This window comes from Gallinula chloropus, assembly GCF_964237585.1.
Source record: "Gallinula chloropus genome assembly, chromosome: 2".
Taxonomy (NCBI): domain Eukaryota; kingdom Metazoa; phylum Chordata; class Aves; order Gruiformes; family Rallidae; genus Gallinula; species Gallinula chloropus.
In genome coordinates, this window is record NC_140086.1 from 157,821,258 (window position 1) to 157,881,075 (window position 59,818).

At 40.7% G+C, this 59,818-nt stretch overlaps 2 protein-coding genes across 4 annotated transcripts; one reads left to right on the top strand and one right to left on the bottom strand.

Annotated features, from left to right (window-relative positions):
• Positions 1 to 7,931: 7,931 nt before the first annotated feature.
• On the top strand, positions 7,932 to 37,141 carry WDR48 (WD repeat domain 48; the record flags this gene model as incomplete). 3 transcript variants are annotated; one of them, XM_084280396.1, is made up of 19 exons in its annotated part: positions 7,932 to 7,991; positions 16,769 to 16,909; positions 18,661 to 18,739; positions 19,014 to 19,096; positions 19,210 to 19,339; positions 22,623 to 22,711; positions 23,491 to 23,592; positions 23,961 to 24,185; positions 25,561 to 25,635; positions 26,000 to 26,102; positions 26,382 to 26,479; positions 28,695 to 28,802; positions 29,180 to 29,276; positions 29,811 to 29,906; positions 32,711 to 32,816; positions 33,760 to 33,847; positions 34,419 to 34,495; positions 35,387 to 35,579; positions 36,367 to 37,141. In XM_084280396.1, the coding sequence occupies 19 exons, from the start codon at positions 7,944 to 7,946 to the stop codon at positions 36,460 to 36,462; spliced, it is 2,034 nt and encodes a 677-aa protein (XP_084136522.1). In that variant the 3' UTR covers positions 36,463 to 37,141. The 3 variants fall into 3 exon arrangements, with proteins under 3 accessions (XP_084136522.1, XP_084136520.1, XP_084136521.1); XM_084280394.1 differs by having other exon boundaries at positions 7,944 to 7,991; positions 18,661 to 18,730; positions 19,032 to 19,096; XM_084280395.1 differs by lacking the exons at positions 7,932 to 7,991; positions 18,661 to 18,739 and having other exon boundaries at positions 16,888 to 16,909.
• A 1,773-nt stretch (positions 37,142 to 38,914) lies between these two features.
• On the bottom strand, positions 38,915 to 45,869 carry GORASP1 (golgi reassembly stacking protein 1). The gene is made up of 8 exons (XM_084280176.1): positions 45,794 to 45,869; positions 44,596 to 44,799; positions 43,913 to 43,999; positions 43,437 to 43,567; positions 42,766 to 42,907; positions 42,011 to 42,155; positions 41,526 to 41,681; positions 38,915 to 40,830 (listed from the first exon to the last, which is right to left on the bottom strand). The coding sequence occupies exons 2-8, from the start codon at positions 44,782 to 44,784 to the stop codon at positions 40,553 to 40,555; spliced, it is 1,128 nt and encodes a 375-aa protein (XP_084136302.1). The 5' UTR covers positions 44,785 to 44,799; positions 45,794 to 45,869; the 3' UTR covers positions 38,915 to 40,552.
• Between the last annotated feature and the right edge of the window lie 13,949 nt (positions 45,870 to 59,818).

Consider the following 59,818-nt stretch of genomic DNA (forward strand, 5'->3'; position numbering starts at 1 on the left):
GAAATGGATGCTGCAAAACAAAGTCATACAACACCTAACTAGATGGAGGCATCCACTGAGGAACAGCACTATTGAATTTGATACAAACTATCTTTCAATGGATTTAATTTAGGCTCTGATTCTCACAGAGACAGATCTCAACTGCTAATTTCACACTTGTTGCACCTTCTGGTTATAGTTCACTGCCCATCAGTTCACATTGATGACAAGTGAGTGTGAGATACATACGTTGATGATGCTCCATTAGAATCACCAAACACAAACCACTGTTTCACACAGAAAAACCCACATAACAAAAAAAATTAGCTGCGCATATAACGGCTACTAAGTATGAACACAGACATCAAAATGCTCTCCTGATGGCAAAATCTCAATCTTTGGAGAGCAGGGAATGAAATCATGTCAGATGGAGCAGGTATGGTATATTTCTAGTTTCTTCAATAATAGCAAAGCCACAAGAATAGAGTCTGTCTCTTTGGGGCATACTAAAAATCAGAATCATAGCAAAAATGCTGCTACTAACAGAAATCAGCTGTTACTGTTATTAAGCAAGGCTTTTGGCACCATCTCCCTTAACATTGTCAAGAGCAAGCTCAGGAAGTGTGGGTCGCTGACTGAGCAGTGAGGTGGGTTGGTAAGTGGCTGAGGGGCAGAGCCCCGAGTGTTGCGATAAGCAGCACTGAGTCTCCTTGGAGGCCTGTCTCCAGCAGTGTGTCCCAAGGGTCAGTGTTGGGTCTGGTCTTGCCCAGTCACTGATGAATATGCTGAATGAGGGGACAGAGGGCACCATCAACAAGTTTGCTGACACTAAACTGGGAGAAGTAGCTGATGCACCAGAAGGCTGCACTGCCATTCGGTGAGACCTGGAGAGTTGGGCAGAGAGCAACCACGTGAAATTCAACAAGGACAAGTGTAGGGTCCTGCATTTAGGGAGGAGTAACCTCAGGTATCTGTGCAGATTAGGGGTTGGCCTGCTGGGAACAGCTCTGCGGAGAAGGACCTGGGAGTTCTGATGGGCAACAAGCTCTCCAAGAGCCAGAAATGTGCCCTCATGGAAAGGAGGCCAAGGGTGTCTTGGGGGTGCATTACACTCAGGGAGGTTCTCCCAACCCTCTACTTTGACCTGGTGAGGCCAGATCTGGAACTCTGTGTCCAGTTCTGGGCTGCTCCATTAAAGACAGAGAAGGAACTACTGGACAGAGTCCAGTGAAGGACTCCGAAGACGATGAGGGGACTGGAACATCTCCTGTATGAAGAAAGCCTGAGAGAGCTGGGGCTGTTTAGCTTGGAGAAGACTGAGGAGCAATCTGATCAATGCTTATCAGTATCTAAAGGGTGGGTGTCTATAGGATGAGGTCGCACTCTTCTCAGTGGTTCCCAGTGACAGGAGAAGAGGCAATGGGCACAAACTGGAACACAGGAAGGTCCATCTTAATATGAGGAAAAACTTCAAGACTTTGTAGGTGCCCAAGCACTGGGACAGGCTGCCCAGAGAGACTGTAGAGTCTTCTTCTCTGGGGAGATTAAAAACCCACCTGGATGTGTTCCTGTGTGAGCTGCTCTAGGTGATCCTGCTTTAGCAGGGAGGGTAGACTATGATCTTTAGAATCTTTTGGGGGAAACAGGATTTTGTGTTCAAAAAGGAAACAAGCCAATGCAAACCATCTTGGTTATGTCCTTCAGTAAATAACTTTGAAAAATGTGGCATGGGATAATAAAGCAGATTGAGTGACAGTTTCCATTGTACTCAATTATTCAAATTAGAAGCAGAGACCTTCCTTTATCACATCATAAGGACTTACAGATGAGCAAAAGCCTTAATAGTGGGTGGCTCTTCAATCCAATAAACAAAAACTGAAGTTGAAACTAGTCAAATGGGGACCAAAAAAGGGCAGGCATAATTAACAGCATGGACAACTGAATACTGAAACAACTTGTGAATACTTGTGCCTTCTCAAACACTCAAAATCATTAGCATTTAATTACATTAGACCGTTGTTTGCAAATCCCCACCTAGCTCTATATACATACACATACAGTTTGAGAATTGATAGCAGATTTTCATAGGACAGTATTTCTTTATAACACCTGTTAGGAGCAGCATAACAAGTATTAACCCTGATGCCTACAGCTCATAAAGGATATTTCTTACAAGTTTAGGGAATGGCGGCAGTTCACTGCTCAGCAATAAAATTTCATACTCCTTGGTAATTCGAGCATTTCATCGGATACATTTGCAATGAAAAGTATTTGTAGAGGTTTCTGTTTACTACAGCTGTGGCTTCAGAGAATTTGTGACCTTCCCTTCTGTCTGTAACCAATATTGGCAGCAGAGGAGACATGCATGCATCATTATAGTGAAATACTTAAGGCATATCAAATGAAGAGCTATCTTTAAATAATGTACAGACATTTATTTCAATACAAACTTAAATGCATCCATCATGAGCTTCTTGGTCAGAAGTTCTCCTTAATTTCAGGACTTAGATGATATTCCAGTAATGTCTCTTACAAAATATTGTATCTCCAGAACAAGAGTAATTTGGGACAGCAGGCAAAAAGAAAAGCACTGGGGAAATAAAGGTCCTTTGGAAAGAAATCTTGGAATGCAGAATAAGTAAACATTATGTATACAACAAAAGCAAATTCAATACAGACAAACTATTATACAGAATATCTAAAGGCGTAAGCCTGTAACTCAGAAAAATTTGGGGGCTCTGGCTAATAACTATGTCTTTACCTTTGAGGTAAATCAAAGGTGTGTCCCAATCCCTCACAGAAAATATATTTATCGATATAATTATATATATATTTGCCATCCATTTCCCTTTATTCATGCTGCACAATGAAATAAGAAATCCCACGGACCTGAAAGTTGGTATTTGGTAAATAGCTAATTGGCTTTACAGAATAACAGGAAATAGCTTTTATGGTAAGTACACATTAAAGGCATTGTTACACAAAGAAGCTTTCTGCCTAATGCCCTGGTGTATGCTGAAGAAGCCTGAAAATTAGCTCACTGCCTGAAGTTCAAGTTATTCCATCTGTTTCTTACTATTCTGAAAAACAGTATTAATGCTTTTGAAGCATTTTCTGTTTCTCAAAAGTAAGATGCTAAGAGCGTGCAAAATATTGCTACAATAATCTCTGAAAGGCTTGCAGCATTCCTGATTTCCTGATGCAATCTTGCTACCACAGTTCATTCTTGAAGGCTCACCTTCTATTGCATGGCCCCAAACACAACCATGAAATGACAACAGCAAGAGCACCAGCAAAGACTGAGCCATTTGGTTTCAGATGGGTTTTCATATTGTAGCAGCCTGTAAATTTGGTCTAAAATTCAACATGTCAAGAATGCAACTGGTAAAAATTATGTAATACCAAATAGCTTTACAAATTAAAACCAAATAAAACACATATGCTACTGAATTAGCATATAGTATTTACTACCTATATTAATGGAAGGGAGCAAATTCAGAACAAAGTTAATGCTGAAATACTAATTTATCTCCTTTCTCCAAAGCCTCCTGGATTTCAGCTCTCTGTCCCTCCTCTCTAGCTGGCTGGGGTATCTGCTTTATCAACACAGCTTGAAAATGCAGTTTCTTCCTTTGCTTCCAGCTGCCACCACACTGGTTCCAGATCTCCTACTTCCATTGAAGTCACAACTTTATTCCAGATGATAATCTGCAACTTTTCAGCACTTAATCCAGCAGCAGGAAGTGCAGTTACGGACCCACTTCTTCCCAAGAACCATGACAAGAACTGTGCCCATTGCACACTATTCTGTGAATGTGTTTGGGGGGGGCTTTACAGCAGATTTTGGACACAAAGGAGTTTAAAACAGTGGGCTGCATTGCTTGAATGTCTTGCTATGCAGACATGGAGAATACGATATCCTAGGACAATTTAGTCACACAATAAAATGAAATAGGATTTAAGATCACCAAGTTTCACATCCCACACAATACTGACTAAATACAGTCATTTCAAACAGTTACATCTGAGCCATGCCCATAAATGTAGGCTACAATACTTTTGGCTTCAAGCTATGTAGAATCTACCATGGCCTTTTTTTTTTTCAGTGATTAACTGGTTTTAACATGCTTTTCATCTTCATATCTTGAATTTATGCCACTGTTATCCCAACTACAGAACCTATTCCAGCTTTTCCGGGAGGATTAGAGGGGCCTCTGTTTATGAAAAAAAAAAATTTATTGTGGAAATATTTCTATTTTGTAATGGGGTTGGAATGGGTGTCCTAAAGACAACTAGTTCATGCTTTAGCCCAAAACATCATTAACTCTGCTGATATAATTCCTGGAGATATTTGGTACAACAGATGGTGATTCCAAAACTTTCATATGCTAAAAAAGGTTTTTCTTGTGCTTCATCTTAATTTCCTGAACTGCAGTCTCAGTCTGTTGTTGCTTATTTCACTTATCATGGACATAACAATGAGTTTATTTCACATTTCTTCTTAGTTATTTGAAAACTATCACGTTTACTTTCATCTTCTCTTCTGTAGACAAAAAGCATCTGAACTTTACATCATAATTCATACTTTTCAGGTTCCAAATAATTCTTACAGCGTATTTCTAAATCCTTTCAGCATTTTTCTTGAATGCTGTTACTGCTACACCCCATGAAGAGGAAATGGAGCAGCAAGCAGAGGTCAGGAAATTCTATAGCATTCTTGAACCTAGTATTATTACGGAAATATCATCTTCATATTCTTACTTATTACAATGATTATTCACCCAACAAACACACTCTGAGCATTTCCATCCTTACTTCTCTCCTTATCTCAACATCCTGGCTTCACTCTTGAGACCTGTTCAGTTCTCTACCACTTCCTTTTTGGCACAACATTTGTTTGGTCATCCTTGTGTTCTCAGAAATTCAAAATTTGTCAAAGATTATCAGATTTTTGTGGCAAATTATTGATAAATAGTCCCTGGACTCACATATACATCATGTTGTTTCTCTTCCAAAACCAAACAGCTACATTTATATAGAAAATTGTCCCATCACTTTTCTATAACAACAGAAGCATGACGAAAGGCTGAAAGGTTTACTGCATAACCTACAACTTTTTTTTTCTGTAGTATTATCTTTAGTTCAGACTTGATAAACAGAACAGCCAGAAAACAGAAAATTACCACTATTACAATACTCATAGGTTTAGCAGTCCTCAGTAAATATGATCTTTTTTGGACTAGGCGATCTCCAGAGATCCCTTCCAACTGCAATAATTCTGTAATACAAAGGGAACACTGTGCTTTTTTTTTCTCATTTAAGTAATGAATTGTTCATCTGAAAGGTTGAAAACCCACTTTATTATGTATATTAATAGCAGTGACTGCCCAGAAAAAGTTATTCAATGCACCAAAAAAAGAGGAAAAACAATTCTTAAATCAGATAATAATGTACAAAACAGGGGTTCCCTGTCCTTAATCAAATCCAATTTAAAATCCAAGATACAATGATGACTGCCCTTGAATACACAGTATCAACTTTGCTAAATGAATAATTCATTGGTGATTAGGGGTAATGAAATTATTATTAGGGTTTAAAAATGAAATTATTTTCTCATTTTATCAAAGAATATGAAAACTTCAATATCTTTAAGAAAAACGAAGAAATTACTTTGAAGCATGCATGAAAATTACTGTGTTATGAAGAGAAGTCGTCAGCCACTTAATGGACTAATGCATACTGAAATGTAGCAAGGCACTTTGCTCAGTATTTACTTACAGAGAAAACTTCACGCTGCCTAATCCTTTGCCAGTCCGGAATCAAATAAAATTGCACCCTTTCTGCATGACAGCCCCTGAAGCACTTTGACAATTACCATTAGCCTGAAGTCAGTACACAACTAAATGCTGAACAAAATAAAGCCCTTAATTTTACATTTGAAAAAAAAAAGAATTTATTAAACAATAAAAGTATTTCACATTTGTCTGAAGTGATATTGTAAACCATATGCTTCCCACTGCAGTAACAAGGTAAAACAGTTGAAATACTGCAGTTGAGGAAGGACTCTGGTCATTTTAGAATCATACCCTCTACTTGCAATCATGATGAGGACACTGTGCATTCAGCAATGCTAGAAAATATCAAAATAAGCAAATTTAAAATTGGAAATAAAAGGCCACAATGTCTTCTGCCAATGGCTGCAACCAGCAGGACTGAACAAGAATGCAAATACTTGCAAGTATCTTTCTGCCCTATCCCTTTACACACATTTTCTCTCACAGTAATTTCTTCCACTGGTTATAAACATGTTTATTGTTCTACCATAATGAAGTAACTCATATAACAAAAAGACAAACTAAGATGACAGTCCTGTCACAAACTGCATATAGATTCTCTCCCAGAACAGGCTCGCTGCTGCAGCTGAATGCAATCTACACTAATTGTTAAAGTGCTGGACAGATACTTAGGAGTGGGGGGGAGGGAGCATCTCTGGAAAACTATTAAATTTCATACCACAATACACTAATTTTCAGCAATACTGTATGGCTATATGCCATTACCCTTTGGGTATGCATGGAGGGACAGCACAGGATTGACATCATTGCTTCCAGCCAGTGGTATGATTCCACTGGACCCAGTACGCATGGTAGGTTTATCTCTGGGAGAAAAATTTAACCCTTTTTTCCTTCTAGATATCTAGTGTGTGATTGAGGAAGAAGTTCCCTCACCCTCAAAGCAACTTTAAGTTTGCTTAGCTTGTTCACTGCTTCCATATTAAATTTAACTATTGCCCAGTGAAAGACCAAGAAGCAGAGGTCATGGTCACAACCTGTAATGGAGGAAATTCTGAATCAGTATTAAGGGGAAAAAAAATCCTTCCCCTTCAGTTCAAGAAGGACACAGAACTCCTTGGAAGAGTCCAGCACAGGGCAACCAAGATGAGTAAGGGAGTAGAACACCTTCCTTATGAGGAGAGGTTGAGGGAGCTGGGCCTCTTTAGCTCAGAGGAGACTGAGGGGTGACCTTATTAATGTTTATAAATATGCAAAGGGCGAGAGTCAGGAGGATGGAGCCAGGCTCTTCTCAGTGATGTCCAATGATAGGACAAGGGGCAACAGGTGCAAGCTGGAGCAGAGGAAGTTCCGTGTGAATGTAAGGAGAAGCTGTGAGGGTGACAGAGCCCTGGGAGCCCAGAGAGGCTGTGGAGTCTCCTTCTCAGGAGAGATTCAAACCTGCCTTGGATGTGTTCCTGTGCGATTTAGTCTGGGTGATCCTGCTCTGGCAGGGAGGTTGAACCAGATGATCTTTCCAGGTCCCTTCCAACTCCTAACGCTGTGACTCTGTCTGTGATCTTTCCTGACCCTCTGGGGAAGGCAGCTGAGCCTCTGCCCCCTGGATCACCCTCGAACAATAGGCAAGTCAGATCTCCGTTTAGCGTCCCTTACCACGGACGCTAAAAACGAAGGTGGTGGCCGTAAGCCCTCCGAAGGGTGCGTGCAAAGCCCCCAGCACCTCAGGAGCACCGCCGACAACACCCTGCCTCAGGCTTCGGGGTGAGGATCTTCCTGGCCGGCAGCAGCCCCAGCTGAACGCCTCAGCCCCGCGCGAAACCCTCTGAGGGGCAAGAGACAGACCGCACTCTGCATGCCTGGCCCCTGGGACATTGCAAAGAGGGCGATGCTACCGCCCGAAGAGCAAGAGAGGCAGAAACAACCCAACGCCTGGCCGCGGAACGACTTGGGAGACGCCGCTGTGAAGAGAACAGGGCGGGGGCGGGGCGCGGGGCGGGGACGCGACCCCTCCGCCCCGCCCCGCCCCGCCCCGCCCCTCCCGCAGTTGCCATAGCAGCGCCCCGGGTCGTTACCGCCCCCTTTCCCCGCTCGCTCCGCAGGTTCGGGCCGGGGGTGGGACTTCCGGGCCGGTTCGTCCTCCTCGGAAATGACTTAAGAGTGTCAACATGCAAGATGGCGGCGCATCATCGGCAGAACACGGCGGGGCGGCGGAAAGTGCAGGTGAGGGCGCGGCAGGGGCCGGTGGGGGCTGCGGGAGGGTGCGCGGCAGGGCTCTGGCCCGCCTCGGCATCCGGGGAGGAAAAGGGCGGCTTGCGGCGGGGAGGCGGGGCGCGGCCTGGGAGAGGGGCGGGGGCGGCGGGCAGGTTGCGGGGAGCGGCGGGAGCGCCCCGGCCCGGGGAGCGCTCCGAGTCAGGGAGGGTTCCCCGTGGAGGCAGCTCCCCTCGGGGCCGCTGCCGCTCGGCTCTGAGGGGTTGCGGCAGCGACTGCTCTCAGCCGGGGAGGGGCAGGGATTGGGGGTTTCTATGGCAACGCGGTCGCCGCCTTCCCTTTCCCACCCACGCTGAGGTGAAGGGGAGACACCCCCAGGGGCACGACCCCACCTCCGCGAACAGATGGGGAGGGGGCAGGTGGCTGCCCCCGGCACCGCGGTCTGGGCGTCTGAGGGGGACGAGGTGCAGCTCGCTGCCGAAGGGCTTCCCCAGTCCCGACCTCCCCCCCATCCCCGCGTCTTCCCTTCCTATCTCCTGTCAGCTGTTCTTAAAGGAAGGTCGTGACCTAGCCAGTCTGGTGGGTGCAGGCTTCCTCAGCCCACCTCAGAGGGGCTCAGACCTCACGGTGTGGGTTCCCATGTAGGTACAGGTACACAGGCGTTGCCTTGTTGGAGGCTGGAGTTACTGAACTGTGTGTGGAAGGTAATGACTAACAGTAAACTTCACCAAAAAAGGTTTCATTGCAGTCCTCAGCTTTTTCATTCTTGTTTGTGATGCTGCCAGCGCTTCAAACACTTTGATAGCTCACTCTAAGGGCAAGATTTAGTGCTTAAACGGTGTGTGAGCTGCCTACTCCTCGTGGCAAGTGCAAGTTTCAGCTCTGTCTATTCACTTTTGTCAGAATAAATGATCAGCTGGGGCACCTCTGCTGTGAAGAGAGTTAAGCTTGTTCAGCCTGGAGAAGAGAAGGCTCGTGGAACTCCTTACTGCGTCCTTTCAGTACTGAAGGGAGCTTATAAGAAAGATTAGGGCAAACTTTTTAGCAGGGGCTGTTGCAGAAGGACAAGGGGTCATGGCTTTCAGCAAAAGGAGGGGACATTTATACTGGATATGGAGAAGGAATGATTTGCAGTTGATGGTGGTGAAATGCTGGCACAGGTTGCCAGGGAGGTGGTAGATGCCCCATCTCTGAGATCACTGAAGGTCAGGCTGAATGGGACTTTGAGCAGCCTGGTCTAGGTAAAGATGTCCCAGCTGCTTGCAGGGGGATAGGACTAGATGACCTTTAAAGGTTCCTTCCAACACAAAGTATCCTGTGAGTCTATGAAGTATTGATTAAGCCTGAAATAGCATTAGGATCCTTCCAAACAGAGACGGGGTTGGCTTTTGAACGTTTCCTTTGCATTTTATCACACAGAGGAAATGTGCAATTCTTTATGGTCTCCAGTATTTTTGATAGCTAATGTAAGCACTCAATTAATGCTGTATAAAGAATTTCCTTGCCCTTCCAAAAAAACCCCTTACAGTCTTTAAAATACAAAGAATCCAAAATATAATCCCCCTTTATTGATGTTGTTGCCAGTGCCATAAACAAGTTTCTGCAGGTTGCTTTCCTAAGGAAGGGGATTTTATGATAACTAGATTCTTCTTTGATGTAGTCCTCGTTCTTTCCCTGACAGCATCATTATTTCCCTGACAGCATCATGCATCAAAGAGTACATTGTTTCCTTTTTTACTACTACATTCCTTTCCCAAACATTATGTAGCTCAAAAGTTTGTATGTACAAGTGGGTTTGTGGTGGCTTATAATTTTGTCTTTTCTGCTTTTATTGTGTTACTTGTTGTTTTTTTCACTTTATATGCTGCTGCACTGCTCTGTGTCTCAGCCAGCACATCATTGTAAGTCTAGATCTGCAGGAAATAACTTGGGTTATATTACAAGCATATATAAAACCTTGAGTAGGAGGTGTTTTCTTGTGTTCTTATTGTTTCATCTCCTTGGTTAGAGACAGGATTTTGTTCATGTAATGGAATTCAAAGTGGCTGTCCTATCCATCAGCCACTGAGCATTTAGGATGCTGCTACATCAAGCTGTTGAGAGCGAGAGAAGAATTTCTTCCCCAAACCTATGAGGCGTGGGGAATGCCCTGGTTCTGGCCAGGCCAGTGTTAACCTCCCCAAGCAGCCAGCACAGGTTTGGAAAACAGCTCAATCTAACTCAGCTCACCTGTGCTGGCTGCTTGGGAAGGTTAACTCTGGCCTGGCCAGAACCAGGACAGGGGAAGGAGCTCTTTTAAAAAATGCCTCTTGGGTACAGTGCAACTTGATTCTTTACATGGCAGAAGAGCTGGCTGAAGTTTATGCAAATCAGAAGTGTTAATATCTGGGATGCACCTGTTTTACTGGTAAGCAGAACCATCCAAAAGTAGTCAGTTTAGGGTGCTTCTGCATATAATTGTATGTTTATAAAGGTTTCATCAGAATAGATATTTTAACCTCAAATTAAATTCAATGCATAAAAAAAGGTAAAGAAATGTCATTATTTAAATATCAGGTGTTTGAAATGCCCAACAGCCCACTGTTGGTGTTTCTTAAGCTTAACTGTGCATGCCTGAAAGCTGCAGGAGTACAGATGTCTGATTTGGGATGGGAACAGGGTAGTAGAGGTGTGTCAGACACCGCTGTGTGATCAGAAACACCTCACCATATGCTGTAGCGTTCGGATGTGTGACTGTGAATTAAGTCGAGATGAAACAAGACACTTTTCAGCTTAAAGTAGCTGCCCTTGAGGGACAGAATTGAAACTTCTCACCCAGACTTGCTGCCTAGTCAGAAAAAATTTGCCCCCACTCTTAAAAGCTACTGACAGAACATGGGAATTTTGCCATCAGGGATCAGCATCTTGATAGTAGTTGAATGAATTTTAAGTTCCTTTTTGTCCTCAAACCTCGTACAAAATAAGGGGTCTTTTTGTACTGGCTGTCATATTAATGCACTAATGTGGCATTATTCCCATAAGTGGAGAGTAGTGAAACAGAAAAGCTTACATTTAGAAAGTATTTCAGCTAGTGATTTTGTTAATAGTACTGTTTATTGCAAGCACATTACTTTTTGTAGGCTTTAACTTATGACATTAATATCTATATTATGTATTTTATATGTAATAAAATATATTTTAAAATGATATTTCTAATACTTAAGCAATCAACTAGGCAGTAAGTTGATTCTATTATAAAAAGATAAAATTAACTTTAATGCTTTCTATTAGATTTATTGCAGATAAAAATTCACATATCAATATGTTCTTAGTTTAAAAACTATTTTAAGGGAAACATCTGCTCTACAAAGGTTCTAAGGCAGTAATTTCTTTTTTCTTGGTGCTTGACTGGTTCTTCTCTCATTCTCAGATGCAATTTATGTCCAATCTCATGGAATCCTTCCAGGGATTTTTGAGAAATATCAGGTTTTAAATTGCTCGAAATAGCATTTGTGTCTTTGAATTTTTTCTGTGCTTACAAAGAAGGAATGAGTGCCATCAGAGCTTGGCTTCACTGTTTCTTCCACCATGATGAGGTGCTTTTAAAAGCAAATTCTTCCCATCTATCAAGATGTAACAAGGGAAGGGAGGGTTCAGATCAGCCAGTACAGTCATCCGTGAAAGTAAGACATCGTAGAACCTGCAAGAAATTCACTTGGCTCTGCATGCTGAAACGTATCTGTTGACAGTAGCTTTGTCTCTGGAGCTCTTAGTCATTCAAATGGTTAGTCCTGATCCACTTAGAATACTGAATCCCATAAATTCTTTATAATGAGGGTCCATCACCTTGTAATGTTTCTGCACTGCTGCGGTGATGAGAGTTTATAAAAGCTACAAAAGGCCTTGGTCATTATTAAAATATTTCAGATCCCACAAATGCCCCTCCCAGAGCATCATGGCAGCAAAAGGACTATGATCTATATCACAGTCATTATTATCTTTGTGGTTTGCAACTGACTTTGTGAATCAATGAACGAAGTAGAAATGTGCTCTCAGTCTGCTCTAGCTGAAGTGAAAGTTGTTTGGTGCTTTAGTTGTTTGCTTCACAGACCTCTCCAGACTGAATACAGGTCCTTATCTAGAGTGATTAAAATGTCTGTATTGCTCATCAGAGTTGAATTTTATGACAGCAGTCTCTGTTGCTTTCACATCGTTTAGCTAAGTTTGAGTACACACATACTTTGAGATATACTTCATATTTCTGTATTTCTCTGGAATACTGCATCCAGAAGGAAATTGAGCTGTTGGAGCAGTTCTAGAGGAGGTCATGAACGTGATCCAAAGGCTGGAGCACCTCTGCAATACAGACAGACTGAGGGATTTGGGGTTGTTCAGCCTGGAGAAGAGCAAGCTCCAGGGAGAACTTACTGCTGCTTTCCAGTACCTGATGGGGCCAAAGGAAAGCTTGAGAAGGACTGGCTGCAGGGGGGACAGGACAAGGGGGAATGGCTTTGAAGTAAAAGAATGGAGATTTAGATTAGGTATAAGGAAGAAATTCTTCCCTGTGAGGGTGATGAGGCCCTGGCACAGGGTGCCCAGAGAAGCTGAGGCTGCCCCTGGATCCCTGGCAAGGTTCAAGGCCAGGTTGGATGGGGCTTTGGGCAACCTGGGCTTGTGGAGGGTGTCCCTACCTGTGGCAGAGGTGTGGGACCAGCTGGACTTTGAGGTCCCTTCCAACCCAAACCCTTCTGTGATTTGTTTGTATAGTTACTGTGTTTACTTGTGGTTCTTATGTTTCTGTACTCATCAATGCTCAAATGTAAACAAACAAAACCCATTTGCTGAGGTGTTTTTTTTTTATAATAAGAATATAGGGAGAACCACATCTGGATTTTCAGCTGTCTTCCTCTGTTCATTTTAGTGAACTTGCCTGCTGTCCACCAACCACTCTTAGACAAGTGTCAAGTCTTTACACTTATCTTTTAAATCAAATTGCTGTTCCTTTTATTGATCCATTTTAAGCTCTCTGTGTTGAGAGGCATTTCAGCACCCTTTCAACAGGTTTTGTGGAACCCTTAATATATCCTTGTGTTTTAATATATAATTAACGTATTTGAATACAAGCCTGGGAGCTACTGGGGTTTTACTTCTCTTTGTAAAGGTTCCCTGTAGTATGCAGCTAATGTGTTGTGAGTTTATTTTTCATTCAGCCACAGATTCTGTGTGTCTTCTTGTCGTTTTTTTAAATATATGTTTATTTTGGTCTCAATTACTTGTTTGTAAGAGTGCATCATTTAACATTTTTTTTTGTTTGGATGAGAAAATTAATTTATTAAGTATTTCCAACATAAGCAGCTGACAGTAGGATGTCAGTGAGAGCTGCAGAATCCATTTTTAATGTGTAGTCATCATTTTCCTTTCACATTCTGTTCAAGAAAAGTGGTTTGTTGCATCCTTTGCTAACTGCTCAAATAGCAAGTCATTTGAATTTTTGGTGTGGTATCCAGCAAAGTTGCTGATCACAAAATCATTTCCTTTCATCTTAAATTTCCCCTCTTATGCTTTCAGTGTTAGAAATAAAAATAATTAAGGAGTATGTGCTTCATTTGGGTTGGAAACACCTTTATCACTGAAAAATATTTGTCACCCTTTCTTCACATGACATCCAGAAAATGATCATTCCCTGTTCTTTATATCATAGGGATTTCTGTTCCTTCTTATATCTTCAATTTTTAAGACAGTTTGTCATAAAAGGTGTACTCTTCCTTTTGTGGATGGAACATAAAACTTTGTAGAGTTATAAGTCTGAGGAGAGACAAGAGTAACTTTGAATTCTATGAACAGTAATGGTCACAGCTAAGTAATTTTGTAAGTGTTAAGCTTTTTTATGTTGTTTTGGCATCTTTTTTCTCCATCAAAACTTATGAATTTACAAAAGAAATATAGGAAAAGCAATAAATAATATTTACTTCTTTTTTTTTGATTCAGTTGTTAGAGCAGAGTTCCTCTGTCAAGTTTTTCACAGGAAAAAAGGGTGATGTTATATTTAGTGCTGAACTGTTGGTGAGATCCAGCATTCACTCTTAGATCTGCCACAGACTCGTTAACCCTGAAACTATATAATTCCTCATTTTATTCTCTTAAAATATAAACAATGCTTGCCAAGAGCTATTTGGCTAAATTACTGTGCAGAAGTTATTAAAAGGAATAAAGGGCAAGTGAAATGTGTCCTTTGTTTGATTATTCCAATAGTGGTGGTAGTGAGAAGTGGTTATTGATCTTCCCTGGTCATGTCTTTAAATGATGGGTAAACAGCACTCAGTTGAGCCAACAGCCAGTGTCAAGGTCTTCTTGATGGAAATGCAGTAGTTCTGCAAATTCCTTTCTAGAAAGAAGTGAAAATTATTTTACTACTACTTCTCTCCATGAGCTTTCTTCTCTGCTAGTTTCTGTGTTAAAGACAAGATTTAGTTCTTTATTTTACCAAGAAAATATTCTTAAAATGCAATGGCTAGACATTATGAAGCAAATGTAATTCTGTCAAAATCAGCATATGACTTAATTACTGCAGGCCTGTGAAAGTACCAATCATATATGGAAATTACCTTATTTGCTCTTTTTTTTCATTTTTTTAAATAGCTGTTTATGGTTGTTCTTTACTTGAAAATCCTGTAAATTAAAAAAGTAAAATTATGATGAGCAAAAAGCTCCTTAAAATGCTTGGGTGACTAATAGAGCTTGACAGTTTTATTTATGAATGAGATAGAGACAGCTCTGCTATACCTGAAAATATAACAAATATGGGGGGTGACTAACAGAAGAAGAAGAAAAAAATAGGAAAATTGAGGATTTGTCAAAAAATATCTTGCTCACAGTTTGGAGAAGCAGCAACTGAAGGGCCCCTGCTGATCTTGAGTCTGACACTATATTTCAAGAAGAAATTGGTCTCCCTGGTAACTACATCAAATTTGATCTATTGACTTTTAGGGTTTGAATTACTTTAATTTGAGCCTTATCTGCTCATGCTTTGTATCTTTAGCTGAATGTTTTTGTTGGATTTAATGGAACAGTTTGAAAACAGTGTGAAATTGATGGCTGTGTGTTTTGTGGCACATTAGACCTTGTCTTTGTAACATTCTTTTACTCAAGTAACTGTGAAGGTCTTCTAACAGTGTAGATGTGGTATGGTCAAACCCAGGGGAAGAGTTGCACGTGTGTCTTGCTCTCTCCATCACAAAAAGGATAAATACTCAGGTATTTAATGTGTTTTAACATAATGGTATTATGTGTGGTTGATGGTGTCTTCTCTCAGTCATGTTTCTGAAGCTGTGTGTAGGTGGAGACTTGAGTATGGGTAGGAAGAAAATTATGGATGGGTGTGGAATGGGTGAGAGAAGCAAAAAGCATTGGAAATTAGGACACAGTCTGAAATTGAGAGAGAGGAGCAGATGTGACTCCACAAGGGCTGTGAGCAGCTAACAAAGACTTGGAGCAAGAAGAGCTTTATGAGCACTGAGACGTAACGTAATAAATGTAGTAAATGCTCTTGTGGAGAGGTAATGGAGAGTATTAAGGCAGGAAGGATTGAAGAGGCTCTTAATTTTGATCCTGCAGTGTTGGTCTAGTGAGCTGTTGCAGAATGCACCCTTCCAAGAAGCATCAGTTGTCTTGCTGTGCTTCACTGGGGCGGAATCGTTCAGTTGAGGTGTTGCCTGCATTCACCAAATGGACCTGTCAGTTCTTGTGGTACAGAAACTGAGGTGCTCTAAGTTCTTTCTTCAGTGAGAAAGACCACTGAACATTCTAATTTGATGATTTTATTTTGTGTAACAGATCTGGAAAACATTTTCTTGATACTGTTATAATACAGTTACTGGAGTGAAAAATTACTTTCAGGTCTGTAGCCCCAGACTACTCCTTGCAAGCACTTTCAAACCAGAGGTGCTTATGTATCCAAATGATTCCTGCTGTGGGCAGATAGGATTATACCAAGCTGAACATTTTCCCTTGTTCTGATTATATTTTACAGAATGCAGGAAGCAGCATGGCTGTCAGCTTTCCACCTTTGTGTGAAGGCTTTCCTTGTAGCAATGTGGACACTCTGTGAGCGGGAGAGATGCAGCACAGTGTCAGTGGGGAAGCTCCAGTGCCCTGGAATCATGGTCACTGACCAGTAATAATGGAGAATACTGGAACTTTTGCAGTATGTCTCCTTAAATGGCCTTCAGAACAGTGAAATAACCTATATACACAGTACTATCAATTAGAGAAGGAAAGAAACTAGAGACGTAATTTATCTGAAAGAGTAGTGAATATTTGTACTCTTTATTTTATTAAAATTAGGCAGTAGTTTAAAAAGCTGGTTTCAAAATAGCAATACCTGAAATAGCTAGAATTTCTCTCTGGTATTTCAGTGTTTGTAATCTATAGTGACTATATCCTCACCCTCATGAGTTTGGGAAATGCTGTCATCTCATCTACAGAAACTATGAAACTTCCTTAGGAAATGAGACACAAACTCAGTGTTTTGTCTGAGATCACCCAGAATGCCTGTGCGCAGCAGGGAATTGAACCAAGGATGCTCTGGGTCTAAGCTTGAGTTGTAATGATTAAATAATCCTTTGGGCTCCAGTTCTAGCACTGCTGACATCTCATCTGTGATTCTTCCCTGCTGAGGGGAGGGGTGGGGGAGTGGAAGAGCCGAGGTTGTGTTGGTAGCTCTCAAACTGACAGACTGACAGTGCTTGTAAAGCACTCAATATTTTCTACCCAAGAACCTCACAAGGATAATTTGCTTAAATGTTTTTTAGGTCTCCTATGTGATTAGAGATGAAGTGGAGAAGTATAACCGAAATGGGGTAAATGCACTTCAGCTGGATCCAGCATTAAATCGACTCTTCACAGCGGGCCGAGACTCCATCATAAGGATATGGAGTGTCAATCAGCACAAGGTAAGTCAGGAGAAGATTCCTACATCTAAACTGACTTTTTTCCAAGTTCTCATGCTGATAAAACATCTACAGGTATATATATCTGGTACTTGTTTTCCAACAGCTGTAAATTGTAGGAAAATCATTTTGATATTGTTCATATTGTAACAAAATATGTGGGATTTAACAAATCTACATTTGGGCTTATTCTCCAAAGAAAGTGTCACGGATGACAGGAAAAAAGTTAAATGTAAAATGATGTCATTTCCAGTGATAAAGGACATTTAAATCCAGTCTGTAGGACTGTGTATTCTGTTGGTTCTGAACATACATTTTGATGGGTTGTTAACTTTGGTCAATAAGAGTTCTGTATATTCTGATATTTTGGGACAATTATCAGCCATCCTCCCCTTTTTTTGTTATCCTTACTTTGAAGGAAAAAAGGAAACCTCCATCAGACTCTGTGGGTCTGCTTACTTTCACCTTTGTGTTTAATAATTAAAGAAAATGCATTAAAAGAATATGTTGTGTTGAGGAGAGAGGTCTAAGTAGTCACAGAATCACAGAATGATTGAGGTTGTCTGGGACCTCTGGACCTGATCTTTCCAGCAACCCCACTCAAGCAGGGACACCTACAGCTGGTTACCCAGGACACTGGTCTGGATGGGTTTTGGATATCTTCAAGGAGGGAGACTCCACAGCCTCCCTGGGCAACCTGTGCCAGTGCTTGGTCACCCTCACAATACAAAAGAGTTTCCTGATGATCAGAGGGAACCTCCTGTGATTGAATTTGTGCTCATGGCCTCTGGTCCTGCCACTGGCCATCACTGACAAGAGCCTGGCTCTCCCTTGTTCAGTGTCCCTTCAGGTTTTTATATACATTGAAGAGATTCCCCTGAGCCTTCTGTTCTTCAACAGTCTCTGCCCTCTCAGCCTTTCCTTACAGGAGAGATGCTCTAGGCCCTTCATCTTTGTGGCCCATTTCTAGACTCTCCAGTATGTCCTTGTCTTCCTTGTACTGTGGAGCCCAGAACTGTATCCAGTGTTCCAGGCATGGCCCCTCTGGTGCTGAGCAGAGGGAAAGGATCACCTCACTGGACCTGTTGGCCATGCTGAGCCTAATGCAGCCCAGGATGCCGTTTTCTGCCTTTGTCTTAAGGCTACAGTGCTGTCTTGTGATCAACTTGGTGTCCCCCAGGGCCCCCAGGTCCTTGTCTGCCAAGCTGCTTTCCAGGTTGGGTCGTCCCCATTGTATACTGGTGTATGAGTCAGTCCCACTGAACAAAAGGCCAGTGTTAGGAACTTGAGCAGATTACTGGAAACTGGAGCTTCCATGTGAAAAGTGCAGATCATGATCTGTACTTGGATCTGTACAGATCATGATCTGTACAGGATCATGACTTGGAGAGATCCTTGTGTTGTTTTGATTGTTCAGTCAAAAAGTCCAATCCCATAAATGCAGAAATAACAGCTTGGCAGCCCATCTTGCTTTAGTTATATTTTCCTGTGATACAAAACCAAAGACTTTAACGTGAATTTATATATGGAATGAAACTGTGAGTTTAATATGTATAGGAATTCTACTGCAAACTAATTTGTGATCTCTTAGCTATATAGCTCATTCATAAAACATTGTGGAATAGTGACTTGAAGCAACTGTACATTAGGTAGTTTCTAAGCTATTTGAAGGTTGAAGAAAATGTTACAACAGGATCTGATAGTCACAATCTTTTCCATTTGACAAGATATTTTTTCTTTTTCTTAATTTGCAGCAAGACCCTTATATAGCATCTATGGAACATCACACAGATTGGGTAAATGATATTGTGCTCTGCTGCAATGGTAAAACATGTAAGTTACTGAAATGTTTGAAAACTACAATGTTTAGAAATTGTGTATAAAAATGTTACCTACTGCTTTGATTATTTTCCATCTCTTCTTGGCATGTAAAATGAATTTATCTGATTGTATAGTAGATCTGGTAAAAAAATGTAAGGTGTTTTCTTTTAAATTTGTTTAGATATGATTCTTTTAATCTTTTTGAAAAGAAAATTAGGGTAGTATGAATATGCTTTATAGTGTTATCAAATTCATTAAAGCTTACTATTTATTCTTCCCAATTTAGTGATATCTGCTTCTTCAGATACTACTGTTAAAGTGTGGAATGCACATAAGGGATTTTGCATGTCAACACTAAGGACACATAAGGTGAAAAACATTATCTGTAAATCCTGTATGTTATCACTGACAGTCTTTTATATATTAAGATGTAGACTTCAAATGGATAATGTTGTTGATTCCTGTTGTTACATTTATTGTAGGATTATGTGAAAGCCTTAGCATATGCAAAAGATAAAGAACTCGTAGCGTCGGCTGGGCTGGACAGACAGATATTCCTCTGGGATGTAAATACTCTAACAGCACTGACTGCCTCAAATAACACCGTAACAAGTAGGTACCTAGGGAGGGGAGGCAAATGTAATGCATTTTATTGAGTAACATGATCTGTGAGATCAATAGAAGACTATGTACCAGTTTCTGTGTGTATATAAAAAATGTTCAAGGAATGTTAAGGTGGTTTTAGCATGTACTTGGTCCCATTGTTGTGTTACATAACAGCTGCAAATCTAGAGCACCCAACATAACATTTAGAGTAGAGAACAGGTCTCCCTGAATGGTTTCACTTGAAATGTAGTGTGCTGGTATACTCTGAGACTTGATACAGCTTTAGCTTGAGAAGCTCTTTGCTCCTTAGCTAGCCCGTTGTGGACATTTTCTCTTCAATTATTTGTCACTGTATTTTCTGTGTATTATAATTTGTGGACTTTGGAGGGGTTTTTTCTGGGTTTTGTTCTTGCATATAGATTATGCAGAATATGCAGTACAGCTCCTAAAGCAGAACTTGATACAAATCTGTCAGAGTAAAATTCCTAGGTAAATTTAAATCTAAAATGTGTGAAGTAGTACTTAAGCTACAGTTACACCTAAGGTTAACATACTAGTGAGATTAAACTCCCTAGTTAAATATTGAAACTGTCCCTGGAGTCTACTTATCAGGGTTAATCCTTAATGTCATCATCAAGAGGTGCTCTGTCCTGCTGCTCTATAACAATGCATTAAATAGTAAGATCTTTCCTCATAGAGCAGTTTCAGCACTGGTATAACACCATTGAGTTAGATTTCATTGCTTGACTGGAGAATGTAAATTTGGGTCATCAGCATCCTGGTTTGTATTGGCTGCTTTACAATACATTTTTTAAGAGGGAGGTCTGGTTTGACCACAGTGTGTTTTGCTGCTTGTAGGTAGGTTGGAGTAATAACTGTTCAAAGTTATTGATCTCTTTCTTTTTATACTTGTTTGATACATGTTTTAAACATACAATAGCAGAGTCTCAGGTGTATGCACTGGGAAGGAACATACCATCTTGTGACACTGCCACACCTGAATTTTCTAAATAAAACTGCCTGCTTCCTTGTTCATATCTTAGGATTGACTCAACAAAAATCTGCAAAATGAAAACTTGGAATTGGCACAACAGACACTTCAGAAATTTCAGGAATATGTAATTCTGTAAATGAGAGGCAGGTATATGCTTGTTTTGGTGTGGTGTTTTTTTTAAGTACTGTTCTAGTTGACTCTGAAAGGTGTGTTAACTCTATGGATTTAGCAGCTTCTAAAGCCAGAGGTGCGTCTGGTGGGCAGAACTGTCAGGTTTGCATTTGTTCTGTCTGCAGGACTTTTTAGTTTATGTATAGCCTCAGGCTGGCATGTCTGTGTAGCCTTCAGGAGAGACAGCTTCTAGTGAGCTGTGTTGGACAGCACAGTAGTATTGGGATGGCACATGATGGCCCATAACTAAGTAGAATTTTCTTTTATTTCCCAGAAGTTTCTTTCACTGAAAGTAGAATTATTTTAGCACCGAACTTTGCTGATAACTGTAAGTGATTCTGTCTACTGGTTGATCAGGGAGTTTTTGAAGGAAGAATGTGTTTGCTGGCTCACAGAAAAATTCTGATGTGGGGGCAAAGGAAAAAAGGATTTCTTGAACACAGCAACAGTGATGCAGAACCTAAGTGATTCAAGTGAATCATAATAGGAAGATGGGGAGTACTGAGAAGCTGATGTTTGTTTTGAGCTCAAGATCAAATGAAAGTGGAGGCATTACCTCTAAGATGCAAATTTATTTCTAGCTAGGACACTAATGCTTTGTAAGGGAAAGGAAGGGGAAGTGGGGGAGTTGTCTGTCTTTATAGTGCTCCAAACTAACATGTTCTTATTGGGAAGAGCACAGTATGTGTCCTTAAAGAAGCTGGGGTTCCTCTGTCCTTTCAAACAATATTGATTTATTTTTTTTTTCAGAGTGCAAATGAAGATTGTTCTTGTGCATTACTTTCTTATTTGATTACAGGGAAGCAATGTACACATGCCAGCACTAACAGGAAGCCTGTTTTTGGAGAGTATCTCAGTCAGCATAGCCATAAATTAAATTAGGTGGAGAGGTCTTGCTTTTAAGAGGTAGTCCCTTCCAGAAGAGGATTAGCTTTTGTTTTGCCATAATTTTTGCTTCTGTACACTTAAGATTCTCTCTTCCATTCTTGATGTCCACTTGTGATAACTCTCTACATTATCCTTTCATAAATTATTACGGTTGTTGAACAGTGTGCTAACCTTCAAGAGGTTTTAGTTCTGCTTTTTGCTTTCAAGTATTCTGTGAGGACAGTTGAAGACTATTGCTTTATTTTGCCTACAAATAATAGATTTAATTTGAAAGTTGACATTTGGATATCCATAGCTAGTGGTTAAGAGGACCCTGACGTAAAGTGGCATGATTCTTCCACCATGACAAAATGTTTAGGATATTGGCTTAGGAATGGTGTGTTAGAAACTTATTTCCATAATAAACAAAAATAATTATATAAAGTTTTTGCTGGCAATGCAGTTTGTTGCTATTCTCAGCCTTTCTTGGCACAGTAGTTTTGAGGCTTGATGGAATGCCTAATGGTGCTCTCTGTATAAATGACTTTCACTCACTGTGTGAATCTCTCACTGTGTGAGTCTCTGCTTTTCCCAGTTGAGGGACTGGTACTTTAATCTGTCCAAAAGTAAATTAGGCTAAAAGATACAGAATTCCTTGATTCTGATGGTAGCTGTGATGCTAAGGAGTTGCCACATGGTTTTCACAAACATAGAGGTAGTATCCATGCTGAAGTAACATGTTTCAGTACCCCAGTGTAACCCAAGTAATGCATCTCTGCTGAACTTTTAAGTTCCATTAATATATCATGAAGAGCTTTTAATATATAATGTAAAATTTTACTGCTACTTGACTTGGAAAAAAAAAATCTCTGTACTCAGATCCAAATGATGTGTATTGTAGGATCACATATGAGTATCATTCCCTAATAAAGTAGTTGAGCAAGAGTATGGTCCTGGAACTGAATTATGGTACCAAAAAGGCACCAGGATGGTAGTGGCCACAGGTCAGAAGGGTTACTTTGTTGTTATACCACAGTAGATTAAGAATTGGGATGGGGTTTTCCTAGTGTATGCTCTGTGGGCTTTTTGGTTTTTAAAGGAACTGTATATAAAGGGTGGCGTGGCACTACTTTCATGAATCAAAGGGTATTAAAATACCTTCAAATGCTGGTTTTGAGCTAATAGGTATGTTTGGGGTTGGTTTTTTTTTCAAATTGCAGCATTAAAATTGAAAATATAAATTTTATTTTGAAATAGCTTCTTCCCTGAGTGGGAACAAAGACTCCATCTACAGCCTTGCAATGAATCAAATGGGAACAGTTATTGTATCAGGGTCCACTGAAAAGGTGAGTGAAGTAAGCCTTATTGCCCTTCAGTTTGAAGTTTGGTAGGAAGAAACAATTTTATTCATTTTCAATGTCATGTCTGTAACAGCTTTTATGGTTTTAACCCTGAAGGTAGATGCTTCTTTAAGTGGGAGTGTAAGTGTGGATTAGAAATAACCTGCCTCAGTCTGAAGATGTATATATATCCCTATAGCTATAATACATAGAAGAAACAATCAGATCATCTTGTGTAACCCTCTGTCTATCAGCAGTTGTTACATTTCACCACAAGAGCTCTGATTTAGAAGGCAGGTGAAGTTCAGATAATGAAATTCAACTGTACTGTGCTCTTTGTTGTAAAAGAAGGTGAAACACTTGAACTCTCTTGCAGATTTTGGGGGTTCTGATTGTGTTTACCTAATCTAACATGAAGAGAATTTAATTTCCAGGTCAATATAAAAATAACAATAAGATAAACCAGTCAATCTGAGAACATTCTCCAAATCATCTTTTTTCTCCATTATCCACTTTCCTGTCATTTCCATTCTTCAATTTAAGATGACAACAAAATAAGCCATAACAAATGAAATTACAATCAGGGGAAGAAAATCCATCTGACTGAGAAATGCCTAGGATTTAGTTATGTCTATCTTGTTCTGATGAAGTATGTTTTTGGTGATGGATGTCTGTGTCTTGAGAGTAAGAGTCAATTTATTCAGAAAGGCTTACTTTTCTGTAGAGGAAGAGCATTGGTGGAAAGAATGATGTTAATGCCAGTTCTCCCATGTCTGTTTACATAGGTTCTCAGGGTGTGGGATCCAAGAACTTGTGCAAAACTAATGAAACTCAAAGGGCACACGGACAACGTTAAAGCTTTGCTGTTGAACAGAGATGGCACCCAGGTATGTGCTTTGGCCTGAGACACAGACATTTTACAGAACACCAAAATGTCAGTCTTTTTTAATCTAATGACTGGTTTACATCATAGATTGCAGAAGGTAGCTTAACAAGTATTTTACAGATATTTAGTGATTAAGGAGGTGGTGGGTGAAAGTTGTGTTTTATTACAGGTCTGATAGGCATGGAGCAGGTCCTTTGTGTTAAATGCCTTGTATTTGTGACTATAGTCATTAACTGCCAGTCTTTGTTTAGCACCATCTTAATGGAAAAGAAATGTAACCATAAGAATTATTAAAGCTATTTATGGGGAAAAAATTATTTGGAAAGACTTACATTCTTGCTTGATTTAAGTGTGATGGTTGTTGCTCAGTGTCTTTCAGGCAGCTCTGATGGGACTATCCGCCTGTGGTCCCTTGGGCAGCAGAGATGTATAGCCACATATCGAGTCCATGATGAAGGTGTTTGGGCTCTGCAGGTCAATGAAGCCTTCACTCATGTTTATTCAGGAGGAAGAGATAGGAAGATATACTGTACAGACTTACGAAATCCTGATATCCGTGTGCTTATCTGTGAAGAGAAGGCACCAGTTCTTAAGGTAAATGATTTTAATTCAGAGAATCACAGAATGGCTGAGGTTGAGGGTGATCTCTGGGACTCATCTGGTCCAATACCCCTGCTCAAACAGGGACACTGGTTGCCCAGGACTGGGTCCAGACGGCTTTTGAATATCTCTAACAATGGAGACTTCACAACCTCTCTGGGCAACCTGTGCCAGTGCTTGGTCACCCTCAGAGTATAAAAGTGCAATTGTATTGCATGTTGCCTGATGAAATAGTGGCTTGAGTTCTGAGTTCATAGGATGTGTATTGGGTAAAAAGTATTTACTCTCCATGTCATCAGTATATTGCTTTGTCTCCTAAATTACATCTGAAAGCTTAATTGTCTGAAGAAGTTAGATGCCTGGCAGCTACTGAAAATATGCAAATTGAGATATTGCTGAAATTTAATGCTCTTCAAACACAAAACACTATTTTTAGCAGAGCAGTGCAGTTTTAAGACACTTAAACTGGCATTGCCAAGGCTTTAGACAAAAATGGATGTTCCGTAGCAGTGATGTGTATGCGCGGGACTGAGTTAGAATGTGTTGCCTATGTGTAGGAGCCAGGAGTAAAATGTATTGTGGGTTTTTAGAACACCTGAAGATGTTGTTTTCTTAACTGGAAGGAGTCTGAATCTTCTGAAGAGAATACTTTTTGGAATTTATTTGCTCTCTGTAACTCCAGGTGACATATCGTTGGGACATGTAGCTGTATAAGGAGTGTGTGACCAAAACAGATACCAGTGTATAAGCAATAGATGTTTCTTTGTGAGTTAACTCTGTAGGCTTTGTATGTTCAGATAAAGTCCTGGGTATGTTACTGTAGCTTAGAAAAAGTCAGAATCTCAGAAATTTCGGTTCAAAAAGGAAAAAGCAAACTACGGTCAGATGTCCAAAGATCAGCAGGGATCTTGTAGCTACAGTGATTTGTTATTGTCCAAGAAACATAACAGCAGAGCCAAATGTTCTGCTTTTTAATTAGTACAGAACTTCTTACATTCCCTTCTTAATCATATGAAGTATTCGAATGCAAAGTAATTTGGAAAATACTGTACTTATCAAACTATCCATTAAACAAGATTACATCGTGCCAGAAGACACTTTAAATACTGGCTGTTTAGATACATGGCATCTACTGTGCTCCATGCCCAGAATTTATTTGTTAGACATTTGAAACAATTTCCCTGGACTTTCAAAAATTGCAGCTTAGTTATTTTTTCCTTTAAATATCTTATTCCTTTAGTAAACTGAAAGTAAGTGCTGTTGAGGTACATTTGAGTATGAGAGGAGGTCCACACAGAGAAAATACTGATTTAATAAAGGAAAATGAAGTTAAGCATGCCTGACAGTATCTGTGGTTTCATTTATTTAGATGGAACTTGATAGATCAGCTGATCCTCCTCCAGCTCTTTGGGTTGCAACAACTAAATCCTCTGTGAATAAATGGGTAAGAGATACATTTTATGCTCTGTGAATTCATTTAAGTAGTCATGAGATTTGCAGTCTTGGTTTGGGAACTGCTGGACCATTGCTTGCAGTTTGACTGTTGCTTGCTGTGATCTGTAAGCTTTCTTTAAAAAACCAAAAAACTAAAAGTGCCCATATTGCAATTGATCAAAAGGCATTAAGCTTTGAATTACTTCCTTTGATATCTATTTATACTGCTTTTGGAAATAAATTATCTTACTGAGCTCTGCAGGGTTAGCATCTAAATAGCAGCATGAACTGGCAGTTGTTACTCACAGATAAAAGCAAAGTTCACAGATTGTTGTGAATGTGTCACTATTTTCTTTCTCCTTTTTTTTTTCTAGACTTTGAAGGGAATTCATAATTTTAGAGCATCTGGAGATTATGATAATGATTGTACCAATCCTATACCACCTCTTTGTACGCAGCCTGACCAAGTTATAAAAGGTAAATGGTTGTTTTTTTCAGAGTAGCTTATAGAGTGTGTTATTAGCAGAAATGGTAGATCTTTAAGACTGGGTCAGATTTTTAGGTACTTGATACTATTTCAGCTGCAACAATGGCAATTTGATATCTTAGATCTAATGTTAGCTACAGTTAAAATAGTCTCCTATAAATAGTGAAACTAAATAACAATCATACATGTTGTGTTGTGCAGTTTAATGTATGTAATATTGGGGGGGAAAAAATCACTGTAGTGACCTTAATTCTTTCTTTGTTTGCTAGGGGGTGCTAGTATTATTCAGTGCCACATTCTTAATGACAAGAGACACATATTAACCAAAGACACAAATAATAACGTGGCATACTGGGATGTCTTGAAGGTAAGTATGTAATTTCAATCTAAGTATCTATTGTTGGATGTTTGACTATTTTGTGCCTCTTTTGTATATTATTTTTAGTGTGTGAGATGCCTGTGGTAGGAAGGAAGTCATCTTTCTGTCCCAAAAAAATGCAAAATGGCTTTTTGAAAGAGGAGGGAACACTTCTGAACCTTTCTGCATCTCTGACGTGAGGCTGGGTATTGACAACTTCACCTGAATTTCAGACCCTAGAATTGTCTCTTAAAAATAACAATGTTGGTTTTGATTGGGTTTTGTTTTGAAGCTGGCTGTTAGAAGCCCAAGGCATGTCTGCACAATGTGGAATGGAATAGCACAAAACCATCAAATGTTTTGTGTTGGAAAGGACCTCAGAGCCCATCTAGTCCCACACCACTGCCATGGGCAGAGACACCCTTCGACAGCCCAGGTTGCCCAAAGCCCCATCCAGCCTGGTCTTGAACCCTGCCAGGGATCCAGAGGCAGCCACAGCTTCTCTGGGCACCCTGTGCCAGGGCCTCATCACCCTCACGATGAGTAATTTTTTCCTAATATCTAATCTAAATCTCTCCTCCTTCAGCATAAAGCCATAACCCTTTGTCCTGTCACTCCCTGTTCCTGTAACCAGTCCCTCCACAGCTTTCCTGTAGCCCCTTCAGGTACTGGCAGGCTGCTCGAAGGTTTCATTGCAGCCTTCTCTTCTTCAGGCTGAACAATGCCAACTCTCCCAGTCTGTCTTTATTGCAGAGATGCTCCAGCCTTTGGATCATCTCTGTGGCCTCCTCTGGACTTAGTCCAACAGCTCCATGTACTACTTGTACTGAGGACTCCAGAGCTTAGCCTGCAAAAGGGAAGCCTGTGCTCCAGATCCAGCTACAGACCCACAGATCCAAAGCAAGTCTGCTGATTAGTAGTTGGTGGATTATTCTGGGAGCCTGACCTCACCTCTTCCCTTGTTAGTTGGCAAGACAGTAGGCAAGATTGGAAGGAATGTTAGCAGGAGCAGGCATGGCTCCCACCTAGTGTTACTTGCTCCTGTGAGACGAGAGACTTGGCATGGTATTTCTTTGTCTTGCTTTACCCAGTGATTGCACAGAGGAGGGGGAAGAGTGCAAAGAAGATCAGTGAGATGATCTTTTCCTGTTTGAAATTCTTAATCTTTCTTTTTTTTCCATCTTGAACTGTTCAGTGCTCCAGCCAAGGTTCAGTAACAGTAAAGCATGCTCAGCATGCTGACTGAAGTGAGAAAGAAGGGAATTACGTGGGAGAGTGTGGGTTTGTACTGGAAGTTACCAAGATTATTTTTCTGCAGAAGTGATGAGCTTTTCCTTCTTGCAGTCTATAGAATCATAGAACATACTGAGTTGGAAGAGGCCCATAAGGATCATTGAGTCCACTGTTTAAGCATGGTATTAGATCTCAGGATCCAAGTCAGATGCTGATGTTCATTTGTACTTGTATTCAATTCCCTTTCTCTTTTGTTAGTAAAGGTTTCAGAAACATCTCTTAGGTATGCTTAAATTCATACCCACTTCTAAAGATGGAGTTACTGAGGATGCTGGAATAAAAGGGGGAGATTTTCTTACCTGCAGCTACCCTCTTCAGTCCTTCCCTTCCTGTAACTTTTCTTGGAATTTGAGGAAATAAGTCTTGCAAGGTTACAATCCTTAGAGTGCCTACAGCACATACTTGGGTTTCAGGATGACTGCAAGTGGATTACAAGAATTTGGATGTTAATGGACCTACTTGAGAAACTTTAATAGTATAAAATAAAGCAGATAGGTAAACAGGAAGAAAGAATCTGCACACAAATTGACTGGCTGCTGTTCCCATTGCTGTAATTCAGCTGAATTTATTGCTAGGTTTCCAATAAATATTGGTGTTTAGTGAAAGGTACTGATATACTGGTGGGTAGAATGACAGAGGGTGCTAGAAGACAGCTGTCAGTGATAGGAAAATGGTTTTTATTAATGGGAAAGCAATACTTCCATACTGTTCCTCTGGCTTGATGCCAGTACCTAAAAAAATAAAATTACTTTCCACATAAATTATTTTTCAGTTTTTTGAGGGAAAGAAAATGAACCTTTAACGGCACTCGTGGAGAAATCATGGGCTGTAATCATTCCAAGCTTTTATGAAAGTCACATTAGAGATTTGAGGTGTTGATATGATCCAGGACTCAGTATTTAAAACCGTGTGTATTTCTTTTTGTGTACAGGCATGTAAAGTTGAAGACCTTGGGAAAGTAGATTTTGAAGAAGAAATTAAGAAGAGATTTAAAATGGTGTATGTGCCAAACTGGTTCTCAGTCGACTTGAAAACTGGGGTGAGCTACAACTCCTAAATCTTTTGTTCTAATGCAATAAATGTTTTCATACAGTGTTTCTTCACAAAGGTTTTAGTGTAATCATTCTTCAAAACTCATAATTTATCTGATGGATTATAGACATATTTTGAAGCAAACCAGCAAATTTTATCTCAGTTCTTAATGACCTGAATAACAGATATTTTTAATATATATATTTTCCCCCCTCATGGCACAGTTGCTTTAAAGCCACCAATACCAATTACGAATTAATACTGTTTGGTAAACAGAGCGTGCTGCCACACTTTTAGAAATTCTTTGGTGTGTGTTCTAGCTAAGCATGAACAAAACAAATGTATAGGCTTGCATTCCTCATTCTGGTGGTCTTTTTCTGACAGATGTTGACAATTACTTTGGATGAAAGCGACTGCTTTGCAGCCTGGGTTTCAGCAAAGGATGCTGGGTTTAGTAGTCCAGATGGTTCTGATCCAAAATGTAAGTTTTAACTAATATTAGTGCTTTATTGAAACAAAAAAGCAGCATAAATTCCAGTCTTGATGTTTCAGAGTATTCCAGTACCACTTGTGTCAGTATCTGGTTGGACTGTAGAGCTTATTTTTTGAGAGTAAATTCAGTGGAGAATTCTCCAGTAAGGATGTTTGCTTTTTTCCTGAAACATCTGTCATGTTCACGTTGTCTATTTAACTTGCTTTGAATCCTCAAGAAGCAAGAGGAATAAAGAGGGAGAAGAGTCATATTCCCAAACCTGGAGCTATTACCTAATCTAGAGAATGTTACAGCATGTGAGTGATCCAACAGTAGTGATTCTAAAGTCAGCTTTTTCTGAGTGACTGTAACATACAGCTCCAAGATTGGGATAAGAAGATTTCTCTGCCCATGAATAGTTTGCTTAGGGAACAGAACTACTCAAACATCCAGGAGAGCTTTCAGCTGTGGGTCAGATGTTAGTGTATTGTGATGCTGGTGGTTTTTATGTAACTGATGTTCTACCTTGCTGTGTCTTGGCAGTAAACCTTGGAGGGCTTCTGCTACAAGCACTTCTGGAGTATTGGCCTAGAACACATATCAATCCAATGGATGAAGAAGAAAATGAAATAAATCATGGTTGGTGTTTTAGTATTTCCCTTTTTTCAGGTTTTATTCATGCATTCTATTTGTTTATATTTGTTTCTTTAAACAGCTTGATTTGCTGTCTTGTAACTGCCTCTGTGTGCATTATTTTTAATGCTTTTTAAATTTGCTGTACACCAAAATTTGCTGAGTAGCTGCTTTCTTCTGAGTGTCAGCAAGTCTTAAGAACTCTAATATGTAAAAAAGTAGGTGCATAGATGATTCTGAAGATACAGAAACATGATTCCTTGATGAAACCCAATTACTGGCAGAACCAAGGTTTCACTTGGAAAAGAAATAGCCTAGATAATGACAGCAAAGAGCAGTAGTTCAGTTATTCGACATTAGCCAGTTTTCTCTTGATATAATTCCAGTTTGCCTCTAGATATTATGAACAATAAAAAAGAGAAGAAAGATTTATTGGAAAACATAATTTCAGTGGATATTAGAATAATACACAGGGTGGGTATGTACAAAACCAACTTAGTGTGGTGTTTTAAGGTAATAATGTGGTGTTTTAAGGTAATAACGTGAAGTCTAATCAGGCATGAGATACACTTCACATAGTTGTGCTTTTTAAGAAGCTGCCTGATTTTGGCAAAATAAGAGACTGTAAACTCCTGTTAGTGGATTATTTTGAGACTAATTCAACCCAGATCAGAGTTGACTGCAAAGGCTTGTCTTTGGTGATTAAGAAGTTACTTTCTACAGATAATGCAATTAAGAAAACCATAAGTCCAGCGTTATCTTGCTGTTTTGTGACAGAGATTGTGCCAAAAGGTAGCTGCTTTCTTCCTTCAAACACGAGCCTGTGGAGGGTTACAGGGCTTGGCAGGCTTTGCTGGACAGAGTTGCTGATTGCTGTACTTTTATGTATTGGCAAACTACAGCTTGAGAGCCAGGCAGTGTATGAGAAATGTAACTCAGGCTTTTGTGTTGTCAAAACAATGAGGCTGCACTACTAATTTCTGGAAGAAGCTGTATGTGAATGGAATGTTTGGCTTATTTGCTGCAGAATCAGTCTTTGTTTTCCCTTTCAAAATAACAATTAAGAAACTGATGGGGAACTGTGACTTAAGAAGAGAATGTGTACCTGTTGGACACTGAAATTTGTGTAGAGAGACAAGAACTTATATACACGCACATACATATATGTATATTTATGCACAGTATTGGTCCTCCCAATTGTTAACAGGGCTGTTAGAAAGAAGTCTTTCAAACTGTGGGGTTTTTGCTCTAACTTCAGTATCATACTGATCCACTCTAGCAGAGAATAGATTTTCTTTTTTGGTTGCTTTGCTCAACACCATTTTTTGACCTTTCTTTCACTATGTGTGTTGCTGGTCAGAAAGCAAAGGCATTATTCACAGAATCACAAGGTTGGGAAAGACCTTTAAAATCAAGTCCAACCATTTCCATCCTATGCTAAACCATATCCCTAAGTACCTCATCTACCCTTGTTTTAAACACATCCAAGGATGGTGACTCAAAAAAATTCACCTCATTAAGTTATGCCATTGTAATTTCTTATATTGCTTGAATTCAACACCTTGTTTAAATAAAGTAATTAGATGCTGCAGTGTAATCAAGATATTTTGAAGTGACAGGAAGGCATTTAATACTTCTACGTTGTATTCCAAGATATTTGAATGATGACTGGAAGTTCTGCTCTCGATGTGCATAAATACTGATGATTTTTCTTTCATAGTATCCTAACCATCTGATGTGGAATCAGGTTCTTCAGTGTTTGATGACCATACTTCTATAACTAGCCAAACTTAAATAGACATTAGAATGCAGTGACTTCAAGAAAATCTGAATCTGAGCTTTACTAGTAAACTGTTTTGACGTCTGGCAAATCCAGGTAGAAGAGCAAAGTTAACATCCTGTGGAGTTCTGTACTGCCAGTGTTCTTCAGGGGGAAAATAGTCTCATCTCAGTGGAATCTCTTGAGTTGGTTTCTCATATTAAAATTATTAAGTTAATATATAATTATTAATATTAAGGTAGGGGAACATCTTCCTTATGAGGAAAGGCTGAGGGAGATGGGTCTCTTTAGCCTGGAGACTGAGGGGTGACCTCATTAATATCTACAAATATGTAAAGGGAGAGTATCAGGAGGATGGAGCCAGGCTCTTCTCAGTGATGGCAGCGATAGGACAAGGGGAAATGGGTGCAAGCTGGAGCAGAGGAAGTTCCATGTGAACATAAGGAAAAACTTTTTCACTGTGAGGGTGGCAGAGCACTGGGACAGGCTGTCCAGACAGGTTGTAGAGTCTCTGCCTCTGTGGACATTCAAACCCACCTGGATGTGTTCCTGTTTTAGGTGATCCTGCTCTGTTGGCAGGGAGGTGGAGGGCAGGCATGCACTTAGATGATCTTTCAAGGTCCCTTCTAACTCCTATCCTGTGATTCTGTGATATTGTGCAGTTTGACACACTCAAAATCATAGAACCACAGAATGGTTTGAGTTGGAAGAGACCTGAGATCATCTGATTCTAACCCCCTGCTATGGGGGAACTGTTCCTGATAAGGAACTAGAGGTAACTAGTTATCAGCCTTTGCTTCAAGCTCTATTGCCCTTTTGTTCAAGGCTTTTGAAACAGACCTTCCACAAACTGGTGCTGATCTCACTACTCATTAGTGTTCCTTCCAACACACTTCTTATTTTATATAAAGCTTATGATTGCATGCATTTCAAACACATTAGCTGTAGGTGGAGAAGACAGTTTTTGGTCTTCATACCTGATTTTTAAGGCCTAGTGCAGTCTTACTGTTGTGTATTTTTTTTTCAACAGTGAATGGTGAGCAGGAGAACAGAGTCCAGAAAGGAAATGGATACTTTCAAGTGCCACCACATACACCAGTTATTTTTGGTGAGGCTGGAGGACGCACTTTGTTCAGGTATAAAAAACACACTTGCTTCCTTCATGCAAGCAGAAATATTATCAAATATAATACTTGCAGCCCTTTTGTACTGTAAACTCAACACACTCCCTTGACAGGCAAAATAAGCAGCTGTTAATGCTAATTTTGCATTGTCCAACTGAGTGTGAGAGTTTGAACATCAAAAAGGTGTGGAGTGTTATGATGGTGTTTCATGTTCTTAATTGTATGTCATAGCTTTGAGATCCCTTTGGGTGCCCTTTTTCTGCAAACCACTTAACTGACCTTAGTTTTAGAATGAAATTGTGCTACTTCAGATTCTTGTAGAGCTTCTCTCAGGGGTGTGTTGTGATGCTCTTTGAGCATTAATGACTCAAGAGACCTTACTCACTAGAATGTTGGCTTCTGCTCCCAAAATTATAGTTGGTGACCCATTAGAAAGTCCTGAGCTCTGGCAGGTAGGAGCACAGGTTCTGTAATGTAAAGTGTATATGTTGATGACCCTTCTATTTCCATTCTGCATTGAAAAGCCTGTGATACAGGCTGTGTGAGAGACAGTTTAACGGTGCTGCAAAACAAATGCCAAGCTTTTGGATACCATGAAGCATTTAATACTTACTGACTTAGTGGATGTTAAATTTGAGGGCTGGGGGATGTCTGACGTGTTGTTTTTGTTTCCCAGGCTGGGAATGCCTGGCTTCAAATTTCTCTGTATCATAGCCTGGGGTCTCCTGAGACACCTCCATGTTTTTGCTTTAGGGTTGTGTCTTCTTCCTGCAGCTACTTTTTCTGGACTTCATAGAAAATATGCAATCACTTCCCCACTAAGCATGATGATGTGAAGAGCCAGCCAACCAAACTCAAGCTCCCTGCCCATTAAAGGACAGGTTGTTTCCTGAAAGCCTTTTAATGCACATTACAAGAATTGTTTTCATTCACAAAGGTTATTTCTCTGTCTCAGGTTATTATGTCGGGATTCAGGTGGTGAAACTGAATCTATGCTTCTTAATGAAACTGTGCCACAATGGGTAATTGACATCACTGTGGATGTAAGTATTGCATGTAGAGATTTTGTATCTCTGTTGATTTTCTTTTTTTTGAGTGAACTACATTTTTTTAAACTGTACAGAATCTGAAATGACACTTCAAATTCTTACTCTGTTGGCATTTAAAGTAAGTGGTCTCAAGGTTTATATTCAAGACCCTTTGGGATTCATGATTCTTTGATATGTCCAGTATGTAGGTATTTTTCCTCACTTTCTTTTGCCAGAAAGTCTTAAAAAGAATTCAAAGCACTGCACATAATTGGTATCCTTATCAAGTGTGAAGCTCAGGAACAGATAATACTCTTCATACTGCTGCAGTCTTTTGATACTATCTAATTTCCTTTGAAATAAGTGATAATTTCTATTTGAACATTAGCTACAGTATGTCCATCATCTAGATTGAAGCATCTCAGGAGTATGAGTAATTGGGAAGCTGGCTGTGGTGTTTATTTTGATTAAGATTCTTGGGTTTTGATAATTAGGAGCAGAATATACTTCACATACCAGCTGGTAGAATTAGGAGTAGATAACAGTTCATCTTAAGTTAATGCTTTTCCAATTTGTTTCCTTCTAGAAAAATATGCCCAAATTCAATAAGATTCCCTTCTACCTCCAACCTCATTCATCATCAGGGGCAAAAACTCTAAAAAAGTAAGTAATGCATGTTTGTGGTTTTATTTACTATTATTATTCTCTTTAATAAAATAGATATATTTATACAGCTATAAAGAGAGAATGTTTCCCATTTTTGACCATGATGAACAGTAGCTTTTTTTAAAGGAAAAGGTACAAAACCTGAGTGTAGGGAATGTCTTGTGGCCTTTTCTTTGTTCTTAAATTGGTTGGGAGAAGCAGTGCTGAGGTAGTGACAGGCTGACTCCTCTGCCATCAGAGTGGTTCCAAAGCATGTTTATCAGTAGGGTGATAGGCACTTTATATATATATATATATATATATATACACCTGCCCATTGCATTTAGCTGTAACTGGGAGCTGTATAGGTTAGAAATCAATGCAGGGCCTCAGGTAGGAACTCAGTGCTGGAGACAGCTTGCTTACCCAGAAATGTTGCATGAGAAGGGTGTTTTCCACAAATGCCTAGTTCCTCTTGAAGTCTAGTTGAATTCTTTACAGTTTCTGAAGAGATTCTTTTGTGTACTTTATGGAAAAATTGCAGCTGCTTGTTACTCCAGAAAGCCCTTCTGTTAATGTCACAGGGTGAAGAGCATCTTCTGACTTAGTGCTTTTATTACTCCCATCTCATCTGTCCTCTTACTAATCCCCTTTCTACTGAAACAATGAGGGTTGTGTACAATACTCTGCATCTAAGCCTTGATTATAATTTGGTCTTTTGTATATCTTAACATTTTTCTGTGTCCCTTCTGCTCTCTGAATCTTTGAACAATTTCTGGATGGTCCTGATCAGTTACTACTCAACTTCTTATATTAAGAGCTTGCATAGTTTCCTGCAAATTAAGGTATTTTGAAGATAAGAAATGCACCTTCTCAGGCTTTTTCCTAAACTTTGCTTACCTTATATAGAGACCGACTGTCAGCAAGTGATATGCTTCAGGTGAGGAAAGTGATGGAGCACGTGTATGAGAAAATCATAAACTTGGATAATGAGTCTCAGACAACTAGTTCTTCCAATAATGAAAAAGCAGGAGAACAAGAAAAGGAGGAGGACATTGCTGTGCTAGCAGAGGAGAAGATTGAACTTCTGTGCCAGGACCAGGTAAGTCAGTTGGGCATTTTAGCCTGTGAACAAGAACAATGTCCAGCATTGAATTGGCTATAAATTTCTGAATATTGAGTAAGTTCAGATGGCTGTGGATAGCTGAATAAAAAATGTTTATAGCATGCCTGTTTAATTTGGTGTGATTAGGAGCCTGTATTCAACAAATGGATTTGATACAATCCCAGATCTTCGTTTGTAGCATTTTTTGAATGTTTTTAATTCTACAGTTCTAGTGGGGTTTACAGTTGGCCCAAAATCATGTATTGTCTAGTAAGTTTAGTAAGTCCTTCAAGATTAAATATTGAGATGGTGGTTGTAAGATGAAGTTACATATTACAGTGGTAAAATATTTTAGTAATCATAGAATCCTTTAGGTTGGAAAGGACCTTTAAGGTCATGGAGTCCAACTGTAAAGTCAGCACTGCCTGTCCCTGAGCACTGCATCTCCTTTAAGTGCCTCCAGAGATGGTGACTCAATCACTTCCTTGGGCAGGCTGTTCTAGTGACTGACAACCCTTTTGGGGAAGAAATTTTTCCTAATACCAATGAAAATTTTCCTGGCAGAACATGAGGCCATTTCATCTTGTCCTATCACATGTTACTTTGGAGAAGAAACAGGTAATAAGTCAGGCTTACTTCCTGGTTGAAAATTGAGCTTTTGTGTGGTTCATCTTTGATGCCACTTCACCCAGAGGATTGTTTTGCCCAACCAGAGTGTTTCAGCTTTGAATTTTTGACCAACTTGTAGATTTATGGACTAAAAGGTGAATTCTTACTGGTTTAGGTTTTGGATCCGAACATGGACCTTCGAACTGTAAAGCACTTCATCTGGAAGAGTGGTGGGGATCTGACGCTTCATTATCGCCAGAAATCAACGTGAAGGGAGTGGTGGACCCAAGTGGTTACTTATTTACTTGACCATACTGTACTGGTTCCAAGAATAGTACTATAGAAGCCCACTGAACCCCTAAGGTAGATGAGACTTCTAATGACTCAGTATGGAGGGGAAGTATACATTTAACTGAAGTGACTAATAGATCTGTAATATAGAGGAAAAAAAATCTTTATGACTTAAACTAAAGTCTGTCCTTGTCTCAGCCAATGAGATGGGAAGCCCCTGAGTGACTCGTGTTGTGTGAGGTGTACAGAGAATGGATGATAATCCAGTGCAGACTTTTGCTTCCTCCTTTTTGCTTTTTTTGTTGTTTTTTTTTTTTTCCAGAACATAATATCCTCATCTGCTTGTGCTTGATATGAAACTGTTTTGGCCACGGTAGCCGCTGCGTTCACAGTGTAATTCAGAACTGCACACCAAGGTAGTTTAGTACATTCCATTCATAAAGTTCCCACAATGATTTCTCACAGATTACTCAAACATGTCTACCACTTAAATTAGAAAAACAGCAGAAAATAGGAATCACCTACTTGAAAGAATCGGCCCATTAATTGCAAATGAGGGGTTAACATTTGGCTTGTTTTATTATTGCAACTCAGTTGTTGCTGTAGAGAGCTGTTGATGTGCAGAGTAAGAACACTAGATAAATTTTGTAGAGGGGTCAGTCCAGTGATGCTGTGCATCATAATAGTGAATGTGCTTTGCAGCAGCTTAAGGAGATTTATTTTTTTTCTCTTAAATATATGTAACTACTTCCTATGCTGTGTCCTGGCCATTCTAAAGACACAGTAGTCTAATTTTTGGTAACTGTGCTCCAAAACTATGGGACATTTTGGTAAAACTTCAGACCATTCTGAAAATAATTTCCTATGTTTAATGTTAAACTTTAGAAACTTCTCAGCAGATTTCATACTCATGATATAAAAATACTTACTCTTCTTTTCTGATGTTTTATATGCAGTTGTTCTTTTGTTAGAGATTTATGTGGATCTTCTTTTCACTGTTATTACTAAAAATCTGTGACTGTCATAGACTCATAGTAGTCTTTTATAGAGTTTAACTTATTGGGGGGAGGGGGTAAAGGCATTTCAACTTTCTGTGAGAAAATGTAGGGCTCTCCCCAAAAACTGTTTGTACCCAGAGTAAATTATAAATCCTCATAAAGAAATCATATGAAAATGACTCTTGTCTGAAGCAGAAGCACAAGTGCCTTCAAAGGGCAGTATATTACTCAAGTCTCTTCAGGAGACTCTATGCTCTTCCCTTCCTGTATCTTGCTATCAAGATTTAGGTTGAGGCCTAAAGAAAGTCCCAGTAAATTATATTACTGGGATTGTATTGGTCAAACAAAAACATAAAATATTTTTCATCATAATTTATTTGAAACAAAATTAGTCAAATCAAATCATTACCTTCTGCACTCTTAACCCAGCTAAACAAACTCAGTGCTTAAAAAACATGGTGCAGAGCAAAGCCAGCAGGTCTTTCCCCTGTCTCTTGAGAGTCAGTTTGAGTTTTTAATCCCCACTTCTGTGGATGCTCAGTTTGACACAGCTGTGCTATAATTGCACATTTTTAGTGATACTTGTGAGTTAAATGGTTAAACAGAACTGTAACTTTTATTGATAAATTGTCCTGACTTGTATTTATTAATAGCAAGGGGCTACACTTGTTCCAATAGGCATTGTTTGCTTTGGGGTTTTTTTCCTGGTTGTCTTGCTGTCCCTATGTGTACATTGGAATTGTTCCCAGTAATTTTGTTTGAAATCAGCCAAGGTTGTAATTTTTCTTCGTGGGGTGGGGGTTTTTTGTTTGTTGTTGGGGTTTTTTTTTCCCCTCAAACCATCCCAAAACACAGTTTCAGGAAAGATTGACAGAAGAGTCTGCAATGCCAGAAGGGTAAATGATGTTCCACAGTTGTATAGAATAAAAGGCTTTAGTTAAAGTGTTTTCCAGTTGTTTTGTGTATTGGATCAATTATGTGATTTTCTTTTTTAGAGCTTGGCCTGTTGCCACCAAGCAGTTGTTTTGCAGAGAGCTTCAGGGTTCATTGAGGCCTGGAGGAATGGAACAGCTGAAGCAAGGGCAGTGCTGGACACAGAGCTCTCCTGCTTTGCTGGAGACAGTGTCTGTCTGACTGCAGTTTGGCCTTTTTGGTTTCAATCACAAATGGAGAAGTGGACTAGTTGGGCTGTTTCACTCAAAACCAGCTCCCTCTTCCACAGCCATCAACATGAACTGTCTCCCCCTCTCCCTGCAGAGCAGCAGCAGGAAGGCAGGGTAGGAGGTCAGTGGCTCCTGGATGGATCCTCTCTGGATCCAGCTGCTTTCACTTGGATCTTATCAAATAATAATTAAGTCTTCATGGATATAACCCAGCCCACCCACCCCCCCCCCAGATGCAATTAACACCAAGTAGGCTGGACAGAGACTGCCATAAGCATTAAGCCATTTATTACAGGAACTGTTGTTTGAGATACAAAACAAGTGGGTCAGATGTCTGATAAGTTCTAAAACCAAACAAACTTAACCCACAGCTTAAATTATGTGTATTTTTAGTGTTTGGCTGTTCACCCTTGTAACAGTCAGCTGGGGGAAGAGAGATTTTAGCAGTATAATAAAGAATCTGTTCACTATTAACAGGTGATTTAGCAGACTAAACTTCAAATCTCTTAATTCTACTAAATCTTTTAATACTACCTGCAGGTGGGGCTTAATGCTTTGTTTAAAGCAGAAGGGTCAGAGCTACTGAGTTTTGTGTGAAAACTACTGAAGACTGAACAGATGAAGGGGTACAAAGGACAAGGTACATGCAGCTGAAGCCCTCTTGTGTTGGAACTTCGTCTGCCCCCTTCTGCTGAAGCTGAGCCATGACAGGCAAATCAGCATGACCCAGGCTTCTCAATCTGCACTGTTACTAGATTACAGCCTCGTCATTCATTTCACGTATCTCCAGTGTAGAAACAGGGTAAGAGAAAAGGATGTTAGACAATATTGTGCTAAAATAAACATACCCTGGCTTAAAACCACCCCTACCACTGATGATTTTCACCACAGTAACTGTAGCAGCTCTAGTGAAGCTACTCCTAAACAGCAGGTTCAAAATTCCATGATAAATCACTATCCTGGGGATATGAGAACAGCAATGTTTCTTTCATTGTTCATTTCATGTTTACTACTATGTTCAGAAGCTGTTGGAAGACCAGTGTAACCAAAACAAAGCCAGGAGTAGCAATAGCTGCTGCACTTGCATGTTCCATCTGCAAGTCTTAAACCTAATGAGTTGTGCTTTATTTTTACACAAACCAAGTTATTTCTCTCTCACTATGAAAACCAAGATATATTCAACCCCACCCAAAACACATGGGCCTGACTTAAAAATCATCTTTGATTTCAGGTGTTTAATAGCCATCATTATTTTCCTTTTTTTTTTTTTTTAATGTGAGACCACCACCTGATCCCTGGGAGAGCTAAAATCAATGACAGGACCCACCCCCAACCTGTCCTATTGCAACTTCAAAGCACATAGTACCTCCTTTCCTGCAAACACAGTTGTAGAGAAGGTACATGAATAACAGCTACAGACAAGGGACTCTAAAACAAGAGGTTGCAGAGCCCAAAGAAGGAATAAAGGTATCCTCAGGATAGGAAATGCCCTGAAGTCCCAAGAACTGTACCATTAGAAAAGCTTTCTAGCAAGTCAAAATCCCTAACTTTTTAATGCCAATCATACTGAGAAACTAATTATTAAGTGGCACTGTTCAGGCAGAGTGCCTTCATAAATACATTCAGGAGCAGCTGTAGGCAAACATGCAGGAAACTGACAGTTTGCCAGTCCCCCAACTTGTTTCTGCATTAATTTATCCACAAAGTTGGTGATTTTAGACAACATTCAAAGTCTGAACTGATTCAGCAATGATTGGAAAAGGCAACAGGATCTGTGTTTCATAGAATTTCTTATCATATTGTCTACACTAACAAAATAGAACACCTGTAATTCTTTCACAATCAGAAAAATAATCCAAGCTGCAGTATTACAGCACAGGACAGTCTGTAAACCAAAGCAGCACCCACTTCACTCCTGGTCTTGTGCAGCTTCTTCCTTCTGTTCGCCTGCTGCTTCAGCTGGTGTCACTGGAGTAGTGGTTAATGAGCTCTCATTACTGCTTAAGGGGAGCTTTGTTTCTTGGTTATCAGGATCAGTTCCTAGTGTTGTTTCTGAAGAAATTTCATTGGGGAGAGTAAAAGAAGGTAAAGATGGAACTGAAGGCAGTAGGTCATCCAACCTGGGCTGCCTGATGGAGCCCTCAGAATGCATGGTTACATCTTCAGCATCCAAAGCTGCAGCACCTTCTGGGAAATGGAAATAGTTTATATAAAACCCTGTCAGGCTAACACAGTGTCTCTGCTTCCACATACCTGGAAAAGTCAGCCTGTATATGATACCTCCCACAGGCACACAGCTGGATTCACAGCTGTGAAATACACAGTCTGTGTTTACTCAGTTCTCCCCAAATCCAGAACATCTGATGGTGCAAGGATGTTTTTGACAGACCCTGAACCACTGCTGTATTCTCATGCTGGGGATGGTTCATTTTGCATTACAACTCACACCTGCTCTGGGTTTTAAATAGAAAATGCAGCCATAATGGCAAGGCTTTGCTGTATGGGTTTGGGTTTTTTTAAACTATAAAAGTCACTATTAAGATGATTGCAATTTTGTTTTCACTTTTCAACAAGCCTGCTGTACAAACACTGATTTATGCTGATTATAGAAATGTCTACTTTTAAGGTCATCTTGATTTGGATCATCTACATTTTCATTTAAAGAAAAGACACATTACATCATCTTATAAGAAAGCCTATTTAGTTTTTGTCCTCTTCTGCACCTGATTTGTGCTACTTTTTCCATCTCATTTTATCCAACCCCCTTTCTGCTTTTTCCTAAATTGGGCTTATTTCTAAAGCACATGATACTGTTGAGCAGGCACAAGTTGCCATGCCAGAAATCAGGTCAGAGGCCCAAAGGAACTCTTAAATGCACTTACCAAAGTAAGCAGAAGCTTCATTGTTTGACATTAACTTTTCAGTGCCTACTACAGCATCTGCTGCTGGCATGTTGAAGGAGGCAGGTGAAGTCATGGTGGACACTTTTGTTAAATCAGGGAGTTCAGGAAATGAAATACCAGATGTATCTAGAAATCCTGAAGGAGGAAGTAAATAATTACAGTACTTCAGCTATAACACAAAATTCTAGACTGAAAAAGACATGTTTTATCCACAGTGAAGTCAACAAAGCCCCCTCCCTGCTAACCTAAAAGTTAGCTGACATCAGTGAAAAGATTTCTGCAGAACATTAAACTCACACACACAAACTCTACAGCTCTGAAATCCAGTGAAGTCAAAAACTGTTAAGGAAAGCAACAATCAATGCTCACAGTTCTGCATTTAAGTCTTTAACTTGCTGAAGACTTTTAGTTTATTTAGATGCCCTCTAAAGAATTGCTGAAAATAAACACCTAAGAAAATATACCTGGATCCATAACTCTCTGGAGAGGGGGAGGAGGAGAAAGCGAGCTTTCTGGTGAGTAACCACTCATTTCTTGATCCGTAGAATGATCCAAGTTTGTAACTATTTCAGAGCTGTCACTCTGAGAAGCAGGTGCCAGTAACGGAGTCTAGAATCACACAGCACAAAGGAAAAGCACCTTTTTTATATGGAAAGCTTCACCTGAAGATGACCTTCCTCCAAAAGCCTTCTGCCTCAATCTCCAAGTACACAGATTCAGAGAAAAACTATGATGCCAAATCTGGAAGATTTAGGCATGTTCCAATACAGCCTCCTAAAACCAGTATATTCTTAGAAGAACAGGCCATACTTAATTCTTGTAGGTGCATTTTATTTCCTAGTGGGAATTCTTCAGGTATTCTTCTGACATTGTTTTCATTGGCTGGTAGAGCTGCAAGTCTTCAAAACTGCATGAAAATACCCAGCAAAAATTTCTACCAGTGAAAGAGTAATCGAAATACACATAATTACACCCAAATACAGTGAGGGGTATAGAAGAATACCAATGAAAAGTTTGAGGAAATAAAAGGTTCAGCAAAGAAAGCAGAGTTTCTCACCCATGCTACCCTTCCTGGCATCTGCTCAGCAGCATCAGCAATCACTTCCCCCTCACCTAACTATTTTGTTCAAGCAAAACTGTATGCTGTACTCAAATATACTGTACTGTGAATGCTCCAACACGTAGAGACACCAGAGAACACAACTGATTTCCTACATACCTCTGTGTAACCATTAGTAGATGGTACAGGAGTTGCAGCTTCTGGTGAGGGTGAAGGTGGTTTGCTTTCTGGCTTTTTCTTTGATACCACAGACTGTGTTGGAATTCTGTGCAGATAGCCATATCCAATACCACATCCTAAACTGTACAAGAAAAGTTAAACATGACTTGAAAAAAAGAGTTGTTCTTAACACAGCTAGTAAGTGTTTCATAGTTGGACTCTTTAGAACAAGAAACACCTACCTGCAAGAATCATTTCCCTTACAGTACTCAAGGAGCACTCTGCAATTCACATTTACACATACATAGCTTAGCTTTCACCTGATTATTCTGTATGTTTTGCAAACATATAAATCTGACCCAATTTGGATTTTGATCTTGCTTTAACCAAGTGTTTGACTGTGAGAACATGGCTAGTGAATCTGCTACTGGAACTCAACATGGGTTTTGCTACTAGCTTCACCTCACACAGGATCAGATCCAGCACATACTCAATTCCTAGTTCTAAGCTATTTTTTTTCATGGAAAGATGAACAGTTTTGTGTGACAAGTGTAAGGAAACAAGGCTTAATCTGAAAACAGAAAAGTAACAAAAATAATACTCTTAACAGGAGCTCATTTACAGTGAGTATATAACCTGTCAGCAGCCAGTGACTGTCCGGAGATCAGTACCTTCCTTCTCCACCCCAAGCTCCATTGGGAGTCACAACTACCTCTCGAATGGAATCTGCTTCAGTGTTATAAACCATCAGCTTCAGCGGTTTTCCCTCATGGGATTCGATCAGCGAAAAGAAATCCTCTGACTAAGGAAAGAAAACAATGAAAAGAATAGTAATTCAACTCAAATGTTTCACACAAGGAGCTGGAAGCAGCTTAGTATTTTATGCAGTTATTTACTTCAGCATGAGATATTATAAACCCAAAGGCATACCAAAACTCACTAGTGTAGCCTGATCTTTGGGACAATCTTTTATTGCCACATTTAAAAGAAGGTAACATTTACCTCAAGCATAAAGTACCTTTCCTAACTGTCAAAAGCCAAAAAACCCATCCCTGTACATTTAATGTACATGCAATTATGTCTTGCTAACAACAAACCCTACAACATGCATGGAGACGATCACCACGTGAAGGAACAGGCGCCCTACCTCCTGAAGAATCTGATCAGATCCAACAATGTAGTCAGTGTATGGCTGGAGACCAGCTACAGCTGCAGGAGATGCAGGTTCAACATCCTGTGAAAGAATGACATGCATCACCTGCACTCACAGTGGGATAAACTTCACTCCAACAACAAAAGGAAGAACTATTTTAACCAGTAAACAGCCTACATCTAGGTGTGACGTTGCAAAACATGCTGGGTAAGAAGACCAAGATACCACCAGTTCACAACAAGATGGTGTGAAGATGTTAAGCTGCATTTATTTAAACAGCTAACAACATACCAAGAAGAGGTCTGTTTTTCCTGGGCTCTTTTACTCTTTCAATTCTCCCTCTTAATTTTAAAATATTTTTTGGTGCTTTTTGCAACATTAATGTTACTTTGATGAAGTTTCACCAACACAGAGACACCTATTGAGCCAGCACCTTTTTGCTTTTGCCAATGATTCTTTAACATAACAGCTCTCCTCCCCATCACACACTGCTCAGTACTAACAACCAGCCCCTACTTCTCCCTCTTCAAATATCTCAAACTTTGAATGCTGCATTCTTTTCCTCTGTGCGTCTTCAGCATTGTACTTCTACGTACAAATTACTTCTAAACATTACACTTTAAAAAAAGGTTGGTTGTTTAAAAGCACTAACAAGCTACTGAGGAATTCTGTCTCACCAAAACGTGCCACACGTGCTCATTGGCTCCCTGGAAACTGCAGAACCTCACACTGGCTCCAAGAAGACCTTGTCCTCCCCACATGTTACTGGGGATCACCTCCACTTCTCTTATTTTCATTGTTTTGATATTATACACCTCCAGCTTCACTGCCTTTTCAGCATTTGCCTTCAGGAGATCTTTCAGCATGTTGTTTTCCTTATTCTGTAGAACACAGAGATATAGTTAATGTTATTTCTAGCTGAATACAAAGAACCAAAACCATCATTTTAGGCTCAGTGTTTCACAATCACTTCCAGCAGTTCAGTTTTCTTTTATTAGAAAGAAACCAGTAGTGTCAGCTCACGACCCTTTATATAAGTAATTACTGTTACTCCACCACTCACATTCCTGTTCTTCATAAAGGCTATTTATTAACACCAGCAGTGTTACACCTCAACTACGTAGTCGTAACAACATGCAGCAGCATTTCACTTCACAGTCAGTCCGTACTTGATAACCCTTCAAAGACACTGCAGAGTGACTGTGAAAGGACAGACTATGGGGGAGCAGGTTAGAGAACTACTGCTATTTCAGTCACGTCAAAAGATTGACTGTGATCTTCCACAATTACAATTATTATTTCCAGAAAGACACCTTCACTAATAAAAGCAAGACAAACAATGAATTCACCTGATATGTAGCTAGGGTGAAGCATACAGCCAAAGCTGGGAGCCTTTTCAATCAAAAAACCACACCAAGCCAAACCAAACCTCTTCTTTCCTAACTCCCCATCATACAGGAACTGTGTTCCCAGCCTTATGTATAAGCCAAGAGGCCATTATTCTTTTTCATGCTTTATCAAATGTTGAAGTAAGTTTGTTTAAACAAATGTTGAGCTCTTACCACTGACTCACCAGGTTCAACATACACCTTGCAGCTGAAAATATGCAAGAATGAGTTATATAAAGAACACTGTGTTAATCTGTTAAGAGGTTAAGGTGACTAAAGGCACAAAAAAGACTTGCTTCAAATTTGGATCCAGCCAGAGAGGACTTTGACCACCACCAAGTTTTACTTACTTTACCTTGTTAACACCATATACCATGTCCAATATGAAAAGCTTTTGTTACTGTGACAGCTCTGGCTTCTACCTGTCATCATTACAACACCCGTATTCCACGCAGGGGAGAAAAGGTAAAGATCATTTGAGGCTTACAAGCCGTGTGTGTCCTATTGCAATGATGAAATCAAAGAAAGGTTCCAGTCCTCCTTGTTGAGCTGGGGAGTTTTCCTGAACCTACAAAACACACATTTTATTTTTATTATACACAGTTCTCTGCCTATGTTGGGTGGCAATGTTAATCTTTACACTTGATTCAATATTGACTTTTGATTTGACCCAGAGATGAGATATCAAACGACAGACCTCAGAAGCAGTCCACAACTGTGAACTTGTTTTTACAGAACCACAAACAACCAGTGTCCTAATTAAGCTGTAAAAAGCAGCTACCAAACCCCACGCAAGGCTAGTATTGTGGCACAGAGTGGGCAGCATGGAACTGTTAAATATTGAGGACTTTGGAAAAGGACTTAAATTTTCAAAGTGCTGCTTCAGGATTTTCTTGTATGCTACAAACAGCTTGAGCACATTCAGAGTCCCCAGCTGCACCACAAACTTCTTTTTTTATTACATTAACACAGTTTACTATTAGGTTCCTACAATTTGCAGCCCATTAGGATAGGGACACTTGAGAGAGGCGGTTACAAACGCAGAGCTAGCCACAAGTACCAGTCAAGAGGATTGTCACCACTTACAAAAGATTCATAAGAGCTGCAACATCTCAATCTCATTATAAGCAAGTTATTGTAAAGCAGATGTAACTAAGTATGGAAAATAGCTATTAAAAAGCATTCACACCAGGCAAAAAAAAATAATCAGAAGTTACACAGAACTTGATATCCACAGAGTGCATCAGAGTATACCCACTCCAAGGTATATTAACAAAGCAATGTATTGTTAAGGGAGCCACTGCAAACATGCCAACAGCTCATGCTGCTCATGACTACACTTGGTGTGAACTCAACAGCCCAGCTTATATCCTGCAATGTATCTGACTTCTGAAAGCCACCCCGCAATTTAAGTGCTACATTAGAACCTGTGCATTATCTAAGCTAAAATGTTCACAGCTAGACAAGCTAAAACTGCTACACCTTGTATTTCATCTTGTGTTACCAAACCACTAGGTTTATTTTAAATGAAGTTATGTGGGTGTTGGGGCTTTTGCTGGCATAACTGTCTATGCAATTTATAAATTTATAAAACATACATAAGTAATAGCATGGTTACTTTTTTTTAAAGCAAAAAATAAAATAAAATAAAATAAAATAAAATAAAATAAAATAAAATAAAATAAAATAAAATAAAATAAAATCTTTACTATTAAACAGTCAAGGCTGACCACTGTAACCACAACAGAAGCATTCGCTTTCATCACAACCTGACATTGTACCAAAAGCAAACAGCCAGGTTATAGCAAACCAAGCTGAAGGTTAAGAAGAATTCATCCTATATCCGAATTCTAAATAACACTCAAGGAGCTTTACAATGAAGCTGTCACGTAACACAAGGACAAGGATGAAAATGCACACAAAAAGAAGTCTATGGGAATTATTACAGAGCTTGTTCATATGACTAAAAGCCATACACAACCTCCAGCACTGAGTTTTCAAACTGAAACCGTATTACAAGCTGCACGAAGGCCCTGGAGAAAAAAGAAATGTAGTTTGTGTCCTGTATATTGCAGGTCCCCAAAACCATCCTTTGGTACCAACAACTGACACTGTCCTGCACTTCACACCAAAGGAGGAGACACTCCATGTGCAGCCCATTCCTGAAGGAGTTCACTCTGGTAAGGAGACTGAAGCACCAGCACCCTCAACACACCTCGTGATGCTGAGAAACACACACGGCTGATGAATTGGAAATTGGAATTGTGGCAGCGACGTTCCACTCGTGTTTCAGGGAGGAGGACCACCAACTAAATGGGCAGCAGCTGTTAACTTACCGGCAGTACCTCTGCCTGTCCTTGAGCTCCACGCCATCCATTTAAACAAACGTGCCTGCAACTTGCCAGGCTGAGGAGCTACAGCAAATGTGCATCTACCCAGAGCACTGTGGGCTGCATCCCCTCGGGACAGCACTGGCCGGAGCAGTCACTAACTCCCAGCCGAGATGCTTTGGCAGGGGGGTTGGACCCCGTGATCTCTCGAGGGCCCTTCCAACCCCTACGATTCTGTGAACCCGGAGGAGGGCAGGAGGGAGGGCTATAATGCTCTTAAACTACTCCAGATTCCTCGCAAGAGACATTAAAGGCATTAAAGGCAGCCCTCGGCTGTCCAGCAGCCAAGGCATCGCAGGCCGAGCCCCCGAGCCCGCCGAAGCCGCCGGGGCGGGTACCCGCTGCCTACCGGGCGCGGTGCGGCCGCCCCTCCCCTGCCATCGTGGCAGTTCCCGGGAAGGAGCCGGCAGGTGGGGACGGCAGGGAGATCGCGGCCGCAGACCCGCCGCTCCCAGCCCGGCGCCCTCTCCCACGCCGGGTTCTGCCTCCCTGAGCCACGGCGGGCAGCAGGGGAGAAGCGTCCCGCCGGGTCCCGCCTCAGCCCCCGCCGCCCCTCACGGCCCTCGCTGCCCCCGCGGAACCCTCCCCCGCGGGCCCGGCGGCGGCCGCCTCCTCACCCCATGTACGTGGAATCCCTCGGCGCCGCCGTCGGGGACCTCGGAGCTCGATCCCAGCCCCATGCCCGCCGGAACGGGAGCCTCAGGCGGCAGCCAGCATCACCCTCCCACCGCTCCCCCAGCCCAGGCCGGCGCAGGCCCGAGCAGCCGAGCGCCGAGCGCAGCACCCCCGCGCGGCGGAAGCGAACAGGAACCCCGCTCCGCTCTGCTCCCTGGCGGGCGCGTCACACGTGACGCCCTTAGCGACCGGGAGGGGGCGGGGTAAAGCGAGGCGTTGCTGCGGGAGGGCGGGGCGCGAGCGGCGGGGCTTTCTGCGCGGCCACGCTCTCTGGGCGACCGTGGGGCGGCGCTGAGGGGGGCGGAGCCTGCGGGGCTCGCTGGGTCACGCCGAGTCGGGCCGGGGTTCGAGCGGCCTGCGGGGGGTCTGTGGCGGCTCCTAGGCGGGCTGCGGCTCCTCGAGGCTCCTCGGAGAGGGGCAGAGGGCCAGGCGCCGATCCCGGGAAGGGAAGAAGGGAAGGGAAGCCGACGGGCAGTTGAGGTGTCCCCTGAGCTGTCTGTGCTTGAAGTAGAGCTCGGGGTGCCGCCTGGCCCAGCCCAGCCAGCACCCAGCACGGGTCACAGAGTCACAGCATCCTAGGGGTGTAAAGGGACCTCCAGAGATCATCGAGTCCAACCCCCCTGACAAAGCAGCTCCCTTGGACAGGTCGCACAGGGAGGCGTCCAGATGGGGCTGGAATATCTCCAGAGAAGGAGACTCCACACCCCCTGGGCAGCCTGTCCCAGGGCTCTGTCACCCTCACTGGGAAAAAGTTCTTCCACATGTTGGTGTGGAACTTCCTGTGCTCCAACTTGAGGCCATTGCCCCTTGTCCTGTCCCCACAGACACTGAGAAGAGACTGGCTATTTCCCCCTGTGTCCCACACTTCAGACACTTATAAACATTCATACGATCCCCTCTGGGTCTTCTTTTCTCAAGGCTGAACAGCCCCAGCTCACTCAGCCTTTCCTAATAGGAGAGATGCTCCAGGCCCTTAATCATCTCCATAGCCCTCCACTGGACTCTCTCCAGGAGATCCCTGTCTTTTTTATACCTGGGAGCCCATAACTGGACCCAATACTCCAGGTGGGGCCTGACCAGGGCAGAGTAGAGGGGGAGGATCACCTCTTTTAACCTGCTGGCCACACTCCTTTTGATGCACGCCAGGATCCCATTGGCTCTCTCAGCCACAAAAGATTGTGATGCCAAGAGTTTATTCCCTGAGTGGGCAAGTTCACTGAAGAAGAATCAGAGGATTCAATCATTACACAGAAACCAATACAGCAAAAGGTGTTTTCTGAGCTGAAACCATCTGAAGGCTCTGAGACTGAGGGAAATATCATTTACAGTAGCCCTAATATCAATCTCTAAGTAATATTTTGTCTAATTTGCTAATTAAAATAGTACCAAAAATAGAGTTGTTGTCGTTAGAATTATGGAAAAACTCTAATCTGCCCTGGACCACTCTTCTGCGACTATTTAGTACAATAGTTTAGCTCATGTTTATTAAACACTTAAACAGTGTTTCCATTTTCAGTTTGTCAACTCACAGGAAGCTCAGAGACTGCAACAAACTGCTAAACAACAGCATTGCGTGGCAGGATTCTTAGTGACTGCACAGGATTCTTATGCAGAGTTTTATTTCATGTAGCTACTTTGAAAATGGTTCATTTTTAAAAAGATAATTTCTAAAGGAACAAAGCTCGCTAATTTGTTTTCTAATCTGGCAAATGATGAACAGCTCTGATTTCAGTTACACAATCTGCAAAGCTGCCTACATCTGTCTTTCAAGAAGCTTGTGGCATTTGATGTTTTTTGTCATTACATGGCTTTTCAAAATTTAACACATTTAACACATTTTTGTTTGAATACTTGTTTTCAGATAACAAAGCTGGTTTAGAGCTGGAAAACAAAAAGAACAGGGAAAATGGAAGGACCAAGGAATTGTACTATGCAGGATTTTTTTAATGGCTTATGGATAAAAATGATGAAGGACTTGAAGCTGAAACAGCTTTCTGGATCTAGAGAGATCATGTATAAATGGTATGTCACCCCCAACAAAACGGAAGTTCTCGTTATTTAAAAAGTAAAATGAGATCATCAGACTTTTAGCCAAATATATAAAAAAACATAAATATGCAAACCCTACTAAGATTATAATTGTCTAGATTACATTTCTTATTTTATATAAAATCTGGGAAACGTGGGGGTTTTTTTCTAGTGGACATTTCTACATTAATCCCAAACACTTTTTTCTGCTGAGGAAGAATGTTCATTTTTTTTTCCTACAGGGGGAAAATGAAATAATGGTTGGGGGTAAAACTGTTGTGTCAGGCCTGCTTACATTTGGTTGTAACTTTGGAATTACTTTGATGTAATTATATGCCAGAGGCAAGGAGCCTGGAATTAAAAGGCTCTCTAAACTGGTTTTACTGACTACTGAGAGGCCAATCCATACCTACTGAGAAAGGATGGATGGAGTTCACGAAGACTTTGAAGCCTCATCTTCCTGTATTTCTGCCTATGGTTCTTCTTCCCTCATGAATTGTGTTATCCAGAAAACACTCTGCATTTAAAAGAGGACTGTTAGGTGCCATCTGTAACACTGCAAAAGTTACCTATCTGCATATTGATGTTGTCAAAACTGGCTGCTCTGTAAGTGGTGTCAAGTTGCTTAGTAAATACTGTTTGAAATCTTCCTTTTTTGATTGTATTCCATTCATCAGTGAGAACAGGACGCTGTTATTGTTAGCAAATGGCTAAGAGGTATGTTACAAGCATTCTCCAAAAATACTTTGTCAACAGGATTTTTTCTTTTATAATAAAGTCAGTACATGATAAAACCCAGCTGATTGGTAACGCAGGGTTAAACACTTGGCAATTGGCAGGTCATTAGAAATGCATTCTGATTGTCACAAGGCTTTAAGCCACTAGAAATAACGCAGTGCTGTGGCATTTCCACACAATGGTATCTGTAGAAGGTCTTTGCTTTTGCAGGTACTGAATTATGAAGGAGAAGTCATTTATCATTTATGGTAATGGAAATAAAACAATGCAATATGGAACTGTCATATTCTGCAGAGTACTGTAAACTTTAAGTGCTCATTTTTCAAAGCTCTTTGTATGCTTAGCAATCACAGCTTGCTTGCAATATCCGTCTTTTCTCCAGTAAGTTGATAGGTGAAATACGTACTGACCCCTCTAAACCACATTTAGATATGGAGATGCAATATAAAAACCCGCAGCTGAGTTAGTCATAGGTCCTTTTTTTTTCTCAACTGCTTGAGAAAAACAGGCACTTCTTGGCTGTAGCTCTTATAATTAAAGATTTCTCATCCCCAGGCAGAAGAATTGCATACTGTGAGCAAAGATCTTTGGCCTCTTTCAGAAGTATTTCGTGTAAAACTCATCAGAAATTATAATGGAGTGAACGTTCAAATTGAGAATCTCACAGGGGTAAATGTTTTCAAATATTAACTCTCTGAACTCAGGATGCTTCAGAAGCAAGATGAGATTCGCAGGAAATTCTGTGAATGAGTTAAAAAAAAACAAGAGTGATGAAGTTAATGGAAGGTTGGTTCTTTGCTCATTATCTAAGCAAAATATTTGTGCAATAATACACCTATAATAAATTTTAGGATGATAGAAGAAGTTCACCCTAAACAAGTGGTAATGTTTTGGTCAAAGTAATTTGGAATAGGAACTAAGCATTACTGAGGGCAGATTACAGAGATGCATTATTCAAAAATAAGTGTAAGAACATCTACTAGATCAAAACCTTAAACTGAATTTTCTTAAGGAGATTAACTCCATCTCAAACTTCTGCAGATGATTTACAGGGCCTTTATTGTCCTAGGAAAGTGTTTTGTCCACCTCTTTAAGATGCCAAGCTTACTTCAACAGATGCATTTTGTTGCTTGGTCTGTTTCCAAGGAAAAAAAAAAGTGAACTTGACGTTGAGTTGGCAACTATGTGATGGACATGTTATTGTCCTGGGTGCAATAGTGCTTATTAAGAAGTCTACGTAATGCCTGTGGTGCAAATTCATTTGCAACATGGAGAATTAGTTGTTCAGCTCGCCTAAAGTGGACACCTATGTTAAGTCTGATTGACAGCATTGTAAAGCAGCTCCCAAGGCAAGCCCGCACTTGAGATACTTTGCGGGATCTCCAGGGACACAACAGGGTGTAAGCAATTGAATTTAGTCCTGAGTGATCATGTATCTGACAAGATTATCAATTTCACTGGCAATTATTAGTAAATCTGTCAAGATCTTCAATCATATTTGTTTGTACATCTTTGAAGATATGGACGGGATGCTCATGAACAGGAATTCTGAAAACACTTGTCTCCATAACAAGCATTTTCACAGGACTGCAGAATCTCAGACGGGTTTGGGTTGGAAGGGACCTCAAAGCCCATCCAGGTCAAATTCCCTGCCATGGGCAGGGACACCCTCCACCAGCTCAGGTAGCCCAAAGCCGCATCCAACCTGGCCTTGAACCCTGCCAGGGAACCAGGGGAACCACAGCTTCTCTGGGCACCCTCTGCCAGGGCCTCATCGCCTTCTCAGGGAAGAATTTCTTCCTAATATCTAATCTCCCCTCCTTCATTTTAAACCCATTCCTCCTTGTCCTGTCACTATGCTTCCTGATCAACAGTCCCTCTCCAACTTTCCTGTAGCCTCTTTAAATACTGGAAGTTGCTATAAGGTCTCCTCAGAGCCTTCTCTTTTCCAGGCTGAACAATCCCAACTCTCCCATCCTGTCTCCATAGCAGAGGTGCTCCAGCTCTCGGATCATCTCTGTGGCCTCCTCTGGACTCACTCCAACAGCTCCATGTCCATCTTGTACCAAGGACCCCAGAGCTGAACACAGCACTGCAGGTGGGGTCTCACTAGAGCGGAGCAGAGGGACAGAATCCCCTCCCTTGACCTGGTGATCACACTGCAGCCCAGGATATGGATGTCTACATGGAGGTCTAAGTGCCAGCTGGGATGGGGACAATGGGTCACAGGAGCTTGTGTGTCTGTTCCCTCTGCTTTGCCCTGGTGAGGCTGCACCTGGAATATTGGGTCCAATTCTGGGCCCCTCAGCTCAAGGACATAGAATTTCTTGAAAGAGTCCAGTGCAGGGCCACCAAGATGATGAAGGGAGTGGAACACCTTCCTTATGAGGAGAGGCTGAGGGAGCTGGGCCTCTTTAGCTTGGAGAAGAGGAGACTGAGGAGTGACCTTATTCATGTTTACAAATGTTTGAAGGGTGAGAGTCAAGAGGATGGAGCCAGGCTCTTCTCAGTGGTACCAGTGACAGGACAAGGGGCAGTGGGTGCAAGCTGGAACATGGGAAGTTCCATGTAAACATAAGGAGGAACATTTTCACTGTGAGGGTGACAGAGTCCTGGGACAGGCTGCCCAGAGAGGCTGTGGAGTCTCCTTCTCTGGAGACATTCAAACCCACCCAGATGTGTTCCTGTGTGATTTAGTCTGGGTGATCCTGCTCTGGCAGGGGGGTTGGACTGGATGATTTTTTGAGGTCCCTTCCAACTCCTGACGTTCTGTGACTCTGTGATTCTGTGAAAGGGTCAAGCCAGGACATGGGATCTGCTAGGACAAGGCATGGTATTCCCATGGATGGTCAGTTACTTAATTGTATTCTCAGTCATGTACATGTGCGTGAAACATGCTTGGAAGAAAAAAATGCTGACATTGTAGTCCAATGGCCAGGCCCTCCCCACAGGCCCAGGTCAGGTTGCACAAGTCTAGTTAATATTTCTGTGGATGGAGGAGATTTGGGCAGAGATTTACCTTTTAATACCAGCTTGCCTTTAGGGACACAAATCTGACTGTAGAAGAGCTGAACTGGGTTCTCTGTTTCAGGCTGATGAAAAGTGATTTAAAGGCAGATGTCACTCCTTTGGAGGATGCCCAAACAACATGCAGACACCAAAGAAACCACTCTAAAAAACTCAGAAATTGAAGCAGTTTTTATTTCATTTTCCTGGATCTCTTCTGTATTCACAGAATTCACAGAACTGTGGGGGTTGGAAGGGACCTCCAGAGATCATCGAGCCCAACCCCCTGCCAAAGCAGGGTCCCTAGGACAGGGCACACAGGGAGGCATCCTGATGGGTCTTGAATATCTCCAGAGAAGGAGACTCCAGATATTGTTCCTCATTGATGCAGGCTTTTGAAATACAAGAGGGAACACTGAAACATGTCCCTTCAGAGCAGGCAAGTTTACTTTTTTTCTTGGAAAGAGCTGGCTGTGCTGATTAATGGCCAGTTTGCTGAGCACTACCTGAGTCAGAAGGACTATGTACAAGGAATAAAAACAATGCAGTATCATATACTCCAACAGATAGTAAAGAAAGTCTTTTTTTAAATCCCGATCAACATCTTATTCCTAGTATCTGTATACCAGGCAAGTGAGAGAAATGGGTGTGTTAGTGCCATGTCTTCAGAAATATTAAAAAAGAGGAAATATTTATTGATTTTTCAAAACCACAGAATTGCCACGAGTGAATTCTTAAATCGTCCTTCTGACATTTGAATGGAATAAGACCAAGAAAGGAACACATGCAAAGAAATACAGCCATGTTAGCCATTTTTGTACTCATTTATCCATTCAAAAAAATGTATCAAATTCAAGAATATTTTAAAATTGGTGTGTAATATAGCAAATCTTTGGACTAGAGTATCACAACTGTGAAAATCAGGTAATGCAACAAAGAAAATTGCTCAGGTATGGTTTTCTACTCACAGTAAAAGCCAGCTCCTATAAAGCCCATAGAAAACTGGTGCAGAAAAACACACATTTAAGATTGTGAATATTTGATTCTCAGGGCTGTTAACTGGCAGAAAATGTCATTGAATTAGATGTGAATTCCATCTACGTTTTTACCAAGAACTAATGATAGGCAACATACTAGAAGCTTTATTATTACTTCCTTCATTTAAACAGAACTTCTATTAACATCTTCCAGGATCACACTGATTCTTGATGAGTGATCATCTTATTATTATTTGTATTTGTTTTCCTTCATATTTCCTCCAATTGTTTATTCAGAATAGAAGTTGTGTTAGCCCTGTCGCTTCAGATAATTGATGATGCACGAGAAAAATCAGTAAAGAATATCCTTTGCTTATCATTCATAATTACTTGGATACTGCAATAGTTGTGCTAATGGGGGAATCTATCTGTGGTGTAATTACAAAAGTAGATTGAAACTGTGTTGAAAAAAATTGATTTACTCAGTTTCTGTCTTCTATACTAGAAGTCAGAGAGAAAATAAAAGGCTCTTGATACTTATTAAAATTGTTATCTAAATACTTCATTTTAATTACTTCTTGTTTTCTCAGATAATAGTGAAGTTGGTTTATTTTAATTTGGATGACTGATTGCCATGATCCAATAACTGTTTTGCCATATATGTAACATTAACCTTGGCACATCTGGCAGAGCTTGCCCCATCATTGGATTTGAGCTCTAGAATCATAGAATCATAGAATGGTCTGGGTTGGAAGGGACCCCAAAGATCACAGATTTCCAACCCTCTGCCACAGGCAAGGCCATCAACCTCCAGGTCTGGATCTACACAAGGTTGCCCAAAGCCCCATCCAGCCTGACCTTGAACACGGATGGGGAGGGGGCATCCTTGCCAGTTGCTCAGAGGAGCTCTTTCTAGGTCTCGCTCCTCAATACTTTCTCATCATCACTGTAGCACAGTTGTCTCTATGACTTGTCTTAAACAGCATAGTAACACCTGGCGTGACCCATTTCTTCTCTCGCTCACTGTGTCATAAAGGGAACATTGTGTGTTTAATGGAGGTCATGGTTTTACTAGGATTTTGGACTGAAAAGGGGGAGCTTTGACTCTGACATTAAGGTAGAAGTTTGGAGAAATGTGGATGAAGAGTTGAATTGTCTGGTTTCCAGCAACACATACCATTGACAGACATTAAATTCATTCAGTACCTAAACAAAAGCCCTTAATTATCACAGAAGCACTCTTTGTCTAAGCATGTAAGCAGAAACTAGGTACTTAAGCAGTAGTGATACAATGCAAGAGTTGTGGTACTTGGGGAAAAGCAAACTCATTCCTTCTCCTCCAGGACTAGCTTCCTCCTTCCTTGGCAGGACCTACATGGTGGGTGCCTGATCTGAGTCTTTCTTAAATTGTTTTGCATTAATCTGTGCTAATCAGCTAAACCCGTGGAGTTCTGGCTTTGACTTGGGCTGGTTGATATTGACGATGCAGAGCATGGAGTTGGTCAGTGTACCACCTCTCTTGATCAGTTCATCTGTTGATCAGGATGAATATGTCACTTCTATATAAAGTCCATGAGTTTTCCTATCAACACCAAACATGGAGAAGGGATGTAACAGAATGACTTTGAAATTATCTTGTCAATAGTCACAGCTGCCTCCTTGCCTGGTTGGAAGGTTCATCCCAGTGATCTGAAAGCTCAAAGCTTGTCATGCTTGGGTATATCCCAAAGCCCTCCAGGAAGAAGTTCCATCAGCCACACATAATGACAGGTAATATCCCTGCTATAATATCAGTAAATAACATACTGCAAGGTACTTTACCAGCAGCAAGCAGCACTTAGTGTCAAGTTTATCAGTGAGTAACTTGCTAAGAGTTTCAAACATACTAGTGAAAGTCCTAATCTTTTTTAAGCTGTGACCATGAAACAGGGAGTGGGGGAGGAAGGGATGGGGAATTGTGTCCTAAGCAAAGTAGCTCAAGCAAGAACCAATAGCAAGAGCCTGAGCAGCAGTCCCAATGGGTATGGCTCCAGATGAGGCTTCTCAGGGGTTTATTCTCATTCAGCATTTTCCCAGAACTTAGCAGTTTCCACAGAAGTCTCATCCAAGGTTGTGGCTCTGCTATATCAGAGCTGACGTGAACACAGACAGCTGAACACCCAGGGAATGTGAGAACAGGGTTGCAGCACCTGCTTGTGCACTCAGGACCCTTGCCAAGCCGGGTTTGCCAGTAGAGTTTCAGCTGATCCTACTCTTGGATGAGGACCTTCTTCTGTTTTGAGGGTATGCACTGAGTCCAAGAGCCCTGTCCTTCCTTCCACTTCTTCTTGTAGTTGTTTCAAGCCAGAATCACCATCCCAGGCTCTGTCATCTCTGTTAAATGGCACTTGTGTGAGTGATGAGAACATACCTGCAACTTCTCAGCAAGAGGAATTCTGATTCTCAGTCAAAAATTGCTCCACTGTGCATCCTTGTACACAATGTTCAGCAGCTGCTGTCATCTCAGAAGCTTTTGTCGGTCTGGCTGAAATACCAAGCACTGCAGACTTGGTTAACTGAAACTAAACTAAATGGGCATCTCCACCAATTGGCTGTAAATACTTATCCACCTCATTGGCATCCACAAATGGAGGCACTTGGGCCTTTCCTACTTGTTAGGTTCAGTTTCCTGAAATTCTCATCTTCGAGATATTTTCTTGTATATGTATCCCTACACCTCCTGCTTTGAGGCCATAGGTGTTTTTCCAGATGTTGAGATCCTGATGTTGAGAGAAACCAACATTGTAGGGTGTGTGCCTTCCTTTCAACACCAAGATGAACTACAGGAAAAAAGAGGAAATGAGGGAAGATAGAGGAGTGTGTTTTGTAGGTATCCCCTGTGGATACTACTGGGATAAAAATTTGTCACTCTCAAGTACCTGAATTCACGTACAGAAAAAGCACAAATTAACATAGTGACATCACACCTAAAATATAGGCTATTAATATCTAACCATGCTTTTTAAATGCCTTTTCATTTAAAAAAATCAAGGAAAATGGAGCACTTCTGAAAACTCCCACACACGGAAAACCTGGAGTAGGATGGAATCAGCTGTAGAGCAACTAGTGATCACTTTAGAGTGTGGGAAACAGTGTGATTTATGAGATACTTAGAAAATAACCCATAACCACTCTGTTAGCCTATGGGGTAGTTAGAATTTATAGACAAAGGTGCCTATTCCTTTGTATTAGTCACTACTTAATAAACTAGAAAATACCATATAGAATTGAATCTTATGGTAATTTAGGTGAGAAGGAGGAAGCTGCATGAAAGGGTGGAAGAACAGCAGAAAAATTATTAAAGGATCTTTTTCCTGGTTGGCTAGAGTGACAAAATCAGCTAAAGATGTTACAGAACTACTTAATGGCTACTACAGGCATCTGCAAAGGTAGAAAAAGCTCCCAGTGTTTTTGTAGAAATGGCAAGAAATGCAGCAAGAATCCCTCAGATCTTTTCATACACATCCCTTCCTGTTCTAAATTGCTACCAGACTCCAACTTCGCTTTTTTACCTGTTTTTGTCCACAATGAATAGCATTTTCTTCTTAAGTGTAAACTAATAGCTTTGAAATTAGTAAGTACTTACTAAGTATGTAAGTATATACATAAGTATATATTAGGAAGTATATAAGTATATAGTACTTCTATATTAGTACTTCTATATGAATGTGTTTCCTGCTTTTTTCTCTGTTGAGCAAGGACTAAAAGAGGTGGAATGTAGGCTATTTATCTTGCACTTTTGCCTCTTCACTTAAGGTCAAAGTGAACTTTTCCAGTAAACACACTGAGTGAGATTCTGATGTCATCGCTGCTAAACTTTTCCATTGATTTCAGTGGTGTAAGGAGTACCAGGGCTTGTAATGCTTCATAGACTGATTTTTCTAAAGCATACAGTTTACTTGTGTGTAGCAAATAACACCCATAACTCTTAGGAGCTGTGAAAACTCTGGATTTCAGTCAGCTGCTTGCTAGCAGTTACTTAAAAAAAAAAGCAAAAGAAGAGATTAAGTTGTGTCTCGGACATTCTGTAGAATCTGGAGGCAAGATGAAGCTACTCTGCTGTTGAAAGTAAATAAAAAGGACATTATTTCTCAAGATTTAGTCTTTCAGTTCTGTGATGTGCATAAACAAATTGGGTTATTGACATTCTCCTCCTTTCCTGAGATAGTTATTCAATAGAGTCAAATCATCATTGGGAAACAGCAGTGTGAAACTACAACTAGCTGAACACTCTGGTCCTGATCCGGCAAAATACTTAATTACAGGCATGAACACCTGCACTCAGGTATGTCTGAATGAATATGGATGCTTAAGGATTTTAGCAGAACAACGTGAATGCTCAGAACTGATTGTCAATCGTTAAATGTATTAAAGCAGGTAACATGTTTTGCTAGTTGAGCCTTTTGACCTCGACTGGATAAGCAGTGCTTGGAATGATTAAGAGTCGACTCATCCAAATTCTTCCTACTGCATTGAGGAAACATGTCACACTGACATCACCCAGTTGTGAAAGGTTGTTCCTGGAAGTTTGATCTTAGCCTGTAACCCAGGAAATGGTTTTCATCTTGGATCTTCTGTGCTCAATGCTCAGACAAGCTGAAAATCTTCTACGGTTTTTTTAATTATAAGAACATTTCTCTGTACATTCCATCTAGTTTG

Bases quoted from the DNA above. Each gene is read 5' to 3' on its own strand.
- GORASP1 (XM_084280176.1), bottom strand. From the start codon at position 44,784: ATGCTGAAAGATCTCCTGAAGGCAAATGCTGAAAAGGCAGTGAAGCTG. The intron at 44,000-44,595 runs GTGAGACAGAAT...ATTCTTTCACAG, and splicing joins AGCACGTGTGGCACGTTTTG to GATGTTGAACCTGCATCTCC. The intron at 42,908-43,436 runs GTACTGATCTCC...TTTCTTGTACAG, and splicing joins GCTTGGGGTGGAGAAGGAAG to TTTAGGATGTGGTATTGGAT.